This window comes from Budorcas taxicolor, chromosome 1 (assembly GCF_023091745.1).
Source record: "Budorcas taxicolor isolate Tak-1 chromosome 1, Takin1.1, whole genome shotgun sequence".
NCBI lineage: Eukaryota > Metazoa > Chordata > Mammalia > Artiodactyla > Bovidae > Budorcas > Budorcas taxicolor.
The window spans coordinates 144,805,102-144,866,049 of NC_068910.1; the positions used below are offsets into that span (position 1 = coordinate 144,805,102).

General features: G+C 42.0%; 1 protein-coding gene and 1 non-coding gene across 2 annotated transcripts; one reads left to right on the plus strand and one right to left on the minus strand.

Annotated features, from left to right (window-relative positions):
* Window positions 1-23,622: 23,622 nt before the first annotated feature.
* TRNAK-UUU (transfer RNA lysine (anticodon UUU)) lies at window positions 23,623-23,697 on the plus strand. Its single transcript has one exon. It is a non-coding gene; the product is annotated as a tRNA-Lys (tRNA).
* A 23,365-nt stretch (window positions 23,698-47,062) lies between these two features.
* On the minus strand, window positions 47,063-57,806 carry ADIPOQ (adiponectin, C1Q and collagen domain containing). The gene is made up of 3 exons (XM_052648788.1): window positions 57,749-57,806; window positions 48,489-48,695; window positions 47,063-47,583 (listed from the first exon to the last, which is right to left on the minus strand). Exons 1-3 carry the CDS (start codon window positions 57,804-57,806, stop codon window positions 47,063-47,065), a joined length of 786 nt encoding a protein of 261 aa, XP_052504748.1.
* Between the last annotated feature and the right edge of the window lie 3,142 nt (window positions 57,807-60,948).

Sequence of the window (60,948 nt, forward strand, 5' to 3'; positions counted from 1 at the left end):
GTTTCTGCTGTGGAACTTGAAGTCTTAATGCAAGTAACAGATATATATGCTAGAAATGATGGTACATTTTTGAAGTGCTTGATAGCATGTCCAGCAAATAATAAGTAGTAATTAAATGTTCATGGTTATGATAATGTTAATTATAATATTATTATTCACTGATGCACATGCTAAGTCACTTCAGTCAAGTACATTATTAGAAATGCTGTAATCGAATGAGTATGTGATAGCATGTAAACAGAGGAGAAAAACCTGCTAATCCAAAAAGGTAGTCAAGGAATGCTTCCTAGAAAAGGTTACAGAAGGTGACTTTTTAAAAATTTGGCTGCACTGGGTCTTAGCTGTGGCACGTGGGATCTTTAGTTGTGGTGCACAGCCTTCAGTAGTTGCAGCTCACAGGCTTAGTTGTTCTGAGGCATGTGGGATCTTAGTTTCTCAATCCAGGGGTCAAACCCATGTCCTCTGCATTACAAGGCAGATTCTTAATCACTGGGCTACCAGGGAAGTCCCCAGAAGATGACTTTTAAAGAGTAAGACTTAGCCAGGTAAGAAGTGAGGAGAATAGGGCATACCGGGCAGGGAAACAGCATGATAGCTTAAAATAACCATTGGGACTAGGTTGAACAGCACATGGAAATGCAGCTGGAGAAGACGTGAGAAAGGTAAGTCATTGTTAGACCAGAGATGACCTTCTAGGCCATGCTATGCTAAGGAATTTGAACTTAAAATACACGGAAACCCACTGAAAGGCTCGAAGGAGAAGAACATCCTAATGGCACATGCCTTTCTAAGAGTTTACTGGCTGCCATGTGGAGACAAGAGACAACACTAGAGATGGAAACTAGTTATGGTTATGGCAGAAGTCCCCGTAAGAACTAATGGGCCCTAAGGAAGAGGCAGAGTCAAAGAGAGCTACCCAGGACAGTGCTTCCTAAATGTGATCCACAGACCAGTAGGAGTCCCTGAAACCCTTTCAGATGGGGAGCTGTAAGGTCACAACTATTTTCACCATATTAAGGCAATATTTGCCTTTTTCTCTGTGTTTACATTTGCACTGATATAACGATTATGGGTAAAACTGCTGGTGTCTTTGCACCATCAAGAAGGCACTAAAGTCCTTCTTGAGGACTGCATTCTTCACCATGCAGTCACAGAGAAAAACAAGTCAACTTCTCTTTTCAGTATCCTTGATGAAGCAAAGACTAACAAACTCAGGTTATTCAGACTTGAGAATTAGGGAGACATTTTCTTAAAAATGAACAAAATGAACCTACCACTTCAGGGAAAACAACTTTTCCTTGTTTTGTTGTGGTTTTCAGTACTACGTGCACCTGTCACTGATGATGAAATTTGAGTTTTTGAACAAAAATTAGAATTTTGGAAAACTTGCTTCCACATCTGTGAAAGTGACAGCTCCCAATTCTTAAAGATTTTTCTCTTTTTTTAAATAACACTTATTTATTTTTTACTGTGCTGAGTGTTCATTGTTGCATGTTTTGTTTTTTTTCTTTTAGTAGTGGCAAGCAGGGGCTACTCTCTAGTTGTGGAGTAGCTTCTCATCGTGTGGCTTCTCTTGTTGCCAAGCATGGGCTCTAGGGCATGGGGGCTTCCATAGTTGCAGCTTCTGAGCTCTAGAGCTCAGGCTCAGTAGTTGTGGCACACAGACTTTGTTGCTCCACAGCATGTGGAATCCTCCCAGATCAGGGATCAAACCCATGTCTCCTGCACTGGCAGACTGACTCTTTACCACTGAGACACCACAGAAGCCTTAAAGATTTTTCTGATGAGGTGGTTGCTCTGGGTTGAATTGTGTTTTCCCCAAAAAAATACACATTAAAGTTCTAACTCCTGGTAACTGTGAACATGACCTTATTTGGAAAGAGAGGCTTTGCACATGTCATCTAGTTAAGAAGTCATACTGGATTAAGATGAGCCCTAAATCCAATGATTGGCATCCTTAAGTTAATAGAGATTTGGGTAAATAGACAGATACACATGTGAAAATAGGACATGTTAAGATGGAAGTAGAGATTAAAATGATGCAATAACCAACCGAGAAATGTCTGTTATGCTGCCAATTTGCCATACTGTGTTACAGTAGCCCTAGGAAACTAACACAATGGTGATAACATCACATGTGATTATTTGATATTGTGGAAGAAAAGTATCAACATTTGAAAGATGTGCATAACTCAGTGAAGGAGTATTTCCTAAAATTGGATGTATAGTGTCACAAGATCATGGATGGGCAGAAGGTCCACACAAAGTATAAAATAACCAATAGATTTTCTTATAAAATACAGCAAAAAGCTCATTATAAGGTTTCAGAATCCACATCGCAGCTAACCTTTAAGGAACTAATACTGGGACTTGGCTGGTGGTCCAGTAGTTGATTTTCAAGCTTCCAATGCAGGTACTGTGAGTTCAATCCCCAGTTGAGAAACTAAGATCCCACATGCCACGTGGTACAGTCAAATTAACAAATTTTTTAAAGCTTTTTAATTTTTAAAAAAGAAAATAATACTTATGCTTTGGCATAGTATCAAAGAAAATTATTTACAATTATCTGGAAAAAGCTGTTAAAACACCCCTTGTTTTTCCAACTACCTATCAGTGTGAAGCTAGATTTTTCCCCACATACTTCAGCCAAAATAACATATTGCAACAGATCAAAAATAGAAACAGATATGAGATTCCAGCTGCCTTCTGTTAAGCCAGACGTTAAAGAGTTTTGCAAGAATTTAAAACAATATAACTCTTCTCATTGTTTTATTGTTTGTTTCAGAAAATGGAGTTATTTTCATAAAGATATTTTACTCATGTTAAAATGTTATGGGTCTACTATTATTTAAAGAAATATTTTGAAATTTCTTAATTTTCATTTTTAACACAGTAAATATCTCTAAATACAGCTCATATAAATAGAAGCTTTGGGGCTCCTCAATGAATTTTAAGAGGGTAAAAGGATCTGGAGACCCCAAGTCTAGTTTAAAAGGTGAAGACAATAGGATTTGGGAAGTGATTAATGGGGTTGAGAGAGAGGTGGGCTTTCTCTGATGGGGATTATGCCATGAACAAGCTTATAAGGACAGATGATGGGTTCAGACTTGGAAACACTAAATTTAGATTGCCTGAGGGATGCTGTGATGTAATAGACCATTAGACAAAGATCTATGGGCTTGAGAGCAGCTGTCTGAATACAGAGTCCATGTAGCTGCAGTAATTGAAGGCCCAGGAAAGAACAGTACTATGAAAGGAGAAAACTGCCCTAGAAGAGTGCTCAGGATGTGTAGGGTAAGGGAGTTAGAGAAGGCAAGGTTCTGAAAAAGAACGAGACCGGCACTTTACAGGAACAGATCACCTTTAATGAAGTGAGAACGGGCAGCAGTCAGATTAGTGAGCTGCTGCATTAACCCAAGAAAAGAGTAAGTATTCCTAGGCGTATATATGGAAATCTACTGTCTTAAGGGGGCCTGTCCTTCTCCAACGTTGTTTGGGTTAGTTATCTCTTAAAAGGCTGGGGCAAGGAATTCTGGAGATCGGCCAGAGGCTGGGACTGGCTGGGAGCTGGGTGTAATCAACCTTAGTGTCCATTTTTTTTCTTCCCGGTGAGAGACTTCTTTGTTTTGCATATTGGGGAGGACCTGGAAGGGAGTTTTAACTCCAGGCTATTTTGAGACTTGTAACTTTCCTTCATTCTAGACCCTAAGGAATATATATAAAAAGAGAAAGAGAGAGTGGATGCCGTTAATGTTCAGGGCTTCTTCTTGCTGATAAATGAGAGTCAGGGGTTTGTGGTCTGGGAGGAAGGAAGTCTAAGCCCTGTAGTGTTGATTTTCTATTCTAGCCATCAGGGTCTCAAGCAAAAGAACAGTCTTGATTTGGTCATGGGAAATGGCTTGGGTTTGGTCTTGGAGGAATCCCTGGCAAAGATTAAACAATCAAGACCCAAAGGTGAGTAGGAGGATGATAAAAATGAACGGTCTGAGGAGTAAAACAAGGCCTCCAGTTCCAATCTGTTAACCATGACTGCCAGGAGTTGCTTAATCGCTGGCAGATTCGTGAGGCTCAATCTATAAGGTTTTTTGCAGCTCCTTGAACAATACCGGACTAGGTGGCATAGAGACAGCAGGATTCATCTAGAAAAAGGCACAGACCTCCCTTCTCTGCAGTGAGTAGATCTAATCCCCTTCTATGTAATTAGAATACATTTTGTAATACTATGGCCGCCAAGGAATTGAGTTGATTTTAGATAGTTATTAGGCCTTGAACTATTTCCTGGAGTCTGTCTGATAGGTCTTTAGATAGTGTCCAGTAGTTTTGGATGGAGGTGGTTAATCCAGTGGTTCCTGTTCCAATTCCAGCTGCTATTCCTAGTCCTACTAAGAGGGGAATGAAATGAATGGCTTGTTTTATTCTCTTGTGGATGAGAGGAATAGGCAAGGGTTGATCACTGGGAGTTATTAAAATGTTTGGACTGGAGTATACCAGGGTGCAGGTTCCAGTCCAATTAGTAAGTAGACAGGTATGTAGACGTCCCACACAGGAAAAATAGGCCAGGTGTCGTAATACAACAGCTGAAGTCAATGGTGAAGAGGAGTCGAGGCGGGGTTTTGATTGTTCCCTCAAGGGCACTCAGAGACCCCACTAAGGTGGCCCCAAGGATGGGAGAAGTGGAGGAGTATGCTGAGGGAAACTGCCCTGTAAGGGTTAAAGAGTGTCCTGAAGGACCAGAAACATTATATATAGCCTTGCCAGTGGCAAAGAGTAAGGTGGACGTATGGTTACACATGGAGTTAGGGGTTGTGCCCGTGGATTGGTCGTATGAACTGTTTTGGGAATTTCTGGATATGCAAAAAGAAGCTGGTTGCAACAGTGTTACTCTCTGGACAATAGGGCCTCCTATTGGAGGTTTTTCATTGAAGGAGGGAAGTTCGGTGAGTAAAGATCCTTAAGAGTACGTCTGAATTTCCGATTTGGTAACTAGTGTGAAGATATTTAAGATATGAGATGAATAAAGGCTCTCCGTGGTATGAATGGTGTAGGGACATGTTACCTGTGGTCCAGTTGAGGATGGATGTAGGGAGGGCTGAATCTCCCAGAGAAGTTACGGATTAACATATCCAGCAGCCTTTAGCCAATTGTGGGTTAGAAGCATTGAGAAGGGTATGGGTTAAATTAAGGGTCCGGAATAGATAGTTGAGGTTAGGATTTTGAAGGAGTTTGTGCCTCAGAGGAAGAAGGGAGGAAAAGAAGATGTTAAACAACATTTGGGGAAGTGAGTATAAGATAGATTACTATGGAAAAGAATTGGATTTCAAAGGGGTAAAAGTTATAAAAGGTTCCCTGTAGCCACAGGGTGGAGATGTAATCTTCAACGTGTTCGAAGGTGGATTCTTGAGGACTCGAGACCCAGATATCTACCAGAAGTTGTTCCAGGAATAATTGCAGACGTGAAACTGTCACGACTCATCCGTCACCATTTGGGGCCAGTGGAAGCTGTGAGAACTTTACAGTTGTAGGGCCTGTGTGAGAAACTAATACTAATACTTGATAAGTATTAGTCTGGCAAGCATTTTCATCATTGGGCTGCATAACCTTTTTTAACCAAGTGATGTGTACCCAGGGGGCGATTTCCTTTAATTTTGCAGTGGTAGGGGTCAGCAGAATTACCGTGCAGGGACCTTGCCATTTTGGGGTTAGATCTGAGTGGGACTGAATGCCATGTAGACTTTGTCTCCTATTTGAAGGGATGGGTATGGAAGATTGGGGTGTGGTCAAGGGAGTAAGTCATCTGTATGTTGCCAAAGGGCTTCTCATATCTGGGCAAGTAAAGGAAAAGGAAGGTGGGATGGCAGCTTGGGACCATCCTGGGAAGGGGAGAGACCCAAAGGTATTATGGGCCTCCCATATGTGGCCTCGAATGGACTGATATTTAAGGGGTTCTTTGGTAATGCCTGGACCTTTAAGAGGGCTAAAGGGAAGAGTTTAGTCCAGTCTCGATGAAGTTCGATCATTAATTTGGTCAGAGTTTCTTTTAGGAGTCAGCTCTCTCAACCTTACCAGAAGACTTGGGATGATAAGGAATGTGAAACCTCCAAGGAACTTGAAGCGTTCATGTAATATTTTGGGTGATTTGGGATGTGAACTTGGGCCCATTGTCAGACTGGAGGGAGGAAGGCATCCCAAAGCTGGGGAGGATTTCAGTAAGAATAAGCTGATCCACAGTAGGGGCTCATTTGTTAGTAGTTGGGAAAGGTTCAGTCCATCCAGAAAACATATCTTTGAAGACTAGGAGAAATTTAACCCTTTTTACGGGTGGCATGTGGATGAAATCTACCTGCCAGTCGTGTGCAGGAAGATGTCCATGAATTTGGTGGGTGGGGAAAGGAGGGGGGCGAATATTAGAATTTGTCCACTGACAAATGGTACAAGTTTGGGTCAGATTATTTAATAAGTCACATCATCCTTAGTCAGTTCAATACAGTTCTGAAGGAAAGCCTTAAGTACTTTTGCAGAGGGGTGGAAAAGGGAATATAAATATGAAAGTAACGTGCGTATGTGAGGCTCGTCAATTTGGGCCATAGTAAAGACAGGACTAACAGAGGCAGCCTGCCACTTTGCTTCGTGATCTGCTATATTGTTATAAAAGGAGATAGAACTATGTCGCTGATATCCCTGGCAATGTATTACAGCAGCTTGTCTGGGGAGCTGAGCCTCATGGAGGAGTTCAGAAATAAAAGAAGCATTGAGAATAGGTGTGCCCTTCTGAGTCAGGAATCCCCTCTCCCTCCAGATTATGTTAGAATGTAATATGGTATAGACATATTCAGAGTCAGTGTAAATGTTTATCTTTTGGTCTTTGGCTAGGGTCAAATCTTGTGTAAGAGCTATCAGTTCAGCCTGTTGTGAGTATGTGTGAGCTAGGAGTGTGGTTGACTTGATGAGGCGATGGGGGATAACTTTGTCGGGCTGTCCCTGGACTACAGCTTATCCAGCCCCAAATGGAGCTTATTTCTGGGCACTGCCATCTATGAACCAGGATGAGAACTTTGGGGTCAGTAAGAGGCTGATCGGTTATATGTTCAAAGAGATTAAGTGTCATATCTAAGGTCTGAACACAGTCATGAGATAGGTGTTCTGCTTCTGGATCTCGTGTACTGAGTAAGCTTGCAGGATTAAGAGGTTTACAAGGCATAAAAGAAAGGGATGGGTCGAGGAGGTGTGCGTGGAGGATCTGTAGTCAAGCAGGGGGCAGAGAAAGGAAAGCCCGATGAGAGAGTAAATCTTTGAAGGAATGAAGTGAGCATACATTTAGAGGGGCATTTTGGGTTAGTTTTGGGGCTTCAGGTATTAAGAGAGTAGTGGCAGTTAAAGCCTGAAGACAAGGTGGCCATCCGAGCGTGACGGGATCAAGTTGCTTTGATAGGTAAGCTAGAGGCACCCATATGTCCCCCCTTTTTTGGCACAGAATCCCTAAGGCATGTCCCTTGTCAAGAATGTACAAAAAGGAAAAAAGCCTTGGCATAATCAAGTAAGTAAAGAGAAGGGGCCTGTAGTAAATGTTTGATAAGAGTCTGTATTGGGGTGTGGAGAGAGATGGGGGCCAATAAAGGTTCACCTAAGTTTCCTTGGATAGCTTGGTAGAGAGATTTTGCTTGGAGGGCAAAATTTGGGACCCGTATTCAGAAGAGGTTTAATAGACTTAATAGTGAAAGAAGTTCCCTCTTGGTTTGGGGCCTGGGGGTCTGTGTCAAGGCTCGAAGTCTCTGAGCTGGAATTATTTTGGATGTGGGAGTGAGAAGCAATCCCATGTAATTGACAGTGGTTGAAGCAATTTGTGCTTTGGAGAGTGAGACTCTGTAGCCCCAGTTGCCTGGGACATTTAATACTATCGCAGTGCGCACTAGGCAGTTGTGACGAGAGGAACTACGTAACAATAAATCATCTACATATTGGAGTAAGATAGTAGAGCCTAAGTATAAAGTTTGTAGGTCTCTTTGGAGGGCTTGACCAAAAAAATGAGAGCTATCTCTAAACCCTTGTGGTAAAACAGTCCAAGTTAATTGTTGAGATTGATATGTGTCTGGGTCCGTCCAGGTGAAGGCAAATAGGGACTGTGAAGGGTGGTGTAGAGGTATAGTAAAGAAAGCATCTTTGATGTCCAATACTGTGAAATAGAGTGTGTCAGGGAGAATACTTGAGAGAAGGGTATAGGGATTAGTGACCATGGGGTGTATGGGTATTATGGACTCATTGATCTTGCGAAGATCTTGAACTGAACGCCAGGAGTGAGGTCCATTTTTGACTGCCAGTATAGGAATATTATTGGAGAAGGCAATGGCACCCCACTCCAGTACTCTTGCCTGGAAAATCCCACGGACAGAGGAGCCTGGTGGGCTGCAGTCCATAGGGTCACTAAGAGTCGGACACGACTGAGCAACTTCACTTTCACTTTTCACTTTCACGAATTGGAGAAGGAAATGGCAACTCACTGCAGAGTTCTTGCCTGGAGAATCCCAGGGACAGGGGAGCCTGGTGGGCTGCCGTCTATGGGGTCACACAGAGTCGGACACGACTGAAGTGACTTAGCAGCAGCAGCATAGGAGTATTATGAGGAAAACAGGCCACAAAAGGCCAGCTTTGAGCAGTCGGGAGATTATTGGTTTAAGTCCTTGTCAGGATTCTGTGGTCAGGGTATATTGAGTTTGGGTTATTACCTGAGAGGTATTTTTAAGAAAAACCTCTACAGGGGAATGGTGTCGGGCTACCGACAGGGCTTCGGTGTCCCAGACCTGAGTATCTATTGGGGGAAGGTCAGGGGGTGGGTTTTGGGAGTGAGGGCTGGCTGGCCAAGGGTTCGGGTGCCATTTGGATGCAAAGAATTGATATGGGATCTAAGAATGGGAGGTTTATAGAAGTTTGTAGCTTAGCCAGAAGATCACACACGTCCCAACAATGCCATTGGGCATAAAAGAATGTGTTAGTGTTGCCTTACCAAAGGAACAGAGGAGAGAAGGGGTTATTTGGGGATAAAAAGGGATGCCTGAGACCCCTTTGATGGCCACTTCTGAAGGTTGGAGAGGGCCCTTAAAGGAAGTTAAAAGTGAAAAGGCCGCTCCAGTGTCTATTAGGAATGAGACTTTGTGTCTGGCCACTGTGCCAATTACCCGAAGCTCTGAGTCCGTCCGTATGGGGAGGACTTGGGGTTTAGAGCTTGGGCTCCGTCACTGGAATAATTCAGGCACAATTGGATCATCTCTCACTTCATCTGAGGAACCATGGTCTGGGGTGCCAGAGCCCCCCTGAGTCTGGTTCCTGGTCCATTGCTGTTGGGCCTGGGGTAGACTTAGATTTGCTGGGTAGTGTCTGAGGACAATCCATTTTCCAGTGGCCCCATTGTTTGTGGGTGGGGCAGGGTTTGGTGGGTGGCTGGGGATTTGGGCAGGACTTAGCCCAGTGTCCCATTTGGTTACCTCTGAAGCAGGGGCCTGGAAGGTTAGGTCCCATACGGGTAGGCCAAGGTTGATGGGCCAAAGGGGTTTAATTTTTTTCTTGGATAGCTGCAGCAAATAAAGCCTATTTGGCCTTTCTTTCCTTTTCTTTTTCCTTTTTTGCTTCTTCCTCCCTGTTGCTGAAAACTTTAAAGACTGTTTCTAGGAGATCTTGCTGAGGGGTTTCAGGGCCCTTCTCTAACTGGTGTAGTTTTCAGCAAATATCACGGGCTTACTGGCTTATGAACTAGATGTGTAGGTACAGAAGTCCGGCGGGGGTGGAAATATCTAGATTAGTGTATTTTTGGACTGCCTCAGTAAGCCATGCAAGAAAAAGGGCAGGATTTTCATCTTTTTCTTGGGTCACTTCCCTAATCTTATCGTAGTTAACATGAATGTGATAGCTTTTTAGCATTCCTTCTAAAAATAAACAGGTAATCATATGATGTAGGTACTGGATGCCAGCATCACCTGCTTGATATGTCCACCGTGGCTCAGTTAAAGGGACTGCATCATCAGCCACCAGATTAATCCTATCTTGGTTATGAAACTGATCAGCTCCATAACCCGGGGCGGGGAGTGGGGGTGGGGCGGCAAGTGAGCTCATCAGTCTTCCACGCTCTGAAGAGCTGGCCGTAAAGAACGATAAGGAACCTCAACCTCCTGGGTTTGGGCACCAAAAAATGTAGGGTAAGGGAGTTAGGGAAGGCGAGGTTCTGAAAAAGAACGAGACCGGCACTTTACGGGAACAGATCACCTTTAATGAAGCGAGAAGGGGCAGCAGTCAGATTAGTGAGCTGCTGCACTAACCCAAGAAAGGAGTAAGTATATCTAGGCATATCTGCGGAAATCTACTGTCTTAAGGGGGCCTGTTCTTCTCCAAGGTTGTTTGGGTTAGTTATCTCTTAAAAGGCTGGGGCAAGGAATTCTGGCGATCTGCCAGAGTCTGGGACTGACTGGGAGCTGGGTGTAATCAACCTTAAAGTCCATTTTTTTTTCTTCTGGAGAGAGTTCTTTGTTTTGCATAGAATGGTGGGGAGGACCTGGAGGGGAGTTTCAACTCCAGGCTATTTTGAGCCATGTAACTTTCCTTCAGGATGGAGTCTAGGTTTACCCTGGAGAGTTAAGGTACATGGAGAAAGCTTGACTATAAACCAACCTGAGTCAGAAAAAGTATCAGGGGGAAGAGAAACCTCACATGGAGTGATGTCAGAGAAAGGAAACAAGGCAGAATTTTCAAGAAGAGAGGTATCAGTTCAGTTCTGTTCAGTCGCTCAGTCATGTCCGCTCTTTGCAACCCCATGGACTGCAGCAAGCTAGGCTTCCCTGTCCATCACCAACTCCCGGAGCTTGCTCAAACACATGTCCATTGAGTTGGTGATACCATCTAACCATCTCATCTTTTGCCGTCCCCTTCTCCTCCTGCCTTCTATCTTTCCCAGCATTAGGGTCTTTTCCAATGAGTCAGTTCTCCCCATCAAGTGGCCGAAGTATTGGAGCTTCAGCTTCAGCATCAGTCCTTCCAATAAAGTCAGGACTGGTTTCCTTCAGGATGGACTGGTTGGATCTCCTTGCAATCCAAAGGACTCTCAAAAGTCTTCTTCAACATCACAGTTCAAAAGCATCAGTTCTTCAGTGCTCAGCTTTCTTTATAGTCCAACTCTCACGTCCATACATGACTACTGGAAAAACCATAGCTTTGACTATGTGGACCTTTGTCAGTAAAGTAATGTCTCTGCTTTTTAATATGCTGTTTATGTTCATCATAGCTTTTGTTCCAAGGAGCAAGCGTCTTTTAATTTCATGGCTGCAGTCACCATCTGCAGTGATTTTGGAGCCCAAAAAATAAAGTCTGACACTATTTCCACTGTTTCCCCATTTATTTGCCATGAAGTGATGGGACCAGATGCCATGATCTTCGTTTTCTGAATGTTGAGCTTTAAGCCAACTTTTTCACCCTCCTCTTTCACTTTCATCAAGAGACTCTTTAGTTCCTCTTCACTTTCTGCCATAACGGTGGTGTCATCCACATATCTGAGGTTATTGATATTTCTCCCAGCAATCTTGATCCCAGCTTGTGCTTCTTCCAGCCCAGCATTTCTCATGATGTACTCTGCATATAAGTTAAATAAGCAGGGTGACAGTATACAGCCTTGACGTACTCCTTTCCCAATTTGGAGCCAGTCTGTTATTCCATGTCCAGTTCTAATTGTTGCTTCTTGACCTGAATATAGGTTTCTCAAGAGGCAGGTCAAGTGATCTGGTATTCCCATCTCCCACCCTCTCTCCTCCTCAGGTTTGGTCGGGGGAGGAGGTATTTGTGACGATGATGGTTCCTAGGGCAGCAGGGCTGGTATTCCACCTCTTAATAAGCTGTACCTGGATTATCAGCTCTCTTTAGATGCAGGGGAGTACTGCTGCCTGTCATTTTCAATTGTGGGTTCTGTGCCTGAAGCAACGGGAAAAGTTCCCCTCAGCTGGTGAGGTAGCTGGTAGGAAGTCAGGGAAGTATTGGCCAAGCTCAGGCAGGAGATGAGCTTTAGACAGGCAAAGGAGCCAGATCTGAAGGTGCTCATCGCTTGACCTGTTATCACAGGCTGGGTTTTCTAGAAGTAGTCACTGAAGTGGGATTTAGGAGTGCACTATGTTTGGTAGCAGAGGTAGTTTAGTTGTTAAGTTATGTCTGACTCTTGAGACCCCATGGACTGTAGCCCTCCAGGCTCCTCTGTCCATGGATTCTCCCTCCAGGCAAGAATACTGGAGTGGGTTGCCATTTGCTTCTCCAGGGGATCTTCCCCACCCAGGGATTGAACCTTCTCCAGGGTCTCCTGCATTGCAGGCAGATCCTTTACCAGCTGAACTACAAGGGAAGCCTCTAGAAGTAGACACTGAAATGGAATTTGGCGATGCACTATGTTTATTAGGGACCAACACCTATATAAGGAAGAGGGGAGAAGCAGGATCAGGCCCAGGGAGCAGATGAACTGCGACTCAGGCCTAATGGGGAGCTCTGGACTCAGGACTGTCTGTTGGTGTCTCAGGTCACACACAGAGGTCTGGAGCTCTGTACCGCCGCTTTACTCCATCGCTGGACATGGGCTTCCCTGGGAAGGGTATGGCCATCCATGAGGCTGCTTTACGGCTGACACTGAGGCTGACAGCACTGAACACTGCAGCCTGTCTGCTGAGCAGTCCTGCAGCCAGGCAGCAAGGCTTCTCTTGGAGGGGGATCTAGCCGATGCGTCTCCGTGACTTCTGTTCTGCACTCCCCTCCAGCACCTTCCTCATTTCCACTCTGGGACTTTTTGACCAGGCCTGCTCCTGCCAGCCTGCCTCTTGCACTTCTGCAGAACTTTGCCAGCCCAGGAAGTTTGCCAGCAGGGCTTTGGAGAAGGAAGCAGGAAGAACTTTAGACTTTGGAAATGCTATTTATCTGTAATTGTAGCTCCAGGCAACCATAATTAGGAAGATGAATTTACTTCTCAAGAAATTGCATAACACCTTCCCCAGTAAGAGATATTTTGGAGATTTTCTGTCTGACTCCCATCCCTACCTGAAATAATCTAAAATCAAGAGCACTGATCATCAGGAGGATAGGCGGCTTCCTGAGCCCTGGACTCATCCAGACTTTGGACTGATCTTGACCAGGTTTGCCCTTGCCGAGGAAATCTTGAATTAAATTAGAGTTGGAGTTTGAGAAATAGTTTATAGGCTTATTTTCAAGTTTCCTTGAGGGTCATCTTAAGAATCCAGAGACCACCATTTGCGAGCTACCTACCAGGTTTGCTTGTTAAATGAAAGTCCTTAAATGTTTGTTGAATGAAACTTCTAGTAAATCTAGAAAATCTAGTAAGATTTCTCTGAGATGAGCACACCATTCAGTTAAAACCTCACTCATTAAGTTTCTGTTAAAGTGGGAAGGCAGTTAATGAAAGAGAGAGGATGAGGGAAGGGTAGATGCACTTCCAGAAAAGGAGTTTCTGATCTCAATTTATGACAGAAAGTGTTGTGTAAAAGGCCGGGGCTCTTGCTTAATTGTTAATAACCCTTAGTCAGAAATTTACCATTTATAAGCCTTTGTTTGTAAAATGACCATATTCCTAATACCTAAATTACAAGGTGTTGTATGGATTAATGAGATAACAGGTTAAGTGTCACCTAGCGGGAAGCCTGACACTTAAGGTGAGGTGACTGCACTTGTGGGGCTTCCCAGGTGGCGCAAGTGGTAAAGAGCCCGCCTGCCAATGCAGGAGCCGAGAGAGATGTGGGTTCGATCCCTGGGTCAAGATCTCCTGAAGTAGGAAATGGTCACCTATTCCAGTATTCTTACCTGGAGAATCCCATGGACAGAGGAGCCTGGAGGGCTACAGTCCACGGGGTCACAAAGAGTTGGACACGACTGAAGCAAACCATTCTATTCTTTCTCCTCTCCTGCAGTTGTTCATCATAATAAACAGAGGCTTGTGTTTTGCAATAGAGGGAAATGGCAGGAGAGAAGGGACGATGAAGACTGGGACACAACGGTCCTTTCCTCAGGCACAGAGAGAAACACATGGTGCCCATCACTCGTGTGTTCAGTCATTCACTGAAAATATTTATTGAGTGCCAACTATATGCCAGGTAGGATTCTAGGTGCTTAGGATTCATCTGTGAACAAGACAGGAAAAGATTCTTGCTCTTATGGGGCTTACATTCTATTGAAGAAGATGGATGAGAAAAAATATTCAGTATGTGAGAAGATGCTTGCTACAGAAAAATAAAAACAACAACAAAAATTAGGGGGATCATAACTGAGTGAGTCAAGTGAGGTAAAGGGAGGGAGGCAGTTCACGAGTGTAAGCCAAGGTAGGTAGATGTCCTTGAGAAAAAGAGATGAAGACCTCTGGAAAACTAGGGGGGAGCAGCCCCATAGCTACAGCAGACCCTTCAGATGGGAGCCTTCTGGTGCAATCTCCCCAGTGTTGGCAGGAGGCCAGAGTGACTGGACAAGTGAGTTAAGGGCAGAGAAACAGAGGAGTCACTTTGCATGACAAGGAGAGATCACACTGGATTTGTTCAAGACTTTGCTTTTGTTCCAAGTGAAACAGGGGCCTTTGCAGAATTTTGAACAGAGTGACAGGAGCTGACTCTAAAAAGATTATACTGGCTATAGTGGGAGATCCATAAGAGGAATTGGTGCCATCGTTCAATATCATTGATGGAATCTGTTCCAAGATAGATTACATAGTTTTATGTGGGACAATCTCAGCAGGTTGTCACTGGAGATCGCACCCAACAAATGTTTCCCACGGTTAGATAACTTACAGGGATGCAGATTCAGACCTTTCTGGCTTATTTTAATGCATAAACTAGTCTTCTTCAGCAAAGAAAAGAAGGAATGTTTAAAAGCTGACAAAAAAAAAATTGGAAGACAAGTTTGTCCCCCTTTTTTTTTACTTAATTTAGTTTTTAAATAGGTATTACCTGCATTGGACACCTCAAAAGGTACAAAAGATGGAAAGTGTATCTTTCTCCTTACCTGTTTCCTGGTCCAACAGTTTTCCCCATAGAAGCAGACAGAGTCACCATTGCTTGTGTAGCCTCCTAGAAGCATATACAAGAGTACATTTGTACCTTATAGATGTGAACTGGCCTGTGTCATTCCCTACCCCCAAATTCACATGTTGAAGTTCTATTCACAGAAGGGGTTGCATTCGAAGATAGCATCTTTAAGAGGTAATTAAGGTAAATGAAGTCATTAGGATGGGCTCTAATACAATATGGCTGGCATCATTTTAAGAAAAGGAGATGAGGACATGGACACAGAGGAAAGACTAGGTGAAGACATGGGGAGAAGATGGCCATCTACAACCCACCAAGACAGGCTTCAAAAAAACCCAACCAACATTCTGTGTATATGATGTATATATACATCTCCATATGTACTCCTATGAACTTTGCTTTTCTCTTTTAAAATTGCATCTTAGAGGTCATTCCAGGCCATTACACATGGAGCTGCTGGATTCTTTTTAAAGACTACACAGCAGTCTACACTGCATGGATGTTTAATAATTGATTTAACCCTTCTTTAAGTAATGTATGTTCAAATTGTTTCAAAACTTTTTTATTATAAAGGTTACAATGAGTAACTTTGTATACATGTCATTTCATACATGTGCATGGATGTAAGAATAGATTCTTAAAAGCAGAACTGTTCAGCTGAAAATAAATGAATTTAAAATGTTGACAGCTATTGCTGAACTGTCTTTTCAAAGTACCAGCATACACACCAATCAGCAAAAGTTCCTCTTTCTCCATAGTATCACCAATATGTTATGTAATAGAGCTATTTGTTGCCAATGTGATGGGTAATCAATAGTATCTTGCATTTATTATAAACAATGTTGGGTGACTTTCCCATATTTAAATATTTTATTTAACTTCAGGATTAATATTTCTTCTCCTACCCTGAGCATTTTTCTTCTACCCTGCACAGTGGTCTGAGCAGCATTACCATTAATCTAAACCCATATGTTTGCTACCCTGCAGCATTTCATATCCTGTCTTCCCACCATCCAAAGCAGTTTCTATTCTTTATACCACAGGGGACCTTTTCTGACTCCTCCATGGTTAGGATCACAGAGGATGCTCATCATGGTTGTCATTGGCATCCACAACCTAGCTAGGTTAGCTGACATATAAACACATTTGCAGTTTCATATCTATTTGGAGGAGCCCAGGATTTTTTCAAAGAAGTGATATTTGAAGTACTTACAGAATTTAGCCAGATAAGTAAACCATTCTAGACAGGCAAAAAGGCGCAAAATTTAAAACTGCAAATTTGAACATCAAGTAGTCTGTAGGACATCTTAGGGCTTCTCTGGTGGCTCAACTGGTAAAAAAATCTGCCTGCCAATGCAGGAAACATGGGTTCAGTCCCTGGTTCAGGAAGATCCCCTGGAGAAGAAAATGGCAACTCGTTCCAGTATTCTTGCCTGGGAAATTCCATGGACAGAGGAGCCTGGTGGGCTACAGTCCATGGGGTCCCAAAGAATTGGACACGGCTAACCATGCATGCTGGATGTGAGAGCTGGACTGTGAAGAAAGCTGAGTGCCGAAGAATTGATGCTTTTGAACTGTGGTGTTGGAGAAGACTCTTGAAAGTCCCTCGGACTGCAAGGAGATCCAACCAGTCCATTCTGAAGGAGATCAGCCCTGGGATTTCTTTGGAGGGAATGATGCTGAAGCTGAAACTCCAGTACTTTGGCCACCTCATGCAGAGTTGACTCATTGGAAAAGACTCTGATGCTGGGAGGAACATTGGGGGCAGGAGGAGAAGGGGACGACCGAGGATGAGATGGCTGGATGGCATCACGGACTCGATGGACGTGAGTCTGAGTGAACTCCGGGAGTTGGTGATGGACAGGGAGGCCTGGCGTGCTGCGATTCATGGGGTCACAAAGAGTCGGACACAACTGAGTGACTGAAGTGAACTGAACTGAACTGAACCATGCATGCATGCAGGACATCTTGAGGAAAGTAGGAAAAAAATGTGGTTGGCAAGTCTCAGCTTCCTTGTTCAGGCCTGTAAATGGGGATAATCATATCTGGGATAATCACTTCTGGTTTATAAGCTAAGACTTCTCTCTGGCACCCACAGGTATGACCCGCTCCCAATTCCTCTTCTGATTTTCCTCTCTCTGAGCAAGTTGCTCTCATAAAGATTGATAAAATAAACAAAAATGGCTTCTAAATACCTTTACTAATTTATCAGACTATAGTAGGAAATTATGGAGAAAATTCAAGGCATGCAGAACACCAGGAAAAAAATTTAAAAGAACAAAATATTAATACTAATCCTCAGAAGCAACCACTGCTAATATTTTGCTGGAAATCTTTACAGAAGTCTCCATAAACACACATATATAATGCTGATTTTACATATATATGTGTATATACAGAGAGAGAAACTATGCATATGCCCTATGTAATATATGTAATATCCATACATTTCATGTAACTTAAATAATTTTTTAACTAAAAATACAGAAATTTTTCATGACAATGTAAATAGAACCATATTATTCTGGTTATTGGGGCTTCCCAGGTGGTGCTAGTGGTAAAGAACCTGCCTGCCAAAGCAGGAGACATGAGACGCGGGTTCAGTCCCTGGGTTGGGAAGATCCCCTGGAGGAGGGCATGGCAACCCACTCCAGTATTCTTGCTTGGAGAATCTCATGGACAGAGGAGCCTGGTGGGCTACAGTCCATAGGGTCGCAAAGAGTCAGACATGACTGAAGTGACAGCATGCACGCATGCATCCTGGTTATTGCCTACATGGTATTCAGTTCTGTTGGAGCTGCTAGAAATCATGGACTAATTCTCTATTAGGGGCATTTAGGTTATTGTGCAAACATTGCTACAATGAATAACCTTGTATACATATGTCCATCAAGGTATAGCCCCTTTTGTCTACTCCACTGCAAATATATATTGAGGTTGCTATGTTGTACTGCAGGTTCTTGTCATTGAAGAAGGCAACATTGAATGTGTTATCTAGTCACTACAAGTGTCAAGTTCATTCAATGTCATCAGTAATTGATTGGCATTTTTCTGGATACCAAGATCTAGTCCTGTAGATTCTATTGTAAATCACTATTAATCACTTTTCTAATCTGAGCCTCAGTTTCCTCATTTGTACAATAAAAAGTTTGGACCAGAAGATTTCTGAAGTCCCTACTGCACTTAAGGCTGTAATGATGAATGGACTCAGCTAAAGGAATGAATGAGCATGTGACTTGAGGACAAACTTTGTATGGTTTGATTGGAATCCAAGCTGTAAATTGGTGAAGTGAAATGAAGTGGAAGTTGCTCGGTTGTGTCCAACTCTTTGCGACCCCATACAGTCCATGGAATTCTCTAGGCCAGAATACTGGAGTGGGTAGCCTTTCCCTTCTCCAGAGGATCTACCCAACCCAAGGATCAAACCCAGGTCTCCCATATTGCAGGTGGATTCTTTACCAGCTGAGCCACAAGGGAAGCCCAAGAATATTGGAGTGGGTAGCCTATCTCTTCTCCAGCAGATATTCCTGACCCAGGAACTGAACAGGGTCTCCTGCATTGCAGGCAGATACTTAACCAACTGAACTACCAGGGAAGCCCAAGAGTTCAACAATCTGTTACCTCAATAAACAGCCCAGGATGACAGTGAGAGGAGTGTCCCAAGGATATCTTCAGTGATTATGGCAGTAAGTTCAGTTGAAGGTCTGAGGAGGTAGGTATTGAAGAGGTCAGAGGAGGCAAGCGAAGGTAGGTCTAAACCTGCTTACAAAGATGAAATGTTGCCCTGAATCCTGTCTCTGGTTACATCTGCAAGGTTTCAGTTTCCCTCGACATTGCTGCAGCCCTCTGTGCCCAGATCACCCTGGTGGTATTTGAATTGTCAGTCTATTTCCAGTCTCTCCCCCTATTCCCCAGTGTGATGGGGCTAGAATTCACATTCACTACAGTGCAAGTGTGAGTAGAGATGTGAACAGTTTCACAGAAGAACCTGGCAATGCCAAGGCCCAACTGGTAGAGATAAAGATCTGGTGGGGGTCTGTAGGCACTGGCGCAGTCCTGTGGGAGAGATAGCCTGATGGGGGATGTTTATATTGATGCTGCTGTTGCTACTAAGTCGCTTCAGTCACATCCAACTCTGTGCGATCCCATAGACAGCAGCCCACGAGGCTCCCCCATCCCTGGGATTCTCCAGGTAAGAGTGCTGGAGTGGGTTACCATTTCCTTCTCCAATGCATGAAAGTGAAAAATGAATGTGAAGATGCTCAGTCATATCTGACTGTTAGTAACCCCATGAACTGCAGCCTACCAGGCTCCTCCGTCCATGGGATTTTCCAGACAAGAGTACTGGAGTGGGATGCCTTTGCCTTCTGCGTATATTGATGCTCCCACACTTTATATTTTTTTCCATTTATAAATTTGTTTTTTATTGCCACCAGGGAACTCTCAACTATCAGTTCGATTCAGCTGCTCAGTCGTGTCTGACTTTGCGACCCCATGAACCGCGGCACGCCAGGCCTCCCTGTCCATCACCAACTCCCAGAGTCCACCCAAACCCATGTCCATCGAGTTGGTGATGCCATCCAACCATCTCATCCTCTGTCGTTCCCTTCTCCTCCTGCCCTCAATCTTTCCCAGTATCAGGGTCTTTTCAAATGAGTCAGATCTCCGCATCAGGTGGCCAAAGTATTGGGGTTTCAGCTTCAACATCAGTCCTTCCAATGAACACCCAGGACTGATCTTCTTTAATAAAAAGCATAGAGTATTCTCAGAAATAAAAGCTTCAGGAAGGAGAGCTTAGGTTACAGAATTCTGATTGTCAAGCATTCTTATTCTCAAGATTTTATATACAACCCTTCTCAAAGTGTCAATCACCTCAACAAGACTAAAAGTCAGTTCTGACTTGCAAGGAACAAAAGGTTAACTCTGCTAGGGCTTGATTTACCTGTTCCTTCAGACTCTTCTATTTAGTTTCACTACCCACCTCTCTCATTGGACCTAGTCTCCACTAACATTGCATGTAGTCTCGCCCTGGAACAGAGGCTGTCATTTTTTTGGCAGGTTGTATCATGTCCCTGATAAACCTGATTGTTGTTCCAGTTAGCTAATGCTGCATAACCTATCACCCCCAAACTTAGGGATATAAAACATTTTTTTTATTCTCAGATTCTGTGGGCTATGAGTTCAAAAGGAGGCACAGCCAGAAAGCTCTGCTCTGCTCTGTGACGTCTGGGGCCTCAGCTGAGATGACTTGAATGTCTAAGAATGACTCAAATGGCTGAGGGCTGTGACAAGCTGGGCTGGAGAATTCACTTGCAGGATGATTTCTCATGTGTCTGGCCTCTTGGCTGAGATGGCTGGAAAGCTGGACTCAGCTGGCACTGTCTACCAGAGTGCCTACACCTGGCCTCTCCAGCATGGCAGTGCTGTGCTGAATTACAGTTATTCAGGGACTGAGTAACTGGAAAATGATGCTATGAGGAAATAGACAAATTCAGAATATGAGACTCTCCACACTGGCTTGTTGCCTTAGCAAGTCAGTGTCATGGGGGTAGGGGGAGGAAGAGAACTATTTTTTATTAAATGAGATTTAAAGGATATAATACGACATACATCTTGATTAAATCCTAGTTGGAATAAAAGAATGTAAAAGAGAAATTTGGAAATGATTGAGAAATTTTAAACATTGGATAAATACCAATATTAATGAATTATTGTTAAGTATAATAAGTATTAATAAATTTAATCATCATAAGTGTAATTTCTAATTTAATAGTTTATTCTAGTGTGCTTATATAAACACAAAATTTTGCCGTTTGCTTGAAGAGTGGTTATATCTATTTAATGCATGGAGGACATAGAGGGAGTAACTGTACTATTCTTTCCATCTTTGTGCTCCAACTCACTGCAGCCCCATAGACTGTAGCCTGCCAGGCTCTCGGGCTCTTTTGCTCATGGAATTTTCCAGGTAAAACTACTGGAGTGATTTGTCATTCCCTACTCCTAGCAATCTTCCCAACCTATGGATTGAACCCACTTCTCTTGCATTTCCTGCATTGGCAGGCAGATTTTTTACCACTACCACCACCTGGGAAGCCCTTCCATTTTTACTGTGTGTTTAACATTTCTAATTTTTTAAAAGGTACCTCCTTTCATGTTTTCATTGTGGTAAAATATGCATAGCATAAAGCTGATTACTTTAACCATATTTAATTGTACAGTTAAGTGGCATTTAGAACACACACAGTGTTACATGCCTCATTGTGTTCGTAACCCAGTTTTTATCAAGGTAAAATTTACATATGAAAAATTCACGCATTTTAAGTGTATGATGGAATGAGTTTTGAAAAATGTATACTCCTATGTAACTACCTTGCATCAAAATATAAATTTTGTTCATGTCCCTTTGCAGTCAGTCACCCCTCACCATCACCTTTTGTAGCAATCACTAATCTTTTTTCTATCATCATAAAATAGATCTATACCTTAATGTAAATAAAATCGTATAGCATGAATCTAGCCTATTTTTCACTCAACGTAATTTTAGATTGAACTATGTTATTGCAAGTATCAGCAATTTGTTCCTTTTAATTACTGAGACACTTATTCTTTGGAAGAAAAGTTATGACAAACCTACATAGCATATTGAAAAGCAAAGACATTACTTTGCCAACAAAGGTCTGTCTAGTCAAGGCTATGGTTTTTCCAGTGGTCATGTATGGATGTGAGAGTTGGACTGTGAAGAAAGCTGAGCGCCGAAGAATTGATGGTTTTGAACTGTGGTGTTGGAGAAGACTCTTGAGAGTCCCTTGGACTGCAAGGAGATCCAACCAGTCCATTCTGAAGGAGATCAGCCCTGGGTGTTCTTTGGAAGGAATGATGCTGAAGCTGAAACTCCAGTACTTTGGCCACCTCATGCGAAGAGTTGACTCATTGGAAAAGACTCTGATGCTGGGAGGAACATTGGGGGCAGGAGGAGAAGGGGACGACCGAGGATGAGATGGCTAGATGGCATCACGGACTCGATGGCCGTGAGTCTGAGTGAACTCCAGGAGTTGGTGATGGACAGGGAGGCCTGGCATGCTGTGATTCATGGGGTCGCAGAGAGTCGGACACGACTGAGCGACTGAACTGCTCTGGACTGAGTCATTGCGTGAATTTATACAGCAGTTTGCTTGTGCATTTACCTATAGATGAAGCTTGGGTAATTTTCAGTTTGTGGCAGTCATGAATTATGAATAAAATAGCTATGAATACTCGTATACAGCTCTTTTGTAGACATGTCTTCATTTCTCTGGGTTTTGTGGCAAATGCATGTTTAATTTTTTAAGAAATTACTAAACTACTTTTCATAGTGGTTGTGCCATTGTACATCTCTAACCACAAAGTCAGGTGCTCCAATTACTCTACATTCTCAACAGTACTTGATATTATAAAACTTTTTGATTTTAGCCATTCTGATGCTTACAAAGTGGTATTCTTCATGATTTCATTTATATTTCCCTAATTATTAGTTATGTTGAGTATATTTTCATGATTTTATTGAACATTCATATACCTTTGTTTCTATCTGTTGCTATTTCTCCCTTAAAAAAAATAGGGCTGTTTGTTTTCTCAATCTTGAGTTGTTAGGGTACTAACATGGGGACCTAATTCTGAATTTTCTACTCTGATCTATTGATCTATGTGACTCTCCTCCTACCAATACCACACTGTTTTGATTTCTAGAGCCAAATAATGTGCTGAAATCAGGTAATGTAAGTCTGCAACTTTGTTCTTTTTTGCCAAAATTGCTTTGCCTATTCAAGGTCTTTTACATTTCCAAACAAATTTTAGCAACAGCTTGTCAAATTCTACAAAAAGGCCTGGTGGAATTTCGACCGGGATTGAATTAGATCTAAAGATAAATTTGGAGGGAATTTCCATCTTAATAATATTAAACCTTCCTGTCCATAAATAAGCTATATCATCCCATGAACTCAGATTTTATTTTCCTGTTTTAATAATTTTGTTGATATTTGAATTGCTTTCAGTGGGACATTTGCTTTAAACTATAAGATATCACCATCTGAATTATCAGAGTACAAAATCCTTTCTCTCCTCCCCACCCCCAACCAAAACAAAAAAAACCCAAATCCACAACTTGGCTTCAAATAAGCTTTGAAGAAAAGGACTCTAAATATTTGCATACAGATCAAGAAGTAAATCACAAACTATTTACAAAAATACCCAAGCTAATATGCATTAACAATTTTTACCAGTTCACAAAAATTTTAAAGTATAAAAAAAAATCATGTAAGTTAAAATTAAAAACTCAGAAGTATAGCAGAAACCAACACAATATTGTAAAGCCATTATCCTTCAATTAAAAATAAATGTTAAAAAACCCTTGGAAGTATGATCTAAGACTTCCTAGGTTGCTTCTCTCATGTCAGTTATGATTGAAAAATCAGTTTTTCCTATCTTGGAATCTAAACTGCAAAACAACCATTTTTCTTCTTTCAACACTAGCAGCACTATTCAAAAAAAGAGAAAAGACCCTCTGTGGACACTGACATTATCTTGCACATAGTTAAAATATACCATACCTGCCTGGGTAGCTCAGCTGGTAGAGCATCAGACTTTTAATCTGGGGATCTAGGGTTTGAGTCCCTGTCCAGTTGCCAAAAATAAATAAATAAACATAATAAAATTTTTAAACATAAAAAAATAAACTATACCGTTCCTGACATTTCTGTAACACACAGTACTAAAAATCACATGCCTCTAACCATTTGGAAGTATCTTTCTGACACACTTTCACTTTCATGATGACTCCTTACACATACAGATCAGATGGTACTTTGCCAACATGCTGAATGGGTGACTGACAGGGCTGAGAACAAGTATATGGACTTTGCAGGCTCCTTTTTAATTTATCAACATGTTTTGTAGTTTTCAACATGGAGATTTCATATCATTTGATGTTATCATACTTTTTTTTTTTTAATGTCATCTCATTGTGGTTTTAGTTTCCCAGATTATTCAGTTCGGTTCAGTTCAGTCACCCAGTCGTGTCCGACTCTTTGCGACCCCATGAATCGCAGCACGCCAGGCCTCCCTGTCCATCACCAACTCCTGGAGTTCACTCGGACTCACGTCCATTGAGTCCGTGATGCCATCCAGCCATCTCATCCTCTGTCATCCCCTTCTCCTCCTGCCCCCAATCCCTGCCAGCATCAGAGTCTTTTCCAATGAGTCAACTCTTCGCATGAGGTGGCCAAAGTACTGGAGTTTCAGCTTTAGCATCATTCCTTCCAAAGAAATCCCAGGGCTGGTCTCCTTCAGAATGGACTGGTTGGATCTCCTTGCAGTCCAAGGGACTCTCAAGAGTCTTCTCCAACACCACAGTTCAAAAGCATCAATTCTTCGGCGCTCAGCCTTCTTCACAGTCCAACTCTCACATTCATACATGACCACTGGAAAAACCATAGCCTTGACTAGACGGACCTTAGTCGACAAAGTAATGTCTCTGCTTTTCAACATGCTATCTAGGTTGATCATAACTTTTCTTCCAAGGAGTAAGCGTCTTTTAATTTCATGGCTGCAGTCACCATCTGCAGTGATTTTGGAGCCCCAAAAAAATAAAGTCTGACACTGTTTCTACTGTGTCCCCATCTATTTCCCATGAAGTGATGGGACCAGGTGCCATGATCTTCATTTTCTGAATGTTGAGCTTTAAGCCAACTTTTTCACTCTCCTCTTTCACTTTCATCAAGAGGGTTTTTAGCTCCTCTTCACTTTCTGCCATAAGGGTGGTGTCATCTGCATATCTGAGCTCATTGATATTTCTCCTGGCAATCTTGATTCCAGCTTGTGCTTCTTCCAGTCCAGCGTTTCTCATGATGTACTCTGCATAGAAGTTAAATAAGCAGGGTGACAATATACAGCCTTGATGTACTCCTTTTTCTATTTGGAACCAGTCTGTTGTTCCATGTCCAGTTCTAACTGTTGCTTCCTGACCTGCATATAACTGCCTCTTCATATGTTATTGACCAATTGTGTATTTTTTCATACTTTGTCTCAATTTATTTTTATTTTTTGGCCATGCATTTGGGATCTTAGTTCCCTGAACAAGGATCAAACCTGAGTACCTGCTGTTGAAAGCACAGAGTCTTAACCACTAGAGTGCCAGGGAAATCCCTTTTAATCCTGCACATTTTTTATAGAACTATGCTAAATTTTTGTATAACTATTTTTTTAGTTCTCTATATTTTCCGAATACTAATTTGCTATCATGAGAGGTCTGTGGTGCCAAAAACTTCATCCAACTTGTTATTTGTTCCTTTCACTTTCTTTGGATGTATTATGTGATTAACAAAAGTTCTTAAGATCACTATAATAAGATATAAATATCTTTTCCTTTATTGTTTATGCCTTTTGAGTCTTGTTTATTAAATTATTCTTCTTCTTGCATTTTCTCCTAAAATTTTTTTCAGTTTTCTCTTTCATATTTAAGTCTTCAGCTTTCTTGGAATTAACTCATGTATTTGGTGGAAAGAAGGGATTCAATTTCACGTATTTTAAAATCTGTATAAACAATTTTCTAGCATCATTTATTGAGTTATCTATTATGGTCCTATTGGTCTGTGAAGTAGTCTTCACTGTGAATAAAATTTTCCTACATTCATGGACTCATATCCAATTGTATGTATTTCTTTGTCTGTTCCTGAACTAAACTACATTGTCTTATGTAGTTTAATCACTATGTGTGTATATGTGTGTTTAGTCGCTAAGTCGTGCCTGACTCTTTGTGACTTATCCCATGGACTGTAGCCCCCCAGGCTCCTCCGTCCATGGGATTTTCCAAGCACGAATACTGGAGTGGGTTGCTGTTCCTTCTCCAGGGTAACTTGGCTACCCAAGGATCAAACCCACATCTCTTGTATCTCCTGCATTGGCCAGTGGGTTCTTTACTGCTTAGCCATCTGGGAATTAATTGTGATTAATCACAATGGCTTTATAGTAAGTCTCATTGTCTGGAAGTACAAATTCTCCAACCACATTTTTCTTTCAAAGAATCTTGGCTTTTCTCAGCCCTTTGCTCTTCCCTGTAAATGTGAGAATCAGCCTGTCCAGTTTCAGAAAAATGTATTGGGATTTGATTGGAATACCATTAACTTTATAGATCAATTTGGGAATAACTGACCTCCGTGTAATAGTGAGTTTTTCTGTCCATCCATCATGGCTTATTTCCAATCTCATCTTTTGATCTCCATCAAGCAACCCAAGGTCAGGCCCTGAGGAGAAACTCAACATATTCTTTTGAATGGCTTGATTAATTAACGAGTGAGGTAAATTTACCTATTGAGGTGGTCAAAAAATTCATTTGGATTTTTCCATAAGATGTTACAGGAAAAACCCAAATAGATTTTTTGGCCAACCCAATAGAATCATCACCACTGAACTGCTACCAGTAGTCTTTTTCATTTGCAGTGAAACATCTCCAAGATTTCCTAACAAGGGTATAGTGACTCAGAGAGCAGACACTGGGTGGGAAGAAAGGCAAGGGTAAGGGTTTCCAGAAGATGCCCACTGAAATTTATTGCAGCACAGCATTTATGTTGGCTTTCTCAAACTGGGCTTTGGGCATTTCCCGTGTAGCACAACCTGTCTCAGCAGGCATAACAGGTTCAGTCACTGTGTGTTTAATATTAATAGAGGAAAGGATGATTTCGGAGGGGAGGGAGACTATCAAACCCACTTTTAAAACAGCAAAGATTTTCCATTGTGTTTAATATTCAGGGAAACTGCCAAAATCACTTTTATTTCTACTGCTATAAGAGGGTAAGCAAGTAGTTTTTACCTTAACCTCATGACAGATTGATCTTTTACAGATTTTAAAACAGTGCAGCTTTAAGAAAGGATTAGTAAACTTACATTTAATATTTTACATCAACAAATAGTTTGAATCCATTATCAGTTTTCCTACTAGACACGAGTTTATGACATAATAATATGAAATGTGTGACAAAAGCATTCAGAACAACAAATAAATGTTTATTCTGCATATCAGAAAAAGAAGCTATCAAATTTATATTCACTTAAGAGAAAGTTCTTCCCCTAACAAACTGCTAGTGGCACAGGAAAAATTATGACAGCATAAAGGAGGCAACAGAAATGCATTTACTTTGGAATATTTTTAACCTTCATTCTTAGAGATGATCACTGTACTACCTAGGAAGTGCCTGACATTCTGAAATGAGAAATGTTTATTTCCGACCTTAATCTTCCTCCGTTTAAGAAGAGAGACTTACATGCTGTTTTTCCACAAGGTTGTGTACAAAAACTTTCCTGGAGAACTTTTTATCACTCTACGTCTCTTATCACTGGAGACAGACATGTGATGAGGGACTGGGTAGCAGGTGGAGGGCCCTGGGCATTCTACCTTCTTCCAATTCTTGAACTTCCCATCAGCCAGACATATTTTAGGACTTCAGAATCTCTCACCATGGAAGGGCTAATTCCTCCTACTTGATTTCATGTTTGATCTCAGGGAGATTTTGCTCAGAAACAAGAAATCATTCAGTTCAGTTCAGTTCAGTCGCTCAGTCGTGTCCGACTCTTTGCAACCCCATGAATCGCAGCACGCCAGGCCTCCCTGTCCATCACCAACTCCCGGAGTTCACTCAGATTCACGTCCATCGAGTCCGTGATGCCATCCAGCCATCTCATCCTCGGTCGTCCCCTTCTCCTCCTGCCCCCAATCCCTGCCAGCATCAGAGTCTTTTCCAATGAGTCAACTCTTCGCATGAGGTGGCCAAAGTACTGGAGTTTCAGCTTTAGCATCATTCCTTCCAAAGAAATCCCAGGGCTGGTCTCCTTCAGAATGGACTGGTTGGATCTCCTTGCAGTCCAAGGGACTCTCAAGAGTCTTCTCCAACACCACAGTTCAAAAGCATCAATTCTTTGGCGCTCAGCCTTCTTCACAGTCCAACTCTCACATCCATACATGACCACTGGAAAAACCATAGCCTTGACTAGACAGACCTTTGTTGGCAAAGTAATGTCTTTGCTTTTGAATATGCTATCTAGGTTGGTCATAACTTTTCTTCCAAGGAGTAAGCGTCTTTTAATTTCATGGCTGCAGTCACCATCTGCAGTGATTTTGGAGCCCCAAAAAATAAAGTCTGACACTGTTTCCACTGTTTCCCCATCTATTTCCCACAAAGTGATGGGACCAGGTGCCATGATCTTCATTTTCTGAATGTTGAGCTTTAAGCCAACTTTTTCACTCTCTACTTTCACTTTCATCAAGAGGGTTTTTAGCTCCTCTTCACTTTCTGCCATAAGGGTGGTGTCATCTGCATATCTGAGCTCATTGATATTTCTCCTGGCAATCTTGATTCCAGCTTGTGCTTCTTCCAGTCCAGCGTTTCTCATGATGTACTCTGCATAGAAGTTAAATAAGCAGGGTGACAATATACAACCTTGACGTACTCCTTTTCCTATTTGGAACCAGTCTGTGTTCCATGTCCAGTTCTAACTGTTGCTTCCTGACCTGCATACAGATTTCTCAAAAGGCAGGTCAGGTGGTCTGGTATTCCCATCTCTCTCAGAATTTTCCACAGTTTATTGTGATCCACACAGTCAAAGGCTTTGGGATAGTCAATGAAGCAGAAATAGATGTTTTTCTGGAGCTCTCTTGCTTTTTCTATAATCCAGAGGATGTTGGCAATTTGATCTCTGGTTCCTCTGCCTTTTCTAAAACCGGCTTGAACATCAGGAAGTTCACAGTTCATGTATTGCTGAAGCATTAGGAAAGTGAGAAAGGAAGTTTACCTGGTAGGGAGGAAACGAGGCTCAGTGCTAAACTTAATCTGGTCAGCTGATTACACTGTAAACTCTTCCTGCTCTTATCTGAGAAACCATAATTACCTTGAAATTTTACTTAGGTAGACTGAAAAGTGAATCAGAAATCTCATCACATCTATTCCCAAAAGCTCTTCACCAACCACAGCCAGCAGCCTTAGAAGAAGTTTTTATAAGGTCATTGCCTACGTAAATTCCAAATACCTCATCCACCACTACTCATAGCGTCATGTCTCAACATATGCAGATATGCCCTGTGTTAAAATAACTCACAGTACAGTATGAAAATCTTAGATGACAAAATAAATGCATTTTAAAGGAAATAATTCTCAGCACAGAGGTAACATTCAAAGAGTCCCTTTAATGAAAGACTTCCTAGGACAAAGTGGCCTTTTTGTAACTTCAGATGTTCAAATGTCAGGGAGGACACAGAGAATTTCCCTAAGTAAACTGATGCACCTGCCTCTTTCTCAAGAGAACAGCCTGGGTGTGATAGGATAGATAAGTAAACCAAAACCTATGCTTGTTTATTCTCTGTGAATAGGGATTGAGACCTCCACCCAAAACTAATGCACATTTTTACTTCTCCTTTCACTTGGCTCCTTCCAACACTCCAGCTGATTGAGCAAAAAACGTTAGTCTAAATTACATATACTCTAGAGATATAATTTTAATATAGAAATATCTCTAAAATTGACTCTTTCCTCTTCAGTTCAGTTACTGTTGTTTTCATCTTTCCCTGCTGGGACCCATAACCTCCAATCTGGTCTTTCAACATCAATAATACCAGCAAGTGACCTTCATACCATGCCAGTCTGATGCTATGATTCTCCTACTTAAAAGATTTTTGTTAGCTTCCCATCATCAAAAGGTGAAGTCCAAACCCTTTACTGTACCCATCCCTGCTTTGCCTGCTCTTGCCATGCCCAGCTCACTTCTGCTCTTTACTCTTATATGTATTTCTCTCCAGTCACATTGAACATCTCACCTTGTTTTTATCAGCCCACTTATGCTTTTTTGGCTTTGTATCTGCCGTTCACTTTTATTGGAATATAGCAAATTCCTTTTCATTTTTAAGACTAAGTTCAAATGTTATTGCCAATACACAGATTTCCTGACCTCTCTGGCAGCCTAATGCCATTTTATTAATTTTTATGGAAACAGTGACTACATTAAAGGAAAATGATGAGTATTGTGTCTTTTTTCTAGATGAATGCTGTCCAGTGAAACTTTCTGGATGATGTTAATGTTCCTCTTGTGTTGTCCAAGAAGATAGTTGCTAGTTATATGTAGCTATTAAACACTTGAAATGTGGTAGGTGTTACTAAAGAACTGAAGTTTTAATTGAGTTGATTTATTTAGAGTAACTTAAATTTTAAAAACAGGCCACGTGTGGTTAGTGACTTCTAAATTGGACAGCACAGTTCCTGCATAATAATCAATGGTCAGCATATTTTTATTGAATGGATAAGTGGATCAACAGAAATAATATTACTATTTTACATTTCAAGGCGATCTAGTTATTATATGCCCTCTAGCCTGGTATCTAAGAGATACATGAAGGTCATAGCACTAATATCAGAACACAATGAAATTGACACATTTAACTTAATTATAGAAATCAAGAATCAGCCAGTATTATACTAGTATATTCCCCAAATAATACATAAGGTATTTTAAAGATCACTATTTAGCAGGATAAATCCTTTTATCAAATTTATGAGAAGGTTGGAGCTGATAGTTTGAACAAAAAAAACCTTGATATCTGGTCTTCAACAATTACATGTTTATTTCCAGGACTATATTTAGGAGCTGGCTGTGCTTCATCTTGAGGAAACATGAAGGGAGTATTGAGCTTACCTAGGTGTGACAGTGGAGTTGAGAAGTTGGCATCTAAAGGAAAAAGAAATGCTAGCAGCAGTAATGTTGTTGTTTAGTCGCTCAGTCATGTCCAACTCTTTGCAACCCCATGGACTGCAGCACGCCAGGCTTCCCTGCCCTTCACTATCTCCCAGAGTTTGCTCAGATTCATATCCATTGAGTGGGTGATGTTATCTAAATCACCCTTAAAATTTTATAACAAATGAATCTTAGTAAAGCTTTATTTCTTACTCATGTCATAGTCTGAAAAAGGTGGGGCGCTCTCTACAGAAGCTCTCTCTTCTCCAAAAGGTGGTGCTGGGATACAGAATCCTCCATCCCATGACTCCACCATCATCCATCCATCATTAGCCTTTGGCATCTACTCTCACAATGGAGAACACAGTGGGTGGTAAGGCTCATGAGACACTTATTTCAGGCTGGAAATGGCACTCATCGCTTGCATTCCATTGGCCAGACCTGCTCATGGGTCCAAGGTAACCACAGGGAGGCTGAGCGATACAGAGGAGCAAGCAGACATCAGTAAGTTCCAGTGGCCTCTGTCACAGTGTTTAAGGCAATAGCCAGATTCACTAAAATTAGCCTTGACAATCCTTTTTTTCAAGAATTTTGAGTATATCCAAAATAGTTGGCTTGCATCACTGAGTATACTGAAGGAAAAATATCCATCTTCAGAGAGTGGATGATACTCGGCCAGAGGAAAAGCTCACGGCAAAGAGAGATAACTGAAGACCAGTGAAGGAAACAGATTAACATCTCAGTTCTCATGTTCACTGTGAGGGCTGTAACTCCCTACACATTTTAGAAAAAAATCTCTCTCAATGGTGTACATTTTTTATGACACTGCACTATAGCAGGAAAAAAATGGGATGCACTGGAAGCTTATTTGCTGCATCTGGGAAATCAAGGATATTTTTATCTAATACTCGATCAGGTTCCTACTTCAAAATATCTTAAATCTTTGTTACACCTGAGTCCCAGTCAGTGCCCTTCCCTTTATCACAGAAGACAGGGAGCATACTATTGCCTGGCCTGTGTCACAATTTTCATTTTCCAGAGAAAACACTCACTCGTTGAAAGCAGTTTGGCATGCAGACATTCACAGCATTGTAGCATTCCTCATTGAATCATCCATCATGAAATTATTCTCTGAGGGAAAGTTTTCCAGGGTGGGAAAGCCACTCAATAGAACTTATTCTTCATTTGAATACCAGAATTCATACTTCCTTTTATGTGACTGTAATTTTGTCATGAGTAAGGAAAACAGTAAGGTCTTTGTCTTTAGGATTCAGACTTAATGTATTCCTATTTACTAAAACAAACGTGTCTGCCAAGTAAGCAAGACTATGAACCAGATAATATCTTGCTGCCAATAAGTCAGAAGGAATGTGTGAATCTGAGAAAGAACTGCTACTTCAACTCTTTGCTAAAGACTGACTCTCTCTTTACCAGACCTCAGCCAGTCAGCAGCTGTGTGTGTGCAGCACTGGAATAGTAAGGAAGTTTTCTATAAGCTCCAATTATAGAAAACAGTTACACTTTCATAAGCCTGGATTCTATTAAGTTTACTTGGTTAATAACATCATTCAAACACATGTTTGAGTCTGTGAGTCACTCTTCTCATCTCCATTTTCTGGCTGTAATTAATACTGAGACAACCAGTCCAGAGTTGAGGTTTCCAAGTTATTTGAGCTCTGACACCATTCTCTAAAATAGGCAGGCATTTTGCCCCATTGATAGACATATCTGCCAACATGTTTCATTTCTAGGTATAAACATTATCCTAATAGATTGCTGTGACACTCTGCTATGGATTGCATGTTTCTATCCTCTCAAAATTCATGTGCTGAAGCCTAAATCCCCAATGTGATGGTATTTAGATAAGGGACCTTTGGGCAATTAATCAGGTCATAAGGGTAGCATCCTCATGAATGTGGTTAGTGCCCTTCTAAGAAGCGATCCAAGAGAGATGATCTCCCTCGCTCTATCATGTGAGATTCCCGCAAGAAGACAGCCGCCTGCAAACCAGGAAGGGGACCCTCCCGAGACCTGACAAGCATGCTCGCACTCTGATCTCAGACTTTCTTGCTTCCAGAACTGTGAAAGGCACATTTCTATTGTTTTAGTCACTTAGTCTATGGCATTCTGTTAGAGCAACTCAGACCACTATGTTTGCTCTTTGCTTGGCTTCGTGATGGACAAGGAGGCCTGGCGTGCTGTAGTCTGTGGGGTCTCAAAGAGCTGGATATGAGTGAGCGACTGAACTGAATTGAGCTGGCTTGCAATAAACGCTGTGCTACATTCGCTACAACCTGGTGTCAGCAGACTTTACTGCATGCAAGCAAGTGGACCCAAGTATGGTTCAGTAAAAAAACAAATTTAGCAATACACAAAGAATCATATAACATGATCAGCTGAGGTTTATTCCCGGGTCAGGGTGGGGGGAGAGGGAGGGCAGTAAGCTGTTTAAACATCTGGAAATTAGTCAGTACAATTTACCATATTTTCAGAGACAGGAAGGAAAAGCATGTAAGCATCTTAAAAGATCCCGTGCCCCCTAAAAAAATCTGTAAGAATATCACACTCATTCGTGCTTTAAAGATAGTAGCTCTCAGCAAATTATAAATAGAGGGAAACTTCCTCAATCTGATAAAGGGTGCATGTGAAAAAAAAAAAAAACAAACCTGCAGCTAATATCCTCAGTGGTGAAAGAATGAATGCTTTCCAGTTGAGATCAAGAACAAGAGGATATTCACCCTCCTCATTCCTAGTCAACATTGTACTAATTGAATACAGGAAGAAAAGGAAAAATAAATAAAAGGCATATATTAGAAAGGAAAAAATATAATTAATCATAATCCTGTACATAGAAGATCCCTGATAGTCCACAATAAAGGCAATTAGAACTAATAAGTGACTCTAACAAAGTCATAGAAAACAAGACCAATATATAAAAGTCAATTACACTTTCACATACTAGCAACAAACAACTGGATATTGAAACTTATAGAAACAATGCCAAATGTGCATACATGCCTACATGCTCAGTCATGTCCGACTCTTTGCGATCCCATGGACTGTAGCCCGTCAGGCTTCTCTGGCCATGAAATTTTCCAGGCAAGAATACCATAATGAATGGTCATTTCCTCCTCCAGGTGATCTTCCCGACCCAGGAATCGAACCTGAGTCTCTTGTGTCTGCTGCATTGTCAGGCAGATTCTTTACCACTGTACTATCTGGGAAATCCAAAATCAGTTCAGTTCAGTTCATTTCAGTCGCTCAGTCGTGTCCGACTCTTTGCGACCCCATGAATTGCAGCACGCCAGGTCTCCCTGTCCATCACCAACTCCTGGAGTTCACTCAGACTCACATTCATCAAGTCTGTGATGCCATCCAGCCATCTCATCCTCTATCGTCCCCTTCTCCTCCTGCCCCCAATCCTTCCCAGCATCAGAGTCTTTTCCAATGAGTCAACTCTTCGCATGAGGTGGCCAAAGTACTGGAGTTTCAGCTTCAGCATCATTCCTCCCAAAGAAATCCCAGGGCTGATCTCCTTCAGAATGGACTGGTTGGATCTCCTTGCAGTCCAAGGGAAATACTTAAGACTAAATATAATAAAACCTGCCTAAGACGTGCTGAAAATACAATACCATTCGATCCAGAAATTCTACTTCTAGATATATACCCAAGAGAAATGAAAACATACCCACAGCAAAACCTGTACATCAACTTTCATATATAGCAGCACTATTCATAACAGCCAAAAAGTGGGAGCAACCCAAATATTCATCTATTGATGAATGGGTGAATAAAATAGGTTTATATCCATACAATATAATATTACTCCACAATAAAAAAGAATAAAGTACTGATATATGCTATGGTATTGATGAATCTTGAAAACATTATGCTAAGTGAAATAAGCCAGTCACAAAAGACCACAGGTTATGAGTACATTTATATGAAATGCTCAGGATGTGCCGATCTATAGAGACAGAAAGTAGATTGCTTGCCTAGACTAAGAGGTATGAGAGATACATTGAGAATAGGGAATAACTACTGATGGTTACAAGGTATCTTTTAGGAGAAATGAAAATATTCTAAAATTAGATTGTGGTGATGGTTGTCCAGCCCTAAATGTACTAAAATATCATTGAATTCTACTATACATCAGTGAATTATATGGTATATAAATTATACCTCAATAAAACTATTTTTAAAAACACAGGAAAAAGTTTTCCCACATTGAGATAGATGAAAATTCTTAAAAGGATTTAGAACACATTATGAAACTATAAACTATAAAGGGAAAAAATAATAAACTGGACTCCATCAAAAGTTTTACTGTTGTGTCTTCAAAAGACACAACTAGGAAAATAAAACAGTAAACCCGCAGTTAGGAGAAAATATTTATGATGCATATATCTGATAGATGACTTGTATTTATAATTAAGAACTCTTACAACTCAATAATAAGATAAACAATCCAATTTTAGAATGAGAAAACCCACAGATGTTTATAGCATAGCGGCTTTATTCATAATTTCCAAAGCTTAGAAGCAAGTAAGATATTCTTCAGTAGGTGAATGACTGTGTTACATCCAGATAATGGAACAGTCTTCAGTGTTCAAAAGAAATGAGCTATCAAGTTCTGAAAACTTATGGAGGAATAATAATTGCATATTATTACGAGAAAGAACCCACGCTGAAAAGACTACCGACTGTACGATTCCAACTATACAACATTCTGGGAAGGGTAAAACAGCAGCGACAGTAAAAAGACCAGTGATTGCCAAGGGGCTGGGGGTGGGGGATTAACAGATGGAGCACAGAGGATTTTTAAGGCAATGAAAACATTCAGTATGGTGCTAGAATGAAGCACACGTGTATTGTACATTTGCCCAAACCTGTAGAATATACAACACCAAAAGCAAACTTTCTGGCAAACTGTAGACGTTGGTTGATTCTGATGTGTCATTGTACTTTTATTGATCATAACAAATGCACTGCTCTGGTGAGGGATGTTGATAATGGAAGAGGCTATGCATGTGTGGAAGCAGAGGGTATATAAGAAACCTCTGTATCTTCCTCCTTATTTTTGCTATGAACCTAAAACTGCTCTAAAAAAAAACTAAGACTATTCTTTTTTTAATTAATTAATTAATTTAGCTGCATTGCATGGTGGCTCAGATGGTAAAGTGTCTGCCTACAATGCGGGAGACCCAGGTTCAGTCCCTGGCTTCGGAAGATCTCCTGGAGAAGGAAATGGCAACCCACTCCAGTATTCTTGCTTAGAAAATCCCATGAACGGAGGAGCCTGGTAGGCTACTGTCCGTGGGGTTACAACGAGTTGGATACAATGGAGCGACTTCACACTCACACTCACTCACTCACACTCACTCATTGTGTCTTAGTTGTGGCATGTGAACGCTTAGCTGAGGCATGTGGGATCTAGTTCCCCAACCAGGCATCGAACCTTCATCCCCTGCATTGGGAGCATGGAGTCTTAGCCACAGGACCAACAGAGAAGTCCCAAAGCCTATTATTTTTTAATGAGCAGATTTGAACTGGTGCTTCACTAAAGAGTCTTTACAAATAGCCAGTATGCACATTTTAAAAGTTCAAACTCATTAGTTATCAGGAAAATGTAAATCAAGACCAAGATGTAATCTCACTTCACACACACTAAAATAGCTAAAACTAAAAAGACAAAATAGCTAAAACTAAAAAGACTGTGTTGGTACCTGGAACTCTCCACTTTCTGCCCGTAGAAATATAAAACAGTACAACTAGTTTGAAAAAGAGTTTGACAGTTTTTTCTTTTTTAAGTTAAATTTTCCTTTACCATTTGGCCCATGAATTCTAGGTATTTACTCAAGAAAAACAGCAACATACATCCACCAAAAAAAAAAAATGTATACAATTTCATAACAGATTTATTCATATTACTGGAAAAGTCTCAAAGGGCCATCAACAAATGCCTGGATAAACAAATTGTGCTATATCCATGCAATGGAATATTACTAAGCAATGAAAGAACTACTGATACAATAAGTAACATGAATGATTTCATGAGGTAAGACTGTCCTGAATCTTGGCTTCCAGCACTGCTCACTTACCTTAGAAGTCTGCAGCTACTGTGCCCACGAGAATAGCAGTTCCTTTGACAAGAAAATGTTAACAGGATGCCTAGTGAGTTAATGGTCACCAAATCTCCATCAGAACACTTAATATTCTGCTGTGAAGCCCACTCTCACAATTTTGTTTGGTTTTATTTTAGTTTGACAAGCTTGTTTGTTTTTGAGGATGGGTAGCATTTTAGCTCAAAACTTGACTTTTCTGTACCATAACTCAAGACAATATCTTTCTCCAGTCACATGACCTTTACCTTTAAATAGCTTTTCATTTTATTGCTGTTTGATACTTCCAATCTTTATAACTGCACATTCCTTTCATCGATAAGAATTATTGCTTTTTTGTTAGCTATTTAATGCATTGGTTTTCTTGAGTCTGATGCAAGAAATGACACGTTCTTACCAGTCAAATCTGAATAATGCTGTATTTTTTTCCTTTGTTGAGTAGAGTGGAGGTGGAAATGGGTGGACGGTGATAGTTTTCTCTTAAAAATCAGTTGTTGTTTTTTTCAATTTATATGGTCCTTGTTTGTTATATAAAACATGCTAGATTTTCCCCCTGACTATCCCTGCTTTCTCACATATTGAAAGCACTCTTTCCTGTGGATCTCTCACTGAAAGTGATTTAGGTGGGACTAATTCATGCACACATTTCCCCTGACTCCTCCACTATTAACAGCAGAGGTATGTGTATGCCCTTCAGATCAAAGTAGGCGTGTGACCTAACCAAGATAATCACTAAGTACACAGGGGTTTGATATAAATCCATCAGAAAAACAAATGTTTCTTTAGCTTTGGAATAGAGAGGTATAAGAATGACACAAGTAGAAATGTTTTTCAGCTATCTTCTCTGGCCTCACACAGGAAGCCAGGATTTACAGCAAGGAAAAACTTCTTCAAGATACTGAAAGCAGCAGAGATAAGATAAAATGAGGGGACAGTTAAACTCATGACCATATCAATGGAGCCCATGGATTTAAACTCAAGATGTGGGTTCAATCCCTGGGTCAGGAAGATCCCCTGTAGAGGGAAATGGCAACCCACTTCAGTATTCTTGCCTAAAAATCCTCTGGACAGTGGAACCAGGACGGCTACAGTCCATAGGGTCACAAAAGAATCAGACATGATTTAGTGACTAAACAACATGCTCTATCCCTGTAATTTTTGGTTACTTGACCAATAAATTCCTATTTTTGGTCACACTGGTTAGAATTGGGTTGTTACTGACAGTTTTGACAATAATACAAAAAAGGAAGAAAAAACAAGTACTGTTAACCAGTGTTAATTACACAACTGAGAGATAACTATTTTTTAGCATTTTTGTGGGTTTTACTTTCAGTGTTTGTCTATGCATATTTATAATCATATACCACAATCTATATATTTTTTGACATGTCATTGGTCATGGGTGTAAAATATCTCATTATGCAGCCAAACTGTAATGTTAACCATTCTTCCATTATTGAACATTTAGCTTGTTTCCAATATTTCTCCTGAATGAATAATACTACAATAAATATCTTTGCACCTAGAGGTTTTTTTTTTTTTTTGCATGTAGGATTATTTCTTTCACACATAATCTCAGAAATTTAATTAATGGACAAAATGTATGAACATTTTAAATGTCCATGATAAAATGTGATAAAGTTGTTTCCAAAGAGCTGTATAATTAATAAGCTCAGCAAAATTATATAAAGATGCCAAATTCATGTCTCTGTGTGTGTATGTGTTAGTCACTCAATCATTTTGGACTCTTTGCAACCCCATGGACTGTAGCCCACAAGGCTCCTCTCTCCATGGAATTCTCTAGGCAAGAATACTGGAATGGGTAGCCATTCCCTTCTCCAGAGGATCTTTCTGACCCAGGGATCGAACCTGGGTTTCCTGCATTTTAGGCAGATTCTTCACTATCTCAGCCATCAGGGAAGCCCTCATGTCTCCATATCCACATTAAATATTACCACCTAAACAAGTTTTTTTGTCACCTGGCTCATGGGATCCTAGTTCCCAATCATGAATTGAACCCAAGCTCCCTGCAGTAGAAACACAGAATCCTAACCGCTGTACCACCAGGGAATTCCTTAAAACAATCTTTGATTACTTGTGTAGTTGAAAGTGATATGGTACAACTTTGTTGTTTCCACTTGCATCTATTAGAGAGAAAACGCATGTGCATAAATCTACAATTCATGTATTTTTTCCTTCTTGTGGCTTGTTGCTTCATGTTCTTATCCGTGTGCTCATTGGAGGTATTATGTTTCTCTTAATAAATTGTTTGATCTCTTCATATAGTAAAAGTATTAACATATCTCATTTATTACAATAGCATCAAGTCTGTTGATTGCATTGTAATTTTGTTGAAAAAAATTGCCTTCTTTTTTTTTTAAAAAAGCATAAGTTTAAAGCTTTATGTATCACATCTATTGATCTTTTCTCTATTGTATCTTCTCTCATCTCAGAATGTCTCCTCCCCATTTAGAGACTTGAGAGTCACTTTTATGTACATTTAGAGCGGGTTTTTTTTAATAGCTTTGTCTTCTACTTTCAGTTAATTTAATTATCTGATCTTTTGCAATACTTTTCAAGCATATATGAGGTAAGAGCCAAGTTTGTTTAGTCTTTTGCTCTAAATAAACAAAATGCATAAAACTTATTTTATCACACATTCAACTTTTTAATCTGTCTGTCTATACTTACGCCAGGAATACTCTAATTGCTATATTTTGTAACATGTTTTATCATCTGGTAAAGCTAGCTTCCAATTCCATCAATAACCTATTATTTTTTAAAATGTGTTCTTATATTGTCTCACCTGTATGTTCTTTCAGATGACCATCACACACACACACAAAACTAACAACTCTGAAAATTCACCAGTAGCAACAGAATAAGAAAAGGGGTATAGCTACAAGCTATAAACTTCAAAAGTGCGGCCATTGAGGAAAGAGACAAAGCATTCTGACAGATCAAAGTACAGCTTCTAAGCCCACTGCAGCCTCCACCATGACTGAACCCAGAAAGAAGTGGATTAGACAAATTCCTGAGATCTCTCACTAATACTCCCCAACCTGCGGTTAAACAGACTCAGGAGGTAAGGAAGTGGCTCAGAGAAACACTCCTCAGAGTATAGATCCCAACTTCAAGAGTTCAACAGAAACAGAAAGGGCCCCAGAAAACTATCAGAAATCCAGTGGTATCCTGAGAACAGGATGTATGGCTAACAAGGGGGATCAATTTCTGGTACAAGACATGCAACATCATTTCAGAAGAGAGAGTAAAACCCAGGTTACAAAGACCTCACACAGCTCCAGCAGAAGTCTACTCCTACTCTTTCTGCCCTCGGTCTCCAAAGAGTGGATAGAAAACAATTTTTAGCTCCACCCTGTAGCTTGGAGGCTAGACAAGCAAGTGTCAGGGATAAAAGAATCATGGAAGATTCATCCTCCCTGCCTCTGAGAGGTCTGAAGGTCTTGAAAGACCTGCCCACATTCAACACAAGCAAGCACCAATCAGTCAGGTACACTGCAGAAAAGCAGAAAGAGAAACCCAATGTGCCAAAGAGGAACCGAGAACCCAGGCTGGGAGAAAAAAGTATATACCAAGAAAAAATTTTTTTTTACTTCCTGTGGGTGTTTGTTCTATGGAAGATTGTGATAAGAACATGAATGACGTCAGACAGATCTCAAAGATAAGAGGTAAAGCAACAGAGCATACAGGACACTGTGAAGTGAGAAGACTGAGAATAGCAGTCATCCTTGTTTTGTACCCAATTTTGATGGAGATGCATTTTGTGTTCCACTGTTTTATTATAATGCTGCACATTGTTTTGAATGTGTTATTCTTTATTATGTTAAGGAAGTAGCATTGTATTTCTAATTCATAAAATGTTTTTAATAGCAAATGGTTGAACATTGACTCAACCTATTTTAGCTGGCAGAAGGAAACTCTTTGGCAAGACCCTTTTTTCTTGCATCACACTTACAAAGAACCTCAGTGCAGTCCTCAAAACTTGTCCACATAGATGATGAGTGAGACATTTCATCATATTTCCTTTTAACAGCCAGACTCTCTGTCATATAGCAAATTCAGTGACTCATTTTTCAAACGCAAGTTTTTCCACTACTGTTATTTACATGACTGCTGCCATTAGGGCTACAGGATATATAAATACCCTATCCTCCAAATGTTTTGAAACTAGGAAGAAGAAAGGAGTGGGATTTGGATTCACTCTTTCTCAGGCATGAGCTTTAGAATCAGGCAGCTCTGAGCATGAATCCTTGCTCTACAGATTACTAGTTGTGGCTTTTGATCACACCTTCACCAGCTTTCTTATCTGATAATTAAGTCTATGCTATCTAATGTACAGGGTGTCATAAGGATTAAATAAAAGAATGTGTTTCAAGCAAGTACATAAAAATGATGACTTGTATTATTATTATTATTTTTAAAAAATTATTATGTGCTTGGCACATAGTGTATGCTTAATAAGTGCTTACTGAATGAATGATCTCAAGAAAAAATTCAAAAATGAAATAGAAAGTCTCTGCCCATAATAAATTTCCAAGCTAGGAAATTAATTGCCAATAAAATAAATATAAATGAAACTTGAGTTCTAGGTTTGATTTCATGGGCCTTAATAACTTAATTTTGTTACTCCATTACCAAGTGGGCTTTCCTGGTGGCTCAGTGGTAAAAAATCCAGCTGCAATGCAGGAGACGCAGGATATGTGGGTTTGATCTCTGGGTTGGGAAGATCCCCTGGAGGAGGGCATGGCAACCCACTCCAGTATGCTTGCCTAGAGAATCTCATGAACAGAGGAACCTAGCCGGCTACAGTCCATGGGGTCACAAAGAGTCAGAAGACTGAGCATGCATGCTTGACCAAGTATGCTTCCTAACTAGACCTCAGCCTGGAACCTGGGCACAGTCATAGGCTAATTCCTGAGCTCTTATATTCTTCAGATAGAGACAGCAGAAATAGCAGAAATCAACTCAAGCCAGCTTAAGTTAAAAGAGAAAATTATGCAAAAATCCAGGAATTGATGCCTCAAGTGACCGACCCATGAGCAAGTACACAACTGAATATCAAAAAGGACTGGAACCACTAGGACTTCCCTGGAGCTCCAGTGGTTAAGAATCGGCCTGCCACATAACCAGCAGCCCAGAAAACCCCCTCTATGCTCCCTCCTCCTCGCTCTCCTTCCCTCCTCCTCAAAGGTAACTCTATCCCAACTTCTAAAAGGATAGATTTGTTTTGCTTGTTTTCCAACTTTAAATAAATGGAAGCACGTGCTCTGCTGTTCTCAGTCGCCCAGTCATGTCCAACTCTTTGCAACCCCATGGACTGTAGTCCGCCAGACTGGGACTCTCCAGCCAAGAATATTGGAGTGGGCTGCCATGCCCTCCTCTAGGGGATCTTCCCAAACCCAGGGATCAGACTCAGGTCTCCTGCATTGCAGCTGGATTCTCTACCAGCTGAGCTACCAGGGAACCCCAATGGACACAAACCATTAAAAAAAAAAAGAATCAGTCTGCCAATGAAGGGGACATGGGTCCAATCCCTGGTCAGGGAGAATTCCACCCGCCCTGGGGCAACTAAACTTGAGTGCCACAACTACTGAAACCCACGGGCCTAGAGCCAGTGCTCTTGTGGTGGCAACGAGAGAAGCCACCATAGTGAGAAGTTCACATACTGCAACTAGAGAGTAGCCCCCACTAGCCATAACTAAAGGTAGCCTGCACCCAGGCAACGAAGACTCAGAGCAGCCCCAACTAAAAATAAATAAATAAATAAATAAATAAATATATATATTTCTTTTTTAAGTGGAAAAGCTTCTGGGAAACAGAGAATGCTCTCTGTCTCTCTCTCTGACTTTCAGTTTTGCTTCTCTCTCAGCCTGGTTTTTCTCTACACCTGGGCTGCTTCTATCTGTAGACCAGGGGGCAGAAGTTGGCCGCCTCTGAGTCTCAAATCTACATATTTCACATCCATCCTAGCTCATTGTTGGAGGAACTCTGGATGGCCCAGCTTAGATGAAGCATCTGGTTTGGTCCATTTTATGACCTCTAGGAGAAAGGAATTAGGATAGGCCCACAGGGTTGCCTGAAGGGCAGGGCATGGGAGTGGCCCCAACATGTAGGGAGAAATGGAAGAACACCCAGCAGGTGTCCACTACACTCAGTCAAAGCTGAAGTCTTGACCTGTTCACAGCTTAACTGACACAAACTGAACTGCACTTTAAACATTGAGCCTGGCCCCAGAATTCCACGTACACTGATCTTGTGAGGCACACATAATGGATAAAGGAAAGTGGTCTCTGCATTTTCATTTCTTCCCTTTTGGGAAAATGTGGTTTTTACATAGTGAATTTCATTCAAGATCATGTTTACTTGCTGTAAAATACCTGAGTGAGAGCTGAAAAGATAAAGGAAAAAATTAAGTTCTTTCTAAATCTTACTAAAAACCTAGGTGTTTCCAAACATTCCTAAGGAAAGCACTAAATAAACTGCTGAATTGGAGGTAAATATTTCTGCTTTGATCCCTGTGGTGGAGTCAGGCTGACTGCTTTTGCTTCTGCACAGCATGTGATGTAGTCTCATCAGTCACTCCACACACAGCAAGAATCGGAGGCTGGGTTTAAAATCAAGACCTCAACTGACCCCAGCCTCCCTTGGCCAAGGGGCGTTCAGTACCCTCCACATTCTTTCTTCAACAATGGACTAACTCAAGTCTCAAGATTGGACTTATTTTCTTATTTTCTTTGACTTCCATCAATGTCAGGGTAATTTATGTGCCTTCTTGGGGCTCCTGCCATCACTCAATTCCTGCCCTTTATCTTTCTTCAGGACTATAATGGGACATGGGGTGTCTGGTACCAGCCAGGATGTATGTGTGTGTGTTACTCGCTCAGTTGTGTCTGACCTTTTGTGACCCCACGGACTGTAGCCTGCCAAGCGCCCCTATCCAGGGAATTCTCCAAGCAAAAACACTGGAGTGGGTAGCCATTCTCTTCTCCTGGGGATCTTCCCAACCCAGGGATCAAACCTGAGTCTTCTGCAGGCAGATTCTACCTTTCCCAGTGATTACAACCCAAAACTCTAAGCACAATGCAGAAAAACAAATCCAAAGAGTCTAAAAAGTAAATAGTGGCAGACAGATTGAGGGCTGAAGTCCAAACTTGAATAACAACTCAGAGCCTGGCTGAGTTTTATGGGGTTTTTTCCTTCTTTGTCTCATGGATTTGACCTGAAGGCAGGCCAAGTCCTGGAATTGTGTTTTAGGCACCGTTGGGAGAAATTTCCAGGAGAAATCACCTCTTGCTGAGACCAGAAAAAGCAATTCTTGCACGACAGAGAGTGTAAGAGAAATCCCACTTTTTAAAATATGCTTTCTTTTCTCTTTTTTCTTCCAGCTCTGCCAGGATCAGCCCCAAGCACTGGCTGCATTGCCACAGCAACAGCAGCAACACAAGCATCTAAAATTCACTCCCTCCTCCAAAAATATCTCTCTCTCTCTGACCAGAGAAACCAGTGAAATGGACCATGCTATTCAAATAGTGTGGGTAATCCTTGTTTTCTGTAGCCCACCTTTCTTTCTTTTCTCTTGCTGCTTTATCCCCCTCAAGATAGCCGAAGTCACACAAGACTGCACAGTAGTGTGAGAATATAAAATTCAGAGAGAACCCTAGTTTCTTGGCAGTAAGAATCAGGGAAAGGAGGGTCCCTGGGGGCTGGAGAATATAGGGACATGCCAGAGAGGAAAGAGCTGGAACAGGACCTCTGCTAGTTATGTTGGGACCCTCCCTAAGTCCCAGACTCAACCCCCAGTGTACACATGCAGAACAGACCAAAAGAAGCATAGCAGAGGCTTCAAGAATTAAACTACAGGGACTTCTGTGGTGGTCCACTGGCCAAAACTCCTCGATTCCAATGCAAGGGACTCGGATTCCACCCCTGGTCAGGGATCTAGATCCCACGTGCTGAAACTAAAAGATCCCGCAGGCCACCATGAAGATCGGGATCCAGCATGCCACAACTAAGACCCGGCACAGGCAAATAAATATATTTTTTTATAGAATTAAACTACTAAAATCCCAGACCAAACTCTGAGTGGTACATGTGACAGATAGCAAAGGCTTGAATCTACCACTCTGATAACTGTCCAGATTTTGCTTTAAGGGAAACACTCCTTCTCCAGCCTGAGCCACAATCAATTAGGTCAATAAATATGTTACATTCTCCTGACTCCAGTGACTGGTCAGAGATGAGCACACAACCCAGCCAAAGCCAGTGAAATGCAAGGACATCTTATCTGTCATTCACAAAATAGAGTTCTGATTAACACAAGGTTTACCCCCTCTTCATCCCTCTCTAAACCCCATGTCTTCTCCAAAAATGAAAACAAAAGATCCGTGAAATAAGTGTTCTACTTTTAATGCTGGATAGTATCTTTACTTGTAGAAAATAATGATATACAAGCATTTAAAAAAAAACTAAGCCTTATATGTAAATATCATAATTGCCTAATGAATAGTCAAAAGGAAATCATTCAGAATTTAAAACTACAAGCAAATAGCTAAGTTTTCCATTTCTATATTTATACAGAATGCTATTAGCTCTGCTTTTGCTAAAATCTTTGAAGAGCATCACTCATCTTCATCCTGAGAGGATGTTTACCACCATCAACTATCTGTAATTCCTTTTTTTTTGAGGGATATTTAACAATTCAAAGTACATGTATTTAAGGTGTACAATTTGATGATTTGATATAGACATACATTGTGAAGCAATCACCACAATCAAGCTAATTAAAAGTCATCTCAGGTATCATTTTCTTTTTTTCATTTTATTTCTTTTTTTAATACTTCTTAACGAGCAAGAGTAGATACAGGAGGCCCAAGTCTCCCCTGACCGTGTAGGTGCTCAAAGAAAGAATAGTTTCCAACTTCTTTCATGGGCTTTGCATTGCAGGCTCAAGCTACTTCCCTAAGGGAAAATTCTTTAAGTGTTCTGGAAAGCACAGTCATCCCTAACCTCAGTGGAAAAGATTCAAGCCATCCAGTAAAACAAAGATTAGGAGTTTAAAATCAAGAAGTTCCTAAAATAAAACTGTTTTTGTAGATAGGGATTGGTTATATGGAGAGACAGAAATGGAGTTAACTCTGGGTAGATAGGAGGTTCCAGAGTTTGATCTTCATGAGGCATCAGTCAAGGACCTGGAAAGGGACTCAGTGTGCAGGAAGCGTGATCCTCTGTGGGTAATTATCCCTGGCCTGCAGGAGGATGTCTTGCAAACCCAGGACTCTCATCCATGGTGACATGCGGAAGGGCAAAGGGGCCCCGGAGTGAGGAAGACTTGCAGGAAAGAAGAGATATCACATCAAGCAAGCTTCCCAACCTGGTGGTCTTGAGGAATAGGGAAGATGTGAACATGTGGAGATGGAGTCAACTTTCTGGGTCAGAGAGAAGGGTCTGAGGAAAGACATAGAGAAGAGGAAATATGGAGTAGTCCAGCTGGAATGGGACCTAGTCATGGAACCACCTTCTCTGAGGGAGTGCTTCAAAGGAAAGGCTTAATGTGTGGTGAAGGCCAGTTCAAAAGTCCTCAGATGAGTTGGTGGGAAACCCCTACTAATACTCTACCAAAAGGCTATACAGTCCTTAAAACAGACACAATATACTGGAAAAGGTCCACAGCCCTGGGTTGGATTTCTAACTCTGCCACTTAATGCCTGTGTGACTTAGGCACACAGCTCTCTCATCCTCAGGACTGCAAGTGTAAAAAAGAGAATATTATTTTCCTGTGTACTTCATAGGATTGACATGAACTTAAGGAAAAACAGCAGGCACAGAATATCATTGTCAGATACTTTCTTGTAGTTAGTTATCTTGTCATGTATATGAAACTCCCCAGTAAATGTTATCACCCTTCCATTACCACTGCATAACAGATCCTTGAGGCCAGGGGACATGTCTTCTTCAAGACTGCCCTGGGAACATAGTATATCATTTCTTAAAAAAGGTACTTGATCAATGAATGAATGAATGATGTTCGGAATCCCCCAACTAGGTAATAAAATTGGTCTCCTAACTACACTGTAGACCTGTGGACTGTTCTTTCACTTTGCACTGCTTGGCCCAGTGGAGACTCTGAGTTAATGGTGCTCATTCAATGTTATGGTAGAGAAGGAAGCCTGTGAAGGTGGAGTCATGGACGTTATCCGCATAGACCCCATTGTGATTTTCACCCTCGTACACCTGGAGCCAGACTTGGTCACCCTTCTCCAGTTGGAGGAGCACGGAGCCAGAGGCCTGGTCCACGTTCTGGTCCTGGAACTGGTCGTGGGTGAAGAGCAGGGCCTTGTCGTTCTTGTAGAGGCTGACCTTCACGTCCTTCAGGTAGACAGTAACATGGTAGGAGAAGTAGTACAGCCCGGGAATATTGCAGAGGAATTTGCCAGTGGAGCCATCATAGTGGTTTTGCTGATTGTAGAAGATCTTGGTAAAGCGAATGGGAATATTGGGGACAGTGACCCGGCTCTCCAGTCCCACACTGAATGCTGAGCGGTATACATAGGCACTTTCTCCAGGTTCTCCCTTTCTGCCTGGGACTCCTGGAAAGCCTCGGGGACCTTCAATCCCAGTGATGCCAGTTTCACCGGTGTCACCCTTGGGACCAACAAGACCTAGAGAACAAGAAGACCTCAGTGACCCAAGGAACAGAACTCCTGTTTAGGTTGGTTTCAGTCTAAAACACTGTCCCTGTGGCCCCTACCTACTATCTGCTTGACTTACAGAGCCAGGAATCAACGAGAGCTCCCAAAAGGGACAGCCACAACCTTCTCCTCCACATCCCCCTACAACACGGGCTCCCATAAATTCCTCTCCAACCGTATCTCCAAAAGTCTCCATCACAGACCCTCCACCCTGCCAGTACTTTATGTGCAGGCTCAACCAATCGTACATAGGGGACTTTTCTGTCCCCTCTCTCTAGGTTGCCCAATACCCATCCTCCAAGGTCTCACTCAAGCCCCACCTCCTCCTGAAAGCCTTCATTGTCCATCCAGGTCTGCATCAACGGCATTTTCCCTCTACTCCACTCTTTGGGCGTTTGTCCGTATTCACTCTGGCATATTTGGAGTAGACCCTCTGGTAGTAGCGTCTAACAGTCCTGTGCACTAGGGCAAGAGTTCTCCAAGAAAAGGACTGTGACCTGCAGGAGGTCCCAGGAAGTGTGGTTGAATGCCACTGGATAGAACGGGAACTAAGGGGACATTAAGGAAAATAGGAATGTAAGCAGACTGAGAATAGGGATGGATGGGGCTGAGATGGGAAATAGGATGCGGAAGAGCAGAGATGGTGTGGGTAGAGCAGAGCCAAGGGTACTTGGTTTTAAAGGGACCATGTGTGTTCACCCCTAGAAGGCCAATCCACAATTCACTTTAGGCTGCTTATGGGTCACATCGAAAAGCTTTATTTCTTCCCTGCACAAGGGCCGTAGTCAGTAACTATTGCCCTCTCGTAGTTTTAGAAGCCTTCCTCTACCCGGGAGGAGTCTGTGATGGGAGGGTGCCAAAGCCTTTATTCTTACCTGGATCTCCTTTCTCACCCTTCTCACCAGGGGTGCCATCTCTGCCATCCCGGCCTGGGGTCCCGTTGTGGCCAGGATGCCCTGGAATGCCTGCCATCCAACCTGTGCAGGCCCCCTTGGGCAGCGGGGGCCCTTGCATGGTGTCCTGGCCATGACTGGGCAGGGCTAGCAGCAGTAGAAGAGCTCCCAGCAGCAGCATCCTGAGCCCTGGAACCCAGATCCACGCTGTCAGCCACAAAAGAGCAATCCCCACACGGCTCCCCTGTCAGGACCTGAGCAGGACTCTGGCCAGCTCTGCAGAGTTTGCCTCAGACCCGCTCCCTCAACACTCACCTCTTCTGGAAAGATTCTTCTGATTCTTCCAGCCCACCTTGTGCTCTCTCTGCCCTGAAATGTTCAGTGTTTAGCCTTATTTTCTAGGTGTGATCTCCTTTCTTCCACCATCAGTGACAGTGAGATAGCACTCCTCCAATTCCTCAGATCTGAGCACAGTATGAGGAAGGGGGAAAGCTCCAAGAGTCCATTTCTCAGGACTCTATCCCTTGGGTTTTCCAAGAATGATGACTCAGATCATCCCATTCAACTCCCACTTCCCTCTCTTGGCTCCCTCCTTTTTCTTCCCTTTTCCTTTTCTCTATGTCTGTTCCTCCTTTCTCTCCCATTCTCTTTCTTCCTTTCCCCACCTCCTGGGCTACATGTTAGACATTTGGCTTATTACATACTTGCATGCACACATGCTCACACACCCACAATTACACCTGTACACACAACTACACATGTACACACATGCACACACACACACACACACACATACACAGCCTTGGTCAGACAACCAGAGATACACTGTCCCATGAGACTAACCACTGACTTCTGCCTGTACAGCCCCTTAGCTGTACCCCCTCACTGCCTGATCCCTCATGGACTTCAGGTCACATGGGCTGTCCTCTCTTTTAGGAAGTCCTCCCTGTCCTCCTCCCCCATCTGGACTGCTGTTCCCCCTCGGTCCTCCCTGAGAGCCCTTGCTTATCTTTCACAGCACTGCTTGCACTGTACTGTCATTTTATTTGTTCACCCATTAAGCACACCCAGAGGGGCGGGAGGCTATTAGTTGCACAGTCATGTCAGACTCTTTGCAACCCCATGGACTGTAGCCCACCAGGCTCCTCTGTCCATGGAATTCTCCAGGCAAGAGTACTGTCGTGACTAGCCATTTCCTTCTCCAGAGGATCTACCTGATTCAGGGACTGAACCTGCATCTCCTGCTTGGCAGGCAGATTCTTTACCATCAGAGCCACCAAGAAAGTCCCACCAGTATAAAATAAGGACTAAAGAAATCCTTTGGTAGGAAAAAAAAAAAAGGAAATAGAGAGAGAGGAGGGAAGGAGGAAGGAAAAGAGACAGGAAGAGGGAAAGAGAATGGAGTGCACTTACAGTATGCATTCTGGAAGCCCCGAGAAAAAGCTCTATGGGCACAGGTGGCCAAGGGACTCCCTGTCTCAGAACCATACCCCCTCCTGAAAGACAGTCCTTGCGTGCACAGGGCCTCTGGTTCCCCTCAGTCCCTGCCTCTGTTATTAGGTTACTGAAAGCACCAGACAGAGAAACTGGTCCCAGGATCCTGGATCACAGGCATCGCTGATACCCTCTGTGGAGTCTGAAATGTAGCAAATCCCAAGAAACTGACTCTAAACAAGACATGGTCCGTGCGTATTTTTTTACCCTAAAGACTCACTTTTTTCATCAGTTTGCTTGTCTCATAGATTTCACAAAGCTTCCAGAATTGAATTTGGCTTCAGGAGGAAGTTCTTCTATGAGGGATGCAGAAAAATCCCTGATAAGTAATCTTACCCCCCAAATTGTGCATTGTGTCTGGAATTTCACCTCGATGGCCCATCAGCAGGGGCTCTATCATCTTTCAGTCTGTGATGCCATCCAGCCATCTCATCCTCTGTCCTTCCCTTCTCCTCCTGCCTTCAGTCTTTCCCAGCAGAAGGGTCTTTTCAAATGAGTCAGTTCTTTACATCAAGTGGCCAAAGTATTGGAGTTTCAGCTTTAGCATCATTCCTTCCAGTGAATATTCCATACTGATTTCCTTTAGGATTCATTGGTTGGAACTCCTTGCAGTCCAAGAGACTCTCGAGAGTCTTCTCCAACACCACAGTTCAAAAGCATCAATTCTTCAGCGCTCAGCTTTCTTTACAGTCCAACTCTCACATCCATACATGACCACTGGAAAAACCATAGCTTTGACTAGATGGACTTTTGTCAGCAAAGTAATGTCTCTGCTTTTTAATATGCTGTCTAGGTTGGTCATAGCTTTTGTTCCAAGGAGTAACCATCTTTTAATTTCATGGCTGCAGTCACCATCTGCAGTGATTTTGGAGCCCCAAAAAATAAAGTCTCTCACTGTTTCCATCATTTCCCCATCTATTTGCCATGAAATGATGGGACCAGATGCCATGATCTTAGTTTTCTGAATGTTGAGTTTTAAGCCACCTTTTTCACTCTCCTCTTTCACTTTCATCAAGAGGCTCTTTAGTTCCTCCTTGCTTTCTGCCAGGGTGGCATCTTCTGCATATCTGAGGTTATTGACATTTCTCCTGGTAATCTTGATTCCAGCTTGTGCTTCATCCAGCCTAGCATTTCACATGATGTACTCTGAATATAAGTTAAATAACCAGGGTGACAATATACAGCCTTGATGTACTTCTATCCCAATTTGGAACCAGTCTGTTGTTCCATGTCCAGTTCTGTTACTTTTTGACTTACATACAGATTTCTCAGGGGGCAGGTCAGGTGGTCTGATATTCCCATTTCTTTAAGAATTTTCCACAGTTTGTTGTGATCCACACAGTCAAAGGCTTTGGTGTAGTCAATAAAGCAGAAGTAGATGTTTTTCTGGAACTCTCTTGCTTTTTCAATGAGCCAATGGATGTTGGCAATTTGATTTCTGGTTCCTCTGCCTTTTCTAGATCTAGCTTGTACATATGGAAGTTCATGGTTCATGTACTGTTGAAGCCTGGCTTGGAGAATTTTGAGCATTACTTTGCTGGCTTGTAAAATGAGTGCAATTGTGTGGCAGTTTGAACATTCTTTGGCATTGCCTTTCTTTAGATTGAAATAAAAACTGACCTCTTCCAGTCCTGTGGCCACTGCTGAGTTTTCCAAATTTGCTGCCATATTGAGTGCACTTTAACAGCATCATCTTTTAGGACTTGAAATATCTCAGGTGGAATTCCATCACCTCCACTAGCTTTGTTCATAGTGATGCTTCCTGAAGCCCACTTGTCTTCGGACTTTAGGACGTCTGGCTCAAGGTGAGTGATCACACTATCATGGTTATCTGGATCATGAGATCTCTTTTGTATAGTTCTTCTGTGGATTCTTGCCACCTCTTAATATCTTCTGCTTCTATTAGGTCCATACCATTTCTGTCCTTTATTGTGCCCATCTTTGCATGAAATGTTCCCTTGGTATCTCTTATTTTCTTGAAGAGATCTCTAGTCTTTTCCATTCTATTGTTAAGTTTATTCATATATGTAGTTATACATAAACTTACATATATTTACTTATATATGTGTATGCTCAAGTTTCAAACACACAAACACGTGTGTTCATTAAAAATAGTAAGATAAATAATTTGAAAACTACTAATTTGAAAATAAACTAATCCCCATTCCCAAGAATCAATCTGCTTATTTATAAACATAATGGAAATAATATTTTCCTAGAAATTTTATTCTCTAATTTTTGCTTTGCAATTTTCTAATTTTTGTAATCATCATTTTAAATGTGTGTGCTCGTCCATCAAGTGGATATAACCAGGGTATACGTCAACATTTCCATTTTATTGAAGCATGAACATGCTTTCATTTTGAAACATTTTTAAATCTAACAAACATCTTTGGCACATAGCTTATCCCCAAACTAATATTATGCTATGACATAATCCCAGAAGTAAAAATTTTGGACCAAAAGATATGAACATTTTTAAGGCTCCTGATACATACTCCCAAAGTATAGTTTGTCATGCTGTTCCACAGCAGTGTATCAGTGTGTATACAAAAAGCCTGTCTTAGCTGCACTCCCCAACTTTGAATATAATCATTGCAAACAGTTTTGTTGATCTTAGTTTAGGGAGCAAAAGAAATGGCACCTCACTGCTTTGATAATTAGTGAGTTGCACATTTTATTAAAGGCTTATCTCCTAATTTCTTCATTTTTGATATCTCTGTTAGTGTTTCTTATCAGTTAATTCATTAGGGATACAATGTGCTTTTTGAATTAGTTTTTGTGAGCTCTTTATACCAGCTCTTTGTCATGTGTCCTATGATTTATCTATAGTGTAAAGATTATTTTCTGTTTGCTTATCCTGCTTCTTATGTTACAGAAGTTTTAGTTTTTGGGGGCTTTTTTAAGTTTTAGTTTTTATATAAACAACTCAGTTGATTTCTTTTTTTTTTTTTTTTTTTTTGGCTTCTAAGAGTTAAACAGTCTTTATCCATGCTAGGATTTGGTAAGTACTTTATTTTCTTCTCTTTTATTGTCTGGTGTATTTTAAATTTCACTCTTTAGTCCATTTCTGATATTTTGTGTTGGGTAAGCTGTGATCTAAGATAATCATGTGATTTCTTCCTATTTGATGAATAGCTCTTTAAAAGGCATTTATTTAATACTTTTCCTGTCTATTGATCTGCTGCATCATTCCTCAGATACCGAGTTCTAATATCATCTTATAAGTAAAGCGAGACTTGAGAATGAGCCCTGCAGGCTGAGAGGAGAGGCGAGCAGCACGGCCACCAGGCGCGATAGAGACAGATGCTGCCGCCTGGTGGCATGAGTCCCTAGTCAAGGCTCTCTTATCCTCAACCTGTACCTCTGTCCCCCTCTACTGGATTTGGAGGATTCAAAGTTATTGTTCTCAATAACTGCCGGAAATAAATGAAAATGAGATAGCTTAGGCTTGTGCTATGCTTTGTCGCTTCAGTCATGACTGACTTTGAAACCCCATAAACCCCTCCAGGCTCCTCTGTCCATGAATAATGGAGTAGGTTGTCATGCCCTCCTCCCGGAGATCTTCCGTGACCCAGGGATCAAACTGTGAGATTCTTCACCCACTGAACCACCAGAGAAACCCAATTTAGGCCAAGATGAGAAGAAAGAAAGGAGTTAGCTGCAAAGCCAAGAAGAGATCAGTCAAGTCCCTCTTGTGTTTACAGAAAATACTTGTTCTAAGAATTTAAAGATTTTATATGTTGTCCAACCTTCCCACAACTTGTCACCTCCATCCTTTTCCTCTACGGAGTTAGCAGTAAAACTCCTAAGACGACTACCAAGAGGCTCTGTGCTTGCTTTCTCCAGAAATGAGGAAGGCTGAGTTCTTTTTCACAGAGAAACAGAAGGAGAGAATCCAGAACACGAGAACTGGTGAAGGCAGCTACAGAGGGCCCCAAAGATGCAGGGTCACTGGGGGCTTCCTCAAAATCATTGAAAGGACTAAAAAATCAGGTCTCTTGGATTCTCTGGTTCCTCCTCTTCTTTTAAAAATTAAGATTCTATTTTCCCAGCCCGAGGGAAGTGTTAAGGTATGATCTCTCCTTTCATAGGGGCAATGAGTCTGGGTTCCATGACAGTGGCAGGTGATGGAGGTAATAGAAGGAGGGAGTGAGGGCAGATGGGCACAGAGTCCTAGGACGTTTCTGCTGCGAAGAACAGATTCTGACTAAAGAAGAAGGTTATCGTCTAAAGTTCTGGATGGAAAAATCATCAGTTGATAGCAATTGAAAGTCAGTGCAGAGATGCTGAACTTTCAAACAATGTATTTTAAAACTATGTGTGCTCCCTATTTAAATATAGCAATTATTACATTTTGATTTTGAAAGACCTCTCTTTCTAAAGGGGAAAACATAACTAAATAAAACTGTAATCTAAGACTAAGTTCTAAGACTCAATTGCACCTATAAAGAAATCATTTACATGAGTCATGAAGCTAATCTTAATACCACTTATAATTCTTTGTCTTTGTAGAATGCCACTTCTAAAGTCCTCACCTCACTTAATATCTCACTTAATTTTCACAACCATTTTGAGAGACAGGATGAGGTAAAATAGAGAGCACATGTTCTCTGACCTCAGTGCTTGGGTGAAAATAATTTGTTCTTCCTTGTAACATGTTTCAGGCATATGTTTGTTGGAGGAATAAAAAGCACAATCTGGGACTTCCCTGGTGGTCCAGTGGCTAAGACTCCGTGCTCCCAATGCAAGGGGTCTGGGTTTGATCCCTGGTCAGGGAACTAGATCCCACATACCTCAACTAAAATCTGGCACAGCAAAATGAAGAAAAAAATTTTAACCTAAGAAAAGAATAAAATAAAAGGTACAATCCACATAAAGTATATAGAACAGTGCCTGGCACATGTCAGTGCTCAATAAATGTTATCAATGACTATTCCCATTCTAGAGATGATAAAAGTGGGTTTCCAAGAAGTTAAGTGACTTGTTCAAGATCCCAGAGATGTTGAACAGCGGAGCTGGAAATCAAACTGTGATCTTCTGAAGCATAATGCTGGACACTTAGGCATAGTCCAAAGAAGGAAAACAGCATCAAGGTCACACATTTGCCTGCTAATATTCCACTCCATTGGATGGGGGATAGAAGAGAGAATAGTGTGAAGAAACCCCAGGTCATGATCCAGTGACCTGACTTCTAATCTGAGCTCCATCATTAACTCACCGGGTGACTTATCTTCTCAACCCACCTCCCAGATTTCATGTTGTTTGCAAGCAAAGCTGGTTTATTAATGAGTTTATCCTTACCTATTAATAGACTATTTCACAATACTGTTGTGAGAACAGATTCACTTAAAGTATGAATAACTATTTTATAAAATTATAAAGTATTCCACACAAATAAGTAGTCGTGTCCAACTCTTTGCCACCTATGGACTGTAGCCCGCAATGCTCCTCTGTCCATGGGATTCTCCAGACAAGAATACTGGAGTGGGTTACCATACCCTCCTCCAGGGATATAAGTAAAGAGATGCAAGCAAATATTTATGGAGCACTTGCTGTGGACCACCCTTTGTACCTCCACTCCCCTTTAATCTCATTTCACCCTCACGACTACTCCAGGGGGTCAGGACTCAGTTCCAAGAGAAAGCTGAGGACCAGAGAAGTTTAGCAACTTCCGCTCAAGGATAAGAAGTATTGGCCAAAAATTTCATTCGAGTTTTTCCATAAATCTAAATGAACTTTTTGCCAACCCAATGGAAGTGTGGAGAGGTGCATGTTGAAATCCAAAGCCTGGGTTATTTCTACTGCACTAGCTTTCATGGCACACTGTATACAGGTATGGATAAGCTTGCTTTCAAAATTATACAAGGGGATGAGCCATGATGCTCTCTGAATCCTAAAAGTCCATATTACAGTCCCTCATTTTCATTTAAGAGTAAGAGAAATTCCACTTTGACCTGCTGGAATTTCAGCAACAGCAGCAGAATCTTGTGAAATGCAAGGAGTCTCCTCTGGGACTGGTAGGAGACAGAGTAAGATGGGGGAGAGAGGTCACCAAAGCCAATGCCAACTCCAACAGGAAAGGGCATTAAAGCACAGATCACAGAATCCAACAAAACTGAAAGGGACCCCAGAAACCATCTCACCCCTGCCCTGCTTGTACAAATGGGAGGCTAAGGGGGAGGAAGATCACCCTTATATTGTTAGATCCTCAAAGGATTTCCCTGGTGGCTCAGACAGTAAAGTGTCTGCCTACAATGTGGGAGACCCAGGTTCAGTCCCTGGGTCAGGAAGATCCTCTGGAGAAGGAAATGGCAACCCACTCCAGTACTCTTGCCTGGAAAATCCCATGGACGGAGGAGCGTGATAGGCTACAGCCCATGGGGTTGCAGAGAGTTGGACATGACTGAGCGACTTCACTTTCTTTCACTTTCATAGAAACCAGCTCCCACAGTAACACCTCCCATCACTATGCCATTTGTTATTTGTTTCAATCTTAACTCCATGAAGCAAAGAAAGTATCCCCAACTTCAGAGATGGGGAAACCAAGAGATTAAGGAGAAGATCCCTGAGAGATGCCATCACATTATGACTGCCTCAAAAAAGGCTTCTAAGACTCAGTTTCTCAATCTTCTGAATGAGTTCATGTAAGATGAGGAACATGAGAACACTTTGAAGTTGGCAAGAGTACTTTGCAGTATAAATTGCATAAGCCAGTTTTAAACTATATTTCATTTAATCTTCCTCATTAGCACTGTTTTTGACTCCACTATACAGAGGAATCAGAGGTTGAAGAGACCAAGATGCTGGCTTAAGAGCATGCCACTCTTGGGCTGAATGAAATGAGATTGCTGTCTTTAAAGGTCAAAAAATGGTAGAATATTGGCAATTTTACCTGGCACAATCTAATGATAAATGGCAGAGCCAGAAATCAGCTAGGCTCTGCCTGGCACCCAGGAGGATGACCTGAAAGCTGTCACTCAGCATCCTCATGCCCGCCCCCGCCTCAACACACACACACTCATACACACATACACGCTCATCTCTCTCTCTCTTTCACACACACACACGTTTGGGACCAGTCTCTCTCCACATGAAGGAATGCCTAATTAAACATTCTAGTCTCCAAAGCTTTTACCTCCCAACCTCAGCCAAGGGTCTGCAGTCCCTGGCCCTCCAGGTCAACAGGGAGTAAGAAGGAAGTCTGTCCCCACAGCCACCTTGGAAAGCACAAGAAGCCAGTCCTCCGGCCCTCCTTACAAATCCTCAAGAATGAAGGGAGGGAGGCAAGGAACAGCCAATTACGCTTCAGGCTCCCTTCCCACCGCTCACCTTCAACAACAAAGCTGACACCCTCATGCTCCTTTGGACATATTCTGCTAGCATCAAATCCCCCCTGTCCCAGCCTTGTCGGGAGGAGCTGACCTTGCCCCCTAAGAACAGGAATCCCCAGCAGTGAGATGGTTGCACCCCTCCTGAGGCTTGATCTGAACACCAGGGTCTCCCCAGACCAGGGACCTGCATCCTCAGACACACAAGGCCAGCCTGACCTCTAAAATCCCTTCCACTCCAGCCTCTGCATCTATGGCCGGAAACAACCAGGATGCCTCAAGTGCAGCACTCCCTAGGGCAGGCGGGATTGGGCCTGGCAAAGGCCGGACAGATCGTGGCTTCTGTCAGGAGGTGTCTGCTACAAAAAAGATTTTTCATAAGTTCCCAGTAGATGCCAGGCTGCTTGCTCACCTTACCTCTTTTGAACTTCTCCATCATCCTGTGAGATATCCCCACAATGGTGTAGATAGCCATGTGTTTACAGACATCCCCCAAAATCTACAGATAATGATCGTGTCTCATCCATCTTTGTATCTCACGAACCGCACCCAGGGTCTGGCCTGTAAAATCTGCTCAATAAATACTGCTGAGCAGACTCCAGTGGCAGAGTTGGGCTCCAAACTCAGTCTGAGGTCAGAGCTCAGGCATTCCCCAAGCTGCTTCTTCATGTGCTTTTTTCTCTGCCCTACTTGGTCAGCCGAGGAGTGATGTATCATCTTCTCCTCTCATATAATTGAACTTTATTGCTGGACCATCCCCCCCACTTCACTGACCCCAACCTTTTCTTTAGTTAAGCTTCTTTACCACAGAGTGAACTGGACAAAATTCAGGATGGTACCAGACATTTTGACCAGAAGCAACAGTCCCTTTTCTCTTGGAGCTCTAGGAAAATCGAGGCAGAAGCCCAAGGCTTGTCGGCCTCCACCAGTGCTGGCCTGACCAGGGTTTTGCCTGTATCTCTCCCCACCCTGCTAACAGGGTAGCCTGGGCACAGCCCAGCCAAAGGCTCCATGGTAAGGAGCCTTCACCTCCAGCCTAGAAATTGAATCAGTCATCCTTACCTTCAGGTGTGGAATCAGAGCCACAGACTTCGGTCAGTGTGGAAGTACGAGGCGATGGCCCAGCCTCAGCAGCCCGGTACTCATGGGGGTAAGCAGACCCCGCCTCACCACTGTCCCTTCCCATTGGCCAGCACAGTGAGAACCAGAGACCAATGGGTAGACACAGCCCCTGGCAGCTCCCTTGGGTTGCCACCCGAGGGAACCTGGTGCAACCCAATTCGGGCTTAGGATGCCAAGTAGAGCTGCAGTCATCACACTTATGTCTCCAGGCTTCAGCCTTTATTTTTGCCTCTTACAACAGCAACAGAAGATGGGACCAAGGGTCAAGATCAGAAGCAGGAAAACAAAGTATTTCTTTATGTAAAATGAATTGCCTGGTGATCTGGGGCACAAGTTACCACCATCAGCTCCCACTCACTCTACATGACAGGGAACCTCAGTATAGCAAGAAATACAATACATCCTTTCCTCTCTGGACTGAACCCCAGACTGGGGAAAGATTTTGCATGTTAATTTTGAGGACTGAGGTGAGGGAACATTTCTGGGGTGGTGTGAGGCAGAGCCAGATTAAGATTATTAAAGGCCCTGGATTCCAAATGATTTTGAAGCTCCCACCTGTATGTGATTCAAATTCAATATATTAGAAAATATATACTAACTAGGAGAGATTGGGCTTCTCAGGTGGTGCAAGTGGTAAGGAACCACTTTATGCCAATACAGAAGACACAAGAGACGTGGGCTCAGTCCCTGGGTCAGGAAGATCTCCTGGAGGAGGGCATGGCAATTCACCCCATTATTCTTGCCAGTAGAATCCCACAGACAGAAGAGCCTTGTGGGCTACAGTTCATAGGGTCACGAAGAGTACGACACGACTGAAGCAGTTTAGCACATACACGGGAGGTTAGCATCTTTCATGGATTTTCTGGCTCCAAAATTCTGGGTAAGCTTTTGAAAACCAACTTTTCACATGTGTGTGAGTCCCCATTTTACCAGCGCCTAAGCCTGTACCCCACCTACTGGGGAACCCTCCCCTGGGTTGGGAGCAGCCTGGAGTGGTGCTAAGGCACACAGGTATTCCTAGAGGGCTTAAAGTGTCAGTGTTCATCACCTCAAACTTTGTCTTGGCAAAGCCACATTCTGTTTTTGAAGGACAGGATCAGTGCCACTTCCTGCAAGCTACAAATTCTGATACATTAAATTATGACCCCAGCAAGGGCTCAGGATCCCAGCAATAATTTCTACAGACATTCAGTCCTCAGGCAGAGGGTGGGCAAGTATTTGCCTGCCCCTAAATACCACCTCTGCTGACCACATAGAGCCTAAAAGCCCCCAGCAAAGTAAAGTGAAAGTCTGATCTTAGTCTTGTGCTGTGCTGTGCTCAGGCACTTCAGTCACGTCCAATTCTTTGAAACTCCATGGACTATAGCCCACCAGGCTCCTCTGTCCGTGGAATTCTCCAGGCAAGAATACTGGAGTGGGTTGCCATGTCCTCCTCCAGGGGATCTTCCTGACCCAAGGATCGAACCCATGTCTCCTGCATTGGCAGGCAGATTCTTTACCTGCTGAACCACCAAGGAAGCCCTGATCTAAAGCCTAGCCTCCTGCTAATATGCAAATATTTCAAGAGGAGTCACATCAGGCCTTTGAGATCAGAGTCATGAGTGTCTCTCCCCAAAGGCCTACTGGCTTAGGTAAGAGGCTTATGAAAATGAGGTTCTAGTTTACTAGACAAGAAGGACTGAGGAGAAAACATAGGGAAACTGCAGCAACGCTGAATTACTCCAGCATTTTCTTTTTATCGAGGCGTCTCTGATTTATTTTGGGCTTGTATGACTATCTGTCTCTCCATACTAGACTGTAGACTTCATGAAAGCAGCCGCCTTGCCTGTTCAATGTTTTACCCTCAAACCCCGAGAATAAGACCTGGTATAGTGTGGGCAATGATAAATGCTGAATGGAAAATCAGGGAGTAATTCTATTTAATCTTCCCCTTGGAGATAACTCTGTCTCCTAGTTCACAAATCAAGTGTCTGCAGTTCAGTGAGTTTAAGCAATTTGTCCAGATTTGTACAACCTTGGACAGATCCAAGACTGGAACCTAGTCTACCAAAACCCATATGCTTTCCAGGACCTGCTCTCACTCCTCCTGATGGACTATAAGATACTAAGATTCATGCGCTTACTTCAGGGTAGCTTTGGGTTTGGCATAAAAAATACTGTCTTCCAATCTCATGGGAATACAGCTGTTTACAGCAAGGTTAACTGATTGCACAACATGGAATGACCTTAGCCCTCAAGTCGCATGGCTACTGTGCTTACCTGGCTGTCAGACAGGAACGTGGTGCAAGCCTAGCATTTTGAGGCCTCAGGGAAATCTGCCATTCACTACGCAAGGGCCAACATGTGGAAAGACACAAGTCTGCGGCATACTGGCTTAGAGACTGAGACTGAAAAGCATTCAGTCAGAGGTACCTTGAGGCTAGTCTTTTTCCCAGGATTGAACTGTTACTATCTAAAGCGAAATAATCAAACACATGTGAGCCTTTCCTCCAGGG

Bases quoted from the DNA above. Each gene is read 5' to 3' on its own strand.
- ADIPOQ (XM_052648788.1), bottom strand. From the start codon at position 57,806: ATGGCTATCTACACCATTGTGGGGATATCTCACAGGATGATGGAGAAG. The intron at 48,696-57,748 runs GTAAGGTGAGCA...TCTGGGTTCCAG, and splicing joins GATGGAGAAGTTCAAAAGAG to GGCTCAGGATGCTGCTGCTG. The intron at 47,584-48,488 runs GTAAGAATAAAG...CTTGTTCTCTAG, and splicing joins GGGTGAGAAAGGAGATCCAG to GTCTTGTTGGTCCCAAGGGT.